Source organism: Hyla sarda, chromosome 12 (assembly GCF_029499605.1).
Source record: "Hyla sarda isolate aHylSar1 chromosome 12, aHylSar1.hap1, whole genome shotgun sequence".
NCBI classification, from domain to species: domain Eukaryota; kingdom Metazoa; phylum Chordata; class Amphibia; order Anura; family Hylidae; genus Hyla; species Hyla sarda.
Window position 1 is genome coordinate 72,241,332 of NC_079200.1, and position 63,735 is coordinate 72,305,066.

Below are 63,735 nucleotides of genomic sequence, written 5' to 3' on the forward strand. Positions count from 1 at the left end.
TGCCTCCTATGTACAAGAATATAACTACTATAATACTGCTGCCTATGTACAATAATATAACTACTATATTACTGCCTCCTCTTGTACAACTAATATAAAACTGCCCCTTTAAACACATAAAAAATATGAAAAATCAATTACCCCCCCCCCCCCCCCCATAACATGCTCTTGGTAAAGGTACACCTGTCGGTTTGCATTATGTAAGCTCTTCAGACGAGCGTCTCCCTTTGCTTTTGTACAGAATTGTGTTAATCTCATACAAATCTCCTCATGCAAAGCTTCCCCTATGTAAATGACTGGTATAGTGATGCATCTGTTTCATTTCTGCAGCCTCAGTCTCCTGTGTGGTCTTCATGGCAGGTGAGGGACAGCTGCTGCTTCCTGCAGCACATCTCACCTGCCCCACTGATCTCTGGGAGTCGGTTGTTGTTGGTATTTTGAATATCTATGCAAATAGGCGAGATCTCTTCAGAGAACGTTGGGTCGCACCCCGGGAGGGACACATAAAATGTCTTCATAATAAAGACAAAGGAATTTTGCACTTTGTTCTCTGTTGTCAGCTTTTTTATGTTATTTACATAGACATTGGGGGGGGGTATTTATCAATTTTGCCTGTTGACAGTTATTTTTTACCCTTCTTTTTTTCACTTTGGTTTTTGTGGACATGCACCAAATTTATCATTTGGTGCAAGTTGTTAGTAATTTTGGTGTAAATGTTGAAATCAGCCATTCACAGCGCCTTTTACACAGAACTTACCGCCACAGAGGACGCGTATTTTACCCTGTAGAGCAGCCATTTCGGAGTCCCTCCTGCAGTATATCAGCAAGCGACAGGAGTTATTTTCTTTTGTGGGGTTTATAGCCACTAGAGATGAGCAAACTTACAGTAAATTCGATTCGTCACGAACTTCTCGGCTCGGCAGTTGATGACTTTTCCTGCGTAAATTAGTTCAGCTTTCCGGTGCTCCGGTGGGCTGGAAAAGGTGGATACAGTCCTAGGAAATAGTCTCCTAGGACTGTATCCACCTTTTCCAGGCCACCGGAGCACCGAAAAGCTGAACTAATTTATGCAGGAAAAGTCAGCAACTGCCGAGCCGAGAAGTTCGTGACGAATCGAATTTACTGTAAGTTCGCTCATCTCTAATAGCCACCATGTGAAATGGATTTTATTTTCAACTTGGGTAGTTTTTTTTTTTTTTTTTTTTGGTACTTTAGTGCAGTGGTCTTCAACCTGCGGACCTCCAGATGTTGCAAAACTACAACTCCCAGCATGCCCGGACAGCCGTTGGCTGTCCGGGCATGCTGGGAGTTGTAGTTTTGCAACATCTGGAGGTCCGCAGGTTGGAGACCACTGCTTTAGTGCTTACCTTTCCTGAACCTGTGTGGCCATGTCCAATGCTGGCTCAACGGAGGGTGAAGGTTCCTCAGAGACAACTATGTCGCAGGATAGTATTGAGCAGCCCTGGGGGCGTCGCTGCTTTCACAAAAAAAAATTTGTAATGTATTTTGACGTCTTTACATTTTCTGACATTGCTATGTGTGTTTTCCATGTGCAAAATTTCTTGGCGGGGATTTGCGCCCAAAAAACGGGATTTGCGCCAAAATTGCGCCAAAGATCGATTGGCGCAAATGATGAATTACTGACTAAAGTTAAAATCACACACAGGTCCGTGTGATTTTGAAAACGTTCTAAAAATGACAGTGGAGAAGATACTGCGCCAAACTTTGCGCAAAAAGACACTGCACCAAAGCATTGCGCCAAGTAAAAAAAAACACATAAATCCTTTGATAAATACCCCCCATTATACTTCCCTCATAACAGACCCAACCACAGGGCATACATAGCATACAGACTTGGCAAAAATTAAAGGGGTACTCCGGTGAAAACCTTTTTTCTTTTAAATAAACTGGTGGCAGAAAGTTAAACCTATTTGTAAGTTACTTCTATTAAAAAATCTTAATCCTTCCAGTACTTATTAGCTGCTGAATGCTACAGAGGAAATTCCTTTCTTTTTGGAACACTGATGACATCACGAGCACAGTGCTCTCTGCTGACATCTCTGTCCATTTTAGCAGCCATGCATAGCAGGTGTATGCTAAAGGCAGCATGGTGGCTCAGTGGTTAGCACTGCTGCACTCCAGTGCTGGGGACTTGGGTTCAAATCCCACTAAGGACAACAATAAATAAAGTGTTATTATTATTATAATAACGACAGCAGAGAGAACTGTGCTCGTGATGTCATCAGAGAGCATTTCAAAAAGAAAAGAATTTCCTCTGTATTATTCAGCAGCTAATAAGTAAAGGAAGGATTAAGATTTTTTAATAGAAGTAATTTACAAATATGTTTAACCTTCTGCCACCAGTTGATTTAAAAGAAAAAAAGGTTTTCACCGGAGTACCCCTTTAACTTAGAATGTGTCGGCAGATAAAAACCATTCAGCCCAGTGCTGCCATAACTGTCCCAGTAATTCCCCATTACAATTCCCCATAACAGAGTCGTCAGAGATTAATAAGAGAAAAGCTCTTTATGTGGTTCCCTGATATGAACAATAACATAGAAAGTCCAAGCTTTCCTGTAATTGACCTGGTTGTTCCCAGGATTAATGTCCCAGAAGTGTTTACAGTCCGTACTCATGTGGGGGAAGCAGTGTATTAGGGACCCCCGTTAACTATTCACCACTCTACCTTTCACCATTTAATTCCCTGCATCTTGATTTTTTTAAATAATGCAGTTTCTGTTCATCCTGCGCCTCCTGGTTCATAAATTGATGGCAAATCCATGGAGATATCTGATGAGGATTGTGTGTTGTAAAGGGTATGATCACTTTAATAATTATGAAGGTTTAAATGCCGTTCAGGGTCTGCGAAAAGCTGGATGTTTTGCTGCAGTTCCTGTTGCGTTTCCAAGCAGTGATGACGCCGCTTCTTCCTGTTCATGGCTGAGACTGATGCGGCTGATAATTCGGTGTGACTACATGACCCCAGGGCTGTACCTACGAAGAGCCCTGCACCCTGGAGATAAGAGCTGCAGGATGGGTGCAGATAAACGCTTTGTCACCCTGCATGGCGCACACCGCCACCCACTCAACTTTCACTTTATCCCTTCACAAACAGGTTTATATATTCCCTGGCAGCATAGTCTTCTCTGCAGATGATCTAATCAATATAGTGGCCAAAATGACTCAGAGACCATTATCAAATGTCCGGAGGAGGGCAACTGTGGACCAAGGTGGGGATTGGGAACATGTCAAGGGTTAAGGATATGGGTGGCAGACGATCACATGATCAATCATGGGTGACAGTGCCGTGGACTCTGTTATCTGTCACCCACAGCGCATCACTCGGGAGACTAAGCAATTAACAGTGAGAATACATATGAAAGATTGTGGAACTACAGTTACCAGCAGACACTGAGAAGAGGAGGGGGCTGGAGACAAATAGGGGGTCCTACACTTAAAGGGGTACTCTGGTGAAAAACATTTTTTTTTAAATCAACTAATGCCAGAAAGTTAACCAGATTTGTAAATTGCTTCTATTAAAAAATCTTAATCCTTCCAGTACTTATCAGCTGCTGTATACTACAGAGGAAGTTGTGTAGTTATTTTCTGTCTGACCACAGTGCTCTCTGCTGCCAGCTCTGTCCATGTCAGGAACTGTGCAGAGCAGGAGCAAATACCCATAGCAAACCTCTCCTACTCTGGACAGTTCCTGACATGGACAGAGGTGTCAGCAGAGAGCACTGTAGCCAGACAGAAAATACATTTGAAAAGAAAAGAACTTCCTCTGGAGCATACAGCAGCTGATAAGTACTGGATAGGTTAAGATTTTTAAATAGAAGACATTTACAAATATGTTTAACTTACTGGCCCCAGTTGATTTAAAAAACAATAGTTTTTCACCGGAGTACCCCTTTAAAGCTACATAGTGGAAGGGGCAGAGTGTTTTAGTAGTGTGTTGATCTTGTGGAAGGTGCAGTGTCCCCCAGCAGCACAGAGCATTTTAGGAAAAGAATGTGCTGGGATTTGAACCAGAATCTATTGTAGTTTACGGTCAACTTAATTAGATAGTTCATTCTATGGTTTAAAGCTGCCAATCTTCGGGAAGTTCATACGTTTATATTGGTGTGGTGAAGCACTATGTGGAAAGCCTTGTGGGGGTGTAGGGTAGTTGGGGTGTTGCTGTTCAATATAATAAAGGGCGCTGTTAACCCTTGTCACTCATGACGCCAGGGTGAGGGTTAAAACTCTGTAGTGATGCTGGGCCTATCGCCACCCTTCCCAAGAGCGATAAGTGAGTGTGAAATAAATGTACAGTTGCTGGTAGTGAGTGACAGTTGCTTAGGACCAAAAAGTTCTCTTATGATTAGGAGGATTGTACTTGCATAGATCCGCTGGATTTAGGGGTTAGATTAGGTCCAGAGGTCTTGCGGAGATAGCGGGGATTTGTAAGAACTATCCGTCTCTAGCGCAGGCCTAGGCCGCAAGGCTTTGGCCTAGTTATTGTCTTGTAAGCTGCGGAGGTCCTACCTCGTCCAGAGTCAGCAACCCAAGAGCAATGATGCTGCTTGCTTGGCAGCGCAGGAACAAGAGAGAAACAAAATGGCGCAGCTCCCTTATATGGGCAGGGGCTGGCCGTTTTGGATTGGTCCATATCAGCTGTCATTCACCGTTACAATGGATTGTAGGTGATCACCTGACTAGATCCACAAAAGGTCCTTTAGCAAAACCATAGAGTTCTGTAACCCGGTCACATGACCCGCAGGTTCTGCGACCTAACAAGGAATATTAAATATACATCTTTACATTTATATTTACATAAATTCTAGCTAACTGAGGGGTGACGAGGGGTTAACTAAGGAAGAGGACCCCCACTGTTCCTAGGGACTCTGACTTTGGGGACCTCACCACAAGGTAACGTATGTAATACGGTACCGGGACACCACATTGGTGTTTCCCAACCAGGGTGCCTCCAGCTGTTGTAAAACTACAACTCCAAGCATGCCCGGACAGCCAAAGGCTGTCTGGGCATCCTGTAGTTGTAGTTTTGCAACAGCTGGGTAGCAAAACACTGAGTTATATAGTAATAGGAGCAAGTACAGCACAGAGTATTTCAGGCGAGGAGAACGCTGATCTTGTTGAAGTAGAAAGAGCAGGTCCTCCCAGCAGTGCAGAGTGTTTCAGATAAGGAATGTTTTGATTTCAGGGGAGTGGGTTAACTAGATTGCACACAGTCATGGAAGCAGGTCCTACAAGCAGCACAGAGAATTTCAGGTAAGGAGAGCCCTGATATTGTGCACAGACACAACCATAGCTACCTGGAACAATTCTCAGTCTCATATCAAGTCAGTATTAATCTACTGGGTGAAAAGCACCATAAGTCCAAGAAAGGCAACAGGGCTCCCAGGTCTGTTGGCATGTAACACCATCTGCATCCAGCTCAGTAAAAGGCAGTTATCTGTAACCAAATGTCAGTGTGTTTCTTTACTCCCTGTGTCTGGCCCGGTAGAAGCTGTCTCCAACATCGGACCGTGTATAGGCTAACAGTGCCCTGGCGTCACAAAGTGATTAGGTATTTCCTAGCACCCCAGTGGCTATCACAGATACACCGGAGTACACTGGCTAGAAATGATGCAGGAGTATGAAGCTGGGCCTACAAGTAGCACAGAGTATGCTCATCTTTTCACTAACTGTGAGTTACAAAGTAATAGAGCTCCTAGCAGCACAGAGTATTTCAGGAAGGACTATGCTGATTGTGTGGGGTCAGTCACCTGTCAAGGTTTTATTGAGTCTTTATGCAAAATCACTTCATCTGACACGCTGACAAATTTTATTTCGGTGCACATTAACAAGGAGTAAATGATCCCAGGAGAATGGAAATCACTGTAACAATATCTTTCGAAAGAAAAATAAAGTAAATGAGACTATTAGACTGCACAGAATGCAGTGTGAGTACAGAACAGTCTCTTATTACCCCCTCCCTCCTCCGCAGATTATTCCTGCTCAGTCCACTCCGTTCCTCCCTTGATTTATCTATTGGGTCTAAACCCAGAAATTAATCGATCGCCTATTAAGAAGACTGTGTGAGCTCCACGGCCCAGCGCTTCTTATTCCACCGAGAGAAGTGTCTGATATATTGTCAATAAGTAACACTGACAACTCGAGGTCCCCTTAACCCCTGAGCTGTTGGAAGAGAATTATATATAGCTGGAAATATAGGCAATCCAATGCCATCCTTTTACAAACAGGGACTGGCACAAACTCTTGTACTGCTTAGGCAGTCTTATAGCTCGTTTATGTGTGCATTATAAGGGCCAATATTGGGTCCTTAAGGGAGGGGCTAAGAGGGGCAGGGTATAACTAGTAATCATTGGGGCCCGATAGCAAATCTTGGAATAGGAGTGACGATCTGCAGTGACAACCATCAGTTTTTCCTTTTGAAGGGTTACCCTGAGATTGAAAGTTATAATGTATTCATAGGACAGGGCATAACTAGCTAATCAATGCGGGTCTCATTTCAATCACCGAAACGGAGATCCATCTGTCCTCTGCTAGACCACTTCTCCATTTTTTCTCTGAGGGGCTTCCTAACATTGCCAAGCACCAAACTTGACTATGTTCATAAGTCCCATAGACTGTGAATAGAACGATGGCCGATCATGCGCACTTCAGCTCCCTTCATTTAGAGGACAAGTGACCTCCATTCTTGTTATCGGTGGGGGTCCCATCAGCTAGTTATGTCCCATCACATATTTATGTATTCAGACATTTATGTTTAAGGGGCCACATTGCTAAATTAATTACGGCCCCTCCATCTTTCTTAGCCAGTGCTTCCCAGTAGAGATGAGCGAACTTACAGTAAATTCGATTCGTCACGAACTTCTCGGCTCATCCTGCATAAATCAGCTTTCAGGTGCTCCCGTGGGCTGGAAAAGGTGGATAAAGTCCTAGGAAAGAGTCTCCTAGGACTGTATCCACCTTTTCCAGCCCACGGGAGCACCTGAAAGCTGAACTAATTTATGCAGGATAAGTCATCAACTGCCGAGCCGAGAAGTTCGTGACGAATCGAATTTACTGTAAGTTCGCTCATCTCTAGTTCCCAGCCAGGGTGCCTCCAGCTGATGCAAAACTACAACTCTCAGCATGCCAGGACAGCCTTCGGTTGTCCAGGCATGCTGGGAGTTGTAGTTTTGCAAAAGCCGGAGACACCCTAGTTGGGAAACACTGTTCTAAACCCTCACTTGACAGCGTCGCTTCAATCTATTTTGTGCCTACGATGAAGCATAGATGTTCCAATTTTTGCCTATGTAAATTTTGCCAAATAGAAATATGCACAAACAAGATTTTAAAGAACCATGAAGGGGTTGTCACCTTTTGTTCTCCGCCAACGCAGGATAAGTAGCTTGTGAATTGCATCATGGGCCTGAATTTAGAGATGATAAGTTGCCACCACAGAAAAGGGGGCACTTACTGTTTTGTTTATCTAATCCCCTTACTGCCCTATCTATACTGCATGCTGCCGCCATGTATAATTTGCCTGGACATTCTTAGTTTTGCGGAGTCCCGATAGTGACAGTCTTCCCATACATTCCACCGAGCTGACAGTGTCACCCATCTGATTTATGTCCCAGGTAGGAGTCATCATCTCTGCTCCATTGATTCATGTTACTTTGATAAACGATGATGACGACCATCCACAGTATGAGAAGAAGGCACTTCTATCCCACAGGGAGAAAGAGGAAATCTGGAAGAAGATTAGCGCCTTATAGGAATTAATCTACATAACAAGCTAGGTCACCATTGTGATCTTACTATGTATTATACTTCAGAGCTGCACTCACCATTCTGCTGTTGGTGTCACCATAATGATCCTTAGATGTATTATACTCACTATTCTTCTAGAGGTGTCAGTCAGTGGAGGAAGACTTATCAAAACTTGTCCAGAGGAAAAGTTGCTGAGTTGCCCATAGCAACCAATAAGATCTCTTCTTTCATTTTTGAAAAGGCCTCTGAAAAATGAAAGAAGCGATCTGATTGGTTGCTATGGGCAACTATGCACTTTTTCCTCTGTACAAGTTTTGATACATTTTTCCCCACTGTTTACTTACATTAAATGGCTTATCCTGTACTGATCCTGAGTTAAATCCTTTATTAAAGCAACCACAAGGATCCCTTTAGGGAGCCAGGGACCACCTTATAATGCAATTTTCCAAAACCCAGGGCACTAGGCCAAGGGCACAAGATGCCATATGGGAAAACTCCCTTAAAATGTAACTTTTGTTATGTAAACCTATGACCCACAGCTTGACCAATGGGCTTTAGTCCAGCCCCCCACTATATAAACGGGTGGCCATCTTTAATTCACTCTCTTAGCTTTACCACCTGCTGCTGAGAACAAGTCTTTGCTGAAGCAGCTACCAGAGGCCTTAGAGTCAAGTGTTCAGCATCTGGGGTACCACCAAGCTACAACTCTCAAGTAAGTCTATAAGTCTATGTCTGCTGTCACTGAAGTTAGTCAAGTCCTGCACATAGTACAAGTCAAGTCTAAATTACAAGTCAAAGTCAAGTTTATTACAAGTATTGGTCCAGCAAGCCGCAAGGTCCTCTTGGTACTGGTCACATCTCTGGGAATTCTGGCTATAGCTGTGAAGATAATTACACCTGCCTTCTATTCAGTAAAGCCTCCTGTGGTGTCCCGATACCGTATTGCATCCAGTACCTAGTGTAGAGGTCCCCAAAGTCAGAGTAACTACGTTCAGGTAGGGTTCCTCAGGTGGGACAGCCCCTAGTCGCCTTTACTTAAGTTTAACTTTAGTATTAATAAATGTATATATTAATAATTATAGCTATATTGTACTGAATTGTATAGAAATGTATAGTACTTACCTTGTCGAAGGACCTTCGGTCATGTGACCATGTTAGTAACCTCTGTGGTATGTTGTAGGACCTTAGGAGGTCCTTGGGTCACGTGTTACCCACAAATCTCTGTAAAGGTGATTGGCATCCGTTTGGACCAATTAGCGTTAGTCCAGCCCCTGCCCATATAAGGGAGCTGCGTCCAATTATTGCTCTCTTGGGTTGCTGCTCTCGTGGATGCCGGACTAACAGGACGGTGTGCTACGCAACTTTCAAAGACACACTAGGCCTCAAAACCTACAGCCTCAGCAGAACCAAAAAAATCGTGATTGATAAGAGACTGTTATGTTAATGAAGTGTACAGAAAATCTTCAGTAATGTTAACGCTGTTTACAGAAGCTTTCCGGTTGTGGACAATCCATTATTACTCACTACCTCAAACCTATTATCATCTAAATCACTGAGAGCTGTGAATGGGGAGGGCACACTGGCGTTATACACTGGTAATGGACACGAGACAAATGATGAAAGCTTAAACAGTAGAGCAGGGATGAACGGGTCCTCGTAGATGTGACGGCCTGCGGGGTGCATACAAAGCTGAACAGTATCATATAGAAACAACAGAAGAAACGCAGTATGCACTCAGCGCTACCGTTGCTGTATCCAATCCGGGAGTCCGGGGCTCAAGGTCTCACGAGCTGCATGCGAGAACGCTCGGAGGCAACGCCGACAGTTTCGTACATCAGATGCGTACTTTTTCCGGCCTCAGATCTTACGTCATCGCGTTCGCATATATAGCTCATGATCCAACTGCGGACCAATATATGGAGGGTTGTTTTAAACCAATTAACCAAAAGATCACCGAGGTGATCCAATAATTCCCTATACTTCCCATATATTTGTTAAAAGGTGTAATCTTTATTAACTAATAACACCAACAGAAAAGGTTAAAAGTTCCAGTGTATCTCTCCTCCCGTATTAATAGTAGTAATTTTTTGCCAATCAGGCATCACATATTGTCTACCTGTGTGTACCTGCAGTATGCACACGGTTGTTGGGGGAGTCTACACTGTATATTAAAACCAGTCCTATGCCCCCCTCAACATGTTTCGAGGGGGGCATAGGACTGGTTTTAATATACAGTATAGACTCCCCCAACAACCGTGTGCATACTGCAGGTACACACAGGTAGACAATAGGTGATGCCTGATTGGCAAAAAATTACTACTATTAATACGGGAGGAGAGATACACTGGAACTTTTAACCTTTTCTGTTGGTGTTATGAGTTAATAAAGATTACACCTTTTAACAAATATATGGGAAGTACAGGGAATTAGTGGATCACCTCGGTGATCTTTTGGTTAATTCGCATATATAGCTCCACTTAGGGAAGTTGTCATGGAGACGTATCAACACAACAGGTACGGGGAGTGCAAAGGGCCAAAACAGTGAAGAGCATAACTACAATGTAGCAATGGTTTTAAGTTACTAGGGAACCTAATTAATCGAATACCCTTAATAGGGAATACTAGAATAAATGACATATTAGTCAGAATACAGAAAAGGGGACATATCAAGGCGTTCATTAAAGCCCGCCGATCCCTGCGTGTTGGTTTTCATTATCCAACGCCCCTCTAGCTGTAAAAGCATAGTATCTCTATCTTTTCCACTGACAGGTACATTAACCCTTTCGAGCCCTCCAAATCTTAGCACATTAATGTCATTATTATGAAAATTCATTAGATGTTTGGCTATTCTGGGTATGCCTGTACCTTTTGTTAAAGTATAACGGTGTTCACGGAACCTAACAAATAGTTGGTGTTTTGTTACACCAATGTAAAATCTTTGGCAGGGGCAGATAATGTAATATATGACATATGTACTTTTGCAGGTGATCAATTGAGGAAGGGAGTGTGAAAAACCACCTAATGTACAGAAATTAGTGCAAGTGTTATATTGGCAAAAACTACAATTACCGCATTTGCGGTTACCTTTTAGAGAAAGATCATGTAGCCAGATGATACAGATGCAGCGGGTCCCAGCGGCTCAGGCAGACAAGATGCGGGAACATTTTTTACGTCCTGCAATACCTTGGACGAAGTCCGAGTTCTAAGCACTGAAGCTCTTGAACATAGGGTAACAACATTAGCGGACAAGGAGCTAAGGTTATTTTGGACGGTGCATTCCCTGAGAGCATACCTGGAAAGTGGGAGGGTGCCGAGAGGTCTTCGAATCTATAAGACGTCCTCCCAGTTCCAGGAGAACCAGGGTTTTCTTGATGCTTGGAAGACTGCACACCTAACTCATTCAGAGAACCTATTGAAAATAATATTTGAACAAAATCAGTCGGAATATGAAAAAATTACTATTGATCTCTGTAAATCCAAGAAAGAACTTACAAATAGATTGACAGAACAACAATACCTGACGTTCTCCAATAACTTAGATAAAAAAATGAACGTCTTAGAAGTCGAAGTTAAAGAAAGGAAACGTGACAAGTTTCTTAGGGACAAGGCGGATTACGACTCTAATGCTATATTTACCTGGAAAAATCAGAAGAGTCAAAGAGGATCTATGAGGGGTGGAGCCAGACGTAGGTTTCCAAGAAAGAAACATCCTTCCGCTTATTGGACTACGGACTCAGATACTAGCGCATCGGATGATGCGCAAAAAGAGTCCCATAAAAATAAGCAGTCAAGTACCCCCAAAGATGACACCCCTTTAGGAGGAGAACCAGAAGGGGTGGGCGCAAGAGGAAGAGGCACAACCAAAATGTACCAGAAAAGGAAGTCCGTATCATGAAACGATTAGCAGACTCAATAGAACATGTGACTAGCACAGAAGATAATTTAATTAATATTTCAGGAATTCCTCTATCATCGGCATGTACATCTGCATTATCCAAGGGTTTAAATTTCGGCTTACATGAGAACTTCGATTATGTTCAATTCGAGGTCGACATGTATAAAGCTGTCCGGAAAATTGCATTACATAAGATGTTTCACAATAAATCCAAAGCTATCGACTCTGAAAACACGTTGGAGGGCGAGCATCCCTGCAACATTGGGCCACTGGGCTTCAGTCTAGCTAGTGGAGTTAGTAGTGATGAGCTGGATTTCATTAGATTGCTGGCCGAACTTGGAGAAGATCCCCATGACCACCCAGTTGACACTCCACCACAAACTGTGTTTACAGGAGGACGTCCGTCTACCTATAATCCACCCTTGATGCCAGGTTCCCCTATCGACATATTTTACAAATCTGTCTTGAGAGACATGAAATGCCTCATTTACCCCAAAGCGGAGAAAAATCTCACACAAGAGGAGACACTAGCACTTAAGTGGCTCGCAAAACATGAGGATCTAACTGTTACCAGGGCCGATAAGGGAGGAGGAGTTATTGTAATGCTAACTACACAATATGAGCAAGAAGCTTATCAACAGCTATCCGATCATGTTACCTATGAGCAACTGAGTGGGGACCCTACCAATAAGATCATGAATAACTTACTATCCAAATTGAGGGGATATGCTGAAAAGGGAGTCATCAGCTTTTGTACTGCAGAGCGCTTGGTACCAGTCAATCCCAGGAAACCTGCCTGGTACTTGCTCCCAAAGGTGTATAAGTCGCGGACCTCGATATCGTGTACATTCGCTAAAACTTTCCATAACTTCACTGCATATCTAAATAACAACAATATGAATATGAGATTTACTAATGTATACAGCAAAAATCATCTTGAGTTCCTGGACATCAGGATTGTCGTCTCCGAACAAGGATTAAAAACAGAAGGCTACAGGAAAGAGATAGCAAAGAACAGCATTTTGCATTTTGACAGCTCTCACCCCCTACACACTAAGCGTGGCATTCTGTATAGCCAGTTTATTAGGCTAAAACGCCTCAATAGCGATCCACTGATTTACACCCAGCAAGCAACCCAATTGAAAGAGAGACTGCTAAGCCGAGGATATCCCGAGAACATTATAACATCAGCTTATGCCCGGGTAGAGAAAAATGATAGAGAGTATTTCCTGTACAGAACCAGGCAAAAAAACTAAACGACAACTATTTGTTAGCTTCCGTGAACACCGTTATACTTTAACAAAAGATACAGGCATACCCAGAATAGCCGAACATCTAATGAATTTTCATAATAATGACATTAATGTTCTAAGATTTGGAGGGCTCGAAAGGGTTAATGTACCTGTCAGTGGAAAAGATAGAGATACTATGCTTTTACAGCTAGAGGCACGTTGGATAATGAAAACCAACGCGCAGGGACCGGCGGGCTTTAATGAACGCCTTGATATGTCCCCTTTTCTGTATTCTGACTAATATGTCATTTATTCTAGTATTCCCTATTAAGGGTATTCGATGAATTAGGTTCCCTAGTAACTTAAAACCATTGCTACATTGTAGTTATGCTCTTCACTGTTTTGGCCCTTTGCACTCCCCGTACCTGTTGTGTTGATACGTCTCCATGACAACTTCCCTAGATGGAGCTATATATGCGAACGCGATGACGTAAGATCTGAGGCCGGAAGAAGTACGCATCTGACGTACGAAACGGTCGGCGTTGCCCCCGAGTGTTCTCGCATGCAGCTCGTGAGACCTTGAGCCCCGGACTCCCGGATTGGATACAGCAACGGTAGCGGTGAGTGCATACTGCGTTTCTTCTGTTGTTCCTATTATCATCTACCTCCCTATCGTTCCTGGGAAGGGCAGCGGTAGGAAAAGCTTTATTGAGGAGCCCTCACCCTGGACTCTTTATTCACTACTAGCCCGTGGGATAGCGGAGAATCCGGGCGTGTGGTGTTCCAAAACCCAAAAAACACACTGGTGTCACGAACACATAGGGGTTAATACCATCCAACCCCCGGGTTAATAACATCTGAACCCACCACTCACACCGCAGCACCCGTGGTTGCGCCATTCACCGCAGTGGTGCACCACATATTACTTATCCTGTACTGATCCTGAATTATATTCTGTGTTATACTCCAAAGCTGTACTCACTATTCTGCTGGTGGGGTCACTGTGTACATACATTACATTACTTATCCTGTACTGATCCTGAGTTATATCCTGTATTATACTCCAGAGCTGTACTCACTATTCTGCTGGTGGGGTCACTCTGTACATACATTAAATACTTATCCTGTACTGATCCTGGGTTATATTCTGTATTATACCCCAGAGCGGTACTCACTATTCTACTGGTGGGGTCACTGTGTACATACATTACATTACTTATCCTGTACTGATCCTGAGTTATATCCTGTATTATACTCCAGAGCTGTACTCACTATTCTACTGGTGGGGTCACTGTGTACATACATTACATTACTTATCCTGTACTGATCCTGGGTTATATTCTGTATTATACCCCAGAGCTGTACTCACTATTCTGCTGGTGGAGTCACTGTGTACATACATTACTTAACAATACAACCCACTTTAGCCCTAAGTTTGGTGCCTGTAAGCCCTTCATAACCTTAACATCTGAAAACAAGACAAAAAGCTATGGTGCACATGCATTAGCCCACCACCAGGAAGAAGGATGGCAATCCTGATACATACAAAATTTACATTCTTTCCCTAACTCCACCCTTCCTCTCTCCCTACCATTATCCCTAAAAATAAACTGACCCTAATATCACCCTAACCCTGTCCCTACATCACTCTCCCTAACCAAAAGAAGGGTACTCTACACAAAAGGTCTAGTACCTAGGGCACATCAAAAGAAAACCCTCTCCATGGGAGAGAAGCCCTACTGGTACCAAGATTGCCATACTCCTGATCTTCCCAATGTCACCAGTGATATTCCTACAGACCTCCACCGCTGTGTAGACACTAAACACAGTGCATTCCACGTGTAGAATCTAACCACTAAGCTGACAAAGAATAAAGTGCCCCAATCACGGCCACCTAGGTTCCTTAATGCCCCATAAGCCCACTCCAGATAGGTAAGGCCGGCAAGTTGACTACAGACGATGGAAGCACCCAACATGGCCGAAAAAATCAAAGGCTGTAAATGTAACCGTATCCGACTTTATACTGGCACATTTAATAGATGTCAGCGTCAATGGGGTGAGTGCCGCCATACAGGGTGATTAAGTTAGACGGCCCTAACCCCCTCATTTCTGTCTTTCCTTTACCCACTTTGGATTCTGACTGGTTCATTTTGAATCCCTATCTCCACCTCGCTCTGGTTTGGCCCCATCCCCTGAGGAAGCTGCCCCATCAGGACGGGACCCAGTTCCCCCTGGAGGCTCCCCCACTTTAGGTACCCCATCCTTGCCCCCCCCCCTCCAAGTAGAGGGGGGAGATGTCTTCAAGGACAGAGTACCAGTTAGACAGATCAATCAGAGGGGGGGCAGGTAAGCTTCTGCTTGGGACCTGGTCCGCAGCATGGGGACTAGAGGGTTCTGACCTCTTTTTTCCCCCTTTACTGACCTTCTTTTTTTGCCTCTCTTCACCCTCCTCATGCTGGGAGGAATTGGAAAGATCAGCCTTGCTGCCTTCTTCTTTACAGATTCTTTAAAAACAGAAGGCTACAGGAAAGAGATAGCAAAGAACAGCATTTTGCATTTTGACAGCTCTCACCCCCTACACACTAAGCGTGGCATTCTGTATAGCCAGTTTATTAGGCTAAAACGCCTCAATAGCGATCCACTGATTTACACCCAGCAAGCAACCCAATTGAAAGAGAGACTGCTAAGCCGAGGATATCCCGAGAACATTATAACATCAGCTTATGCCCGGGTAGAGAAAAATGATAGAGAGTATTTCCTGTACAGAACCAGGCAAAAAAACTAAACGACAACTATTTGTTAGCTTCCGTGAACACCGTTATACTTTAACAAAAGATACAGGCATACCCAGAATAGCCGAACATCTAATGAATTTTCATAATAATGACATTAATGTGCTAAGATTTGGAGGGCTCGAAAGGGTTAATGTACCTGTCAGTGGAAAAGATAGAGATACTATGCTTTTACAGCTAGAGGCACGTTGGATAATGAAAACCAACGCGCAGGGACCGGCGGGCTTTAATGAACGCCTTGATATGTCCCCTTTTCTGTATTCTGACTAATATGTCATTTATTCTAGTATTCCCTATTAAGGGTATTCGATGAATTAGGTTCCCTAGTAACTTAAAACCATTGCTACATTGTAGTTATGCTCTTCACTGTTTTGGCCCTTTGCAAAAGAAAACCCTCTCCATGGGAGAGAAGCCCTACTGGTACCAAGATTGCCATACTCCTGATCTTCCCAATGTCACCAGTGATATTCCTACAGACCTCCACCGCTGTGTAGACACTAAACACAGTGCATTCCACGTGTAGAATCTAACCACTAAGCTGACAAAGAATAAAGTGCCCCAATCACGGCCACCTAGGTTCCTTAATGCCCCATAAGCCCACTCCAGATAGGTAAGGCCGGCAAGTTGACTACAGACGATGGAAGCACCCAACATGGCCGAAAAAATCAAAGGCTGTAAATGTAACCGTATCCGACTTTATACTGGCACATTTAATAGATGTCAGCGTCAATGGGGTGAGTGCCGCCATACAGGGTGATTAAGTTAGACGGCCCTAACCCCCTCATTTCTGTCTTTGCTTTACCCCCTTTGGATTCTGACTGGTTCATTTTGAATCCCTATCTCCACCTCGCTCTGGTTTGGCCCCATCCCCTGAGGAAGCTGCCCCATCAGGACGGGACCCAGTTCCCCCTGGAGGCTCCCCCACTTTAGGTACCCCATCCTTGCCCCCCCCCCCTCCAAGTAGAGGGGGGAGATGTCTTCAAGGACAGAGTACCAGTTAGACAGATCAATCAGAGGGGGGGCAGGTAAGCTTCTGCTTGGGACCTGGTCCGCAGCATGGGGACTAGAGGGTTCTGACCTCTTTTTTCCCCCTTTACTGACCTTCTTTTTTTGCCTCTCTTCACCCTCCTCATGCTGGGAGGAATTGGAAAGATCAGCCTTGCTGCCTTCTTCTTTACAGATTCTCCCCATTTCCTCATTCAGCACATTCTCCTCCAGGGCCTCAGCAGTTTCAGGACTAACCTCTAGAGCAGGGCCAGAAGCTACCCCTGCCACATGGAAACTCTCCAGTTCCATACTCCTTCTCCGATTAGCCTCCCGCCTCAGCTTGGCAGGACCTTTCCTCCTCACCCTGTTGCACCTTCACCCGCACTCATGCCCTCCCCAGCCAAGGTGACCGTCACACAGGCAACGGCGCTAGGACAACAGCTGAAAGGGTGTCCTAAGACATCACACAGATGACACCTGATCTGCCTACAGGATGCGGCAAGATGACCTACCCCACCACAGAGAGAACAGACCTGCACGGTACATGCTGCGCTAAAGTGAGTGGGGCTGCCACACCTGTGACAGATTTTGTGCTGCCCCTGGTAGAAAATTTGGATTATGTCTCCCCCAAGAAAAGCAGCTGATGGGATATGGGCAACAGTACTCCCCGAACGTTTCAGTTTGACAGAAAACGTCCAGGCCCCAGACCAGATCCCATGTTCATAATAGTTCTTTTTTGGCATGTCCGTCACATCCCCATACCGGCTGAGCCAGGTCATGATGTCATAGCAAGATAGTGACTCATGATGTGTCAAAATTCTGGCGGGACATCGCCTTTAAGGCGAAATCCCACCAACCGTGCTCGCTTTTCACCACCTCATAGTTCAACCAGAAAAGTTCCAAACACTCTGGCTGTACAAAGCTGATGTCAAACTCGGAAGTACCGTAGGGGTGGATCAGGGCAAAGATGTCACTTGCCCTGAATTCCATCTGGAGGAGGAGCTCAACCACCTTACCCCGAGGCGGACACGCATCTTCGCCCCTCCACACTAAACTGACCACATTCTGATGGCCACTTTCCTGCCCCGATGTTGGAAGGGACCAGACCACCTCCATGTTTTGTTCTCGGAAGGTGCCTAAGCCATGTCTTTCTATCCAAAAAGACAGGTCAACCTCACCCCTCCCCTCTACCTAGATTGATCTGTCTCCCCTACCTAGAGCCTCCTGTTTGCACTCCACTTGCACCCCTTTCTTGCACTCCACTTTTTTGTGCTCCACAACCACCCCTCTCTTGCATTCCACAAGCACCCCCCTCATCCACACTGCTGCTATAACTCCTCCCATACACACTACCATAACTCACATTCTGCACATTACCATTTCTATTCACATTTTTGCTTTCACTTTCACTCTTGCCTACACTCTCCCTTGGTGTATTACAGGCTGGGCTGGCTAGGTATTTTACTGCATGTATACGGGTTGCTGGTTTAACGATTGGCGCAGCATGGTTCTTCCTTCCAGTCTCCTGGGATGCAGACAGAGGCTCCGACTCTGACATAGATGGCCCGACCCCTCGCAAAATGACATATCTCGGGGAGCTGTCCCTCTGGATGCACTCCCACCCCACTTACTACAGCTTATGCACAGGGAACCTCCCCTTTACAGGGGAGTGCCCCGCAGCACCAGAACCGGTACCGACTGCATCACCTAGGGGACCGCCCCCTAAACCAACAAGGTCCGGCACCCGGACACTCCCCCCCCCCCTCACAGGGGAGTGCCCTGCAGCGCCAGGACCTGTACCACCCACTTCAACCGGGGGGACCTAAACCACCCCACCCCCACCCCACCCCCCCTGAACGGTTGAATCTGCTGCCATTTTCTGGTGCCTTGACACTCTCCCCCCTCACAGGAGGGTGCCCTTTTTTTTTCTATAGCACCCACAGCCCACAGCCATTTTGGGTGCACTACTGTATCCCCGTGCTGGCTACAGAAACGGGTATGGCACATTTTAGGGACCAAGCACCCTGAACCGGCTTCTCAGCCGACCCAGGTTGCTGGAGAGAAGAAAAGACAAACTTAACTTGTCCTTGTATTTTTTCCTCTTCTTGCCCATCTCTTTTTTATTCTTTTTCTTCTCCTCTGGGCCCAAATCATGACCAAAAGAAAAGTTTTCCAGACGGGTGGGGGACTCCTGCATAACAATTGCCTGCAAGAGACCCCCATCGGCCAAGCCGCTGGCTTCACTACAGTCACTGCCGCCGCCATCCTCATCCTCACTGGAGGTAGTTTAGGCCACCTGCCCGGGTTTATATGATCTGCACTCATAAGTGGGGGGTCAGGGGTAACAGTTGTGGCACATACAGAACCCGTATCCATATCCCCCTCACTCACATTGCCCTCCTCACCTCCTTCACCTTCCTCCATCTCTTCCTCCTCACTTGGGCAGTCATTATCTTGGTGACTTTGCTCTCTGGAGATCGGCATATTGGAGAACGACCATCATTAACAAATTTTTTGAGGAAAATGGCAGCATCATCCACGATGTCTGACCTCATCCGCACCACCTCCACCTCTTTCTTCAATGTTTTTACCATAGTGGAAAATGCTGCCTTCTTGGCCCTAGATGCATGATCCACTTGGTAGTGTGCATATTTTAAATCCACTCTTAGGCCTTGTAGCTGCTTGCTGAGCTGCTCATATTGAGCGATCTTGGCCTGGATTCTGGATCCGAAAGTTGCCAGGGATTTCCTTGGCCCCTTTACTCCCCCATTGCTGGGGTTCTGGGGAAACAGATGTAGAGGCCTTCCCTCCACTCCTCTTCCTGGAAGTGCCTGGATGAACTTTTGCTAGAAGCTTTGCAGCTCCCAGCTGGGGATGGGGCCCCACATTGCTGTGGGCCATGGTGGATCTCCTCACCCCATCCTGGCTACTGGCCGTTGTATGGTCCTTCACACCCCCAGCCAGCCGAGTACGGGGAGTGGAAGATGAGGCCCTGGATTCCCGGGGCTCCACAGCAGGGAACCCTGCCCAGGAGTTTGCCACATACCTGGGGAGGGGCTGATGGAAAGTCTGCTTCTCTAGAAGTCTGCGGGAAGTCACAGGAGCACAGACACACCCAACCTCACTCCAGAGCTGTACTCACTATTCTGCTGGTGGAGTCACTGTGTACATACATTATGTGGTGTCCCGGTACAGAACATTGTTCTGTACAGTTCTAGAGTCCCTCAGGTCCACATGGCTCTCCTGATGGGTCCCCCTAAGTCATTATATGGTATTATATTGTATATTAAGTATGTACATCTATTATATGTATTGTACAGTGAATGTAAGTAATATATGTAGGTTCTTAGGACGTTTACCCTGTATAGGACCTTCCTAAGGTCATGTGATATGTCATGTGCTATGTGATCACATGATATACACAGAGTTCCAGAGACACAGGTAACCCCAGACAACCAGCTACCAATGGGCTTTAGTCCAGCCCCCTGATATATAAGGTGCTGTAGTCTCCATATTCTTGCTCTTATCTCTTGGTTCCTGTACCTTAAAGCAAGCACAAGTCCTGTACAAGTCAAGTCCAGCATATCTAGGCCAAAGCCTATAAATCTGCAGCCACATCAAATCTGTGAGTACAAATAAAGTCTCTACTGTGCATACCAAAGTCATAACAGTAGTACAGTGGCCTGCATCATTATTGCAGCTACAGTCCAAGCAAGCCTGAGAGGTTCCCTGTGTCCCGGTCCCCTCTGTGGAAATTGGCTATTTGTAAAGACTGGTTTCTGCCTTCTTCAGTAAAGTTCCAGTTGCATCAAAACCCTGCTTTGGATTTTCATTTACTATATGCCATTTTGGGTTGGTTGTCGGCGGTACTCTACACCATGCAACCACATCCTGGTGTCACAAACACTAGGGGCTAACAACATCTTGCCCCCAGGGCTAATACTATCTGGCTCCGCTACCTACACCGCTACACCCCGTGGTCCCGCTATCACACTGTGGTCACCACAATTACATTACTTATCCTGTACTGATCCTGAGTTATATCCTATGAGAAAGAAATTCTGTGGATCCAAGCGGCTGTCTGTAAGGGTCTGTGATGGGACTCTCACCTGGATATAGCCTTGAGGTAAAGCATATCACCCCTGTAATTGGGGTACTCTGGGAGACTTGGAAGCCGTCTGGGATTCGACTGGTGCCAACTGCGTGGAACCGGTAAGGAATATGCAGAGAAGGAAGGATAAAAGACTGTCCTCACTAGGCGCTATCTCCAGAGGAAGAAATAAAAAGTGAGGAGAATCCTCTTAGTCCAATAAAAACTTGTTTATTAGATAAACAAAAAAATAAAATAACAGACCACATCAAAGCAAGAAGCGTTTCGGGTGTTGTACCACCCTTCCTCAGTTGCAGATGAGGAAGGGTGGTACAACACCCTAAACGTGTCTTGCTTTGATGTAGTGTGTTATACATTTTTTTTGTTTATCTAATAAACAAGTTTTTATAGGATTAAGAGGATTCTCCTCACTTTTTATTTCTTCCTCTGGAGATAGCGCCTAGAGGGGACAGTCTTTTATCCTTCCTTCTCTGAGTTATATCCTGTATTATACTCCAGAGCTGTACTCACTATTCTGCTGGTGAAGTCACTGGGGGAGATTTATCAAAACCTATGCAGAGGAAAAGTTGACCAGTTGACCATAGCAACCAATCAGATTGTTTCTTTTATTTTTCAGAGGCCTTTCAAAAATGAAAGAAGCAATCTGATTGGCTGTTATGGGCAACTGGGCAATTTTTCCTCTGCACAGGTTTTGATAACTCTCCCAATTACATTACTTATCCTATACTTATCCTAAGATATATATATATATATATATATATATATATATATATATATATACATAAAAAGTCCAATGGCGCAGCACTCCAATAAAAAAGGTGAAAATGTATTCACATATATCTCATAACAGCTGTTATGAGATATATGTGAATAAATTTGCACCTTTTTTATTGGAGTGCTGCGCCATTGGACTTTTTTCTATAGTATTGAAGCCCTGATCAGGCTTTTTGGTCGCTGGCACCACCGTTTGTGGAATAGAGCCGTGCTGCAATCTTCTTCCATTTCTCTCTCTCTCTCTCTCCCTCTCTCTCTCTCTCTCTCTCTCTCTATCTCTCTCTCTCTATATATATATATGTATATTTTACAGGATGTAACTCAAGATAATATATAATATAGGATATAATTAAGGATCAGTACAGGATAAGTAATGTAATGTATGTACACAGTAGCTCCACCAGCAGAATAGTGAGTGCAGCTCTGGAGTTTAATACAGAATGTAACTCAGGACCAGTACAGAATATGTAATGTAATGTATGTACACAGTGACTTCAGAGCTGCACTCACTATTCTGTTGGTGAAGTCACTGTGTACATACATTACATTACTTATCCTGTACTGATCCTAAATTACATCCTGTATTATACTCCAGAGCGGTACTCACTATTCTGCTGGTTTAGTCACTGTGTAAGTACATTACATTACTTATCCTGTATTGATCCTAAATTACATCCTGTATTATACTCCAGAGCGGTACTCACTATTCTGCTGGTGTAGTCACTGTGTAAGTACATTACATTACTTATCCTGTACAAATCCTGAGTTACATCCTGTATTATTACTCCACCAACAGAATAGTGAGTGCAGCTCTGGAGTCTAATACAGGATGTAACAGGATGTAATGGTTCATGGACGTCTGTTATCATGTACTGGGGCATGGGATGCGGGACCAGCTAAGGGCCAAAAATACATAAATAAAACAAAATAAAATTTAAAAAAATAGTATTTTCCGTTTTGGTGGTATGTGACACAAATTAATTATTTTTTATCTATTAATTTTGGGTGAGAAAAATGCAACCGGGCCAGGGGTTTTTAGGCCACATCTTTGTTGTTAAAATGTATACTAATGCGCCTGTATCATCACTATAGGTAGCATTAATTTGCACCTGTGAGGCCGGCAACATATTAGCCAACTTGGGTGGGGCTTATAGCCTTTCTCCCACCTCCCATTGTATGTGTCCCCAGCCACACTGGAGGCAACTCGGGAGCAGTCTGTGAGCCAGACTTAATGCTGCCGTAATTGCCCACTGGCCCCTGGTTTTGCCCATACGGCACAGTTAGGTTTAGTGTTAGGTCCCGTGCCACTTGAGAAACCTTGACGTTGGTGTGCGGGCTCAGGTATGCCCTTCATATAAGGATATACTGTCTAATGTCTCAATTTCACATCAGTTTTGAGGGTTAGCCAATGTCATTGTTTACATCTACCACAGTAGTGCACCTAGTACAGGATAAGTAATGTAATGTATGCACACAGTGACTCCACCAGCAGAATAGTGAGTGCGGCTCTGGAGTATAATACAGGATATAACTCAGGATCAGTACAGGATAAGTAATGTAATGTATGTACACAGTGACTGCACCAGTAGAATAGTGAGTACAGCTCTGGAGTATGATACAGGATATAACTCAGGATCAGTACAGGATAAGTAATGTAATGTATGTACACAGTGACTCCACCAGCAGAATAGTGAGTACAGCTCTGGGGTATAATACAGGATATAACTCAGGATCAGTACAGGATAAGTAATGTAATGTATGTACACAGTGACTCCACCAGCAGAATAGTGAGTGCGGCTCTGGAGTATAATACAGGATATAACTCAGGATCAGTACAGGATAAGTAATGTAATATATGTACACAGTGACCTCACCAGCAGAATAGTGAGTGCGGCTCTGGAGTATAATACAGGATGTAAATCGGGATTTTCCTAGCTACCATGACGGAAAATCTAAGTTATATGAAGACAGGAGGCGAGTATCTTGCATTAAACCTTTCTTTTTAATGCCCATAGCAGAAAATTACAGAGAATTTACTTCATAACATTAGAAAAATTTATTAAAACTACATCTCCCAGCAGCCCCTGGAATCCCCTCCCCTGGGGCGGAGACCCTATATAAGGGGCTGGCTGGATCTCCTCTTCCTCTTTCTTTCGTGCGAACTTCGGAACAGCGCACGACATCTTGATACCCCGGATACACTCCGACGGCAAACGAATTCCATCTCCGGAACTAGACGACAGGGCCAACTGGGCCCCCAGCAACTGTGTTTCAACTGGAACCTGGTCGTCAGGGCCAACTGGGCCTCCGTGAACTGTGTTCGAACTGGAACAGAAAAGCATAACCACTGTAACTCAGGGTCTCCTCAGATTCTTCTGTGTAGAAGGAAGTCTCGTTCTTCAATATCTCTGCTGCGTAGATGCAGGATCCGCTCTTCAATATCCTGAAACGAGAAACACACCGTAACAGGGTTGGGAAGGGAGGGAAGATACTCGCCTCCTGTCTTCATATAACTTAGATTTTCCGTCATGGTAGCTAGGAAAATCCCGATTTATATATCAGACAGGAGGCTCATATCTTGCAAGTTTAAAGCTAAACAAGATTAATCAGAAAACATGCGAACATACACGTTCAGAGGACAGACACAGAAACGTGTTCCTGGGGCCGAAAATAGAACTGTCGAAAAGTCGTCTCAGACGACCAATCGGCAGCTAACAAAAGGTCCGTAAGCGAACCCCCTGAAGTAACTACCTTGGTGGCCATAGCCCCCCTGGAAGAGTGGGCTCCAAACAGAGAGACATCAATCCCAGCCAACTCCATGGCTGACCGCACCCATCTGGCCAAAGTGGCCGAGGCTACTGGAAGATGCGGTCTGACATAAGATATCAATAATTGATTGTGATCTTCCGATCGCAAAGACGCGGTTCTCGCTTCGTACTCTTGTAGACAGCGTACTACACACAATCGTGGGTGGTCCGGGAAAAAGGGGTAAAAGACGGATTGAATTCCTGTCTTAGTTCTGCGAACCACCGAAAAACGTACTCCTTCCGGCGAAAACTGTCGCCTGGAAATATCTAAAGCTTTAACGTCAGATACTCGTTTTATGGACACTAAACATAAAAGAGTAGATATTTTGAAAGATAAAAGTTTTAAAGAGAGAGCGACATTATCCTCCCAGGAGGAGAATAATTCCAACACACTGGAGACATCCCAAGTAGATTGGTATCTAGGACGTGGAGGGCGTTTGAACTTAACACCCCGCAAGAGCCTACATACCAAAGGATGTTTGCCTACTGGTAAAGCGTCCATCGGGCAATGATATGCCGATATGGCGGATCTGTATACGTTGATAGAACTATATGATTTCCCAGATTCAAAAGAATCCGCCAAATAATTCACAATCACTGACACAGGTGCATGAACGGCATTAATTTGCCGTTGATCACACCAACGAACCCACATAGCCCAGGCTGATCTGTATGCCGATCTAGTCCCTGGGGCCCAGGCCAAGGCGAGGAGGTCTCTAGCCGATTGTGAAAGGTCACTACCAGCATCCGGGACCCCGAAACCAACCACGCAAGGAGTGGAAGGTTGCCCTCCAACACCAACGGGTGAGGACCCCTGGTCGGGTTCGTGAGAAGGAGAGGCGATTGAGGAAGCAACCGAGGATAGTCGATTGTCATCCCCAACAGAAGGGGAAACCACGGTTGAGTTGGCCACCAAGGGGTGATCAACACCACCGTCGCCTTCTGACTCAGTATCTGGAGAAGGAGCCTGGAAATCATATTGAATGGGGGAAATGCATAGTGTGTTCCCCGGGACCATACTTGGCGGAAAGCATCGACAGCAGATGCTTCTGGATCCGGCCTCCAGCTGAAAAAACGAGGCAATTGTCGATTGAGACGGGATGCGAAGAGGTCCGTGTGTAATGGACCCCAAAGCTCCCTCAACGTTCGGAAGGTAGAACGGTCTAACATCCAATCGCTGGAATCCTTCAAATAACGAGAATTCCAGTCCGCCACGACATTGGATACACCGGGAAGATATTCCGCAACCGGAGTGATGTCCCAGGAAAGACAGAAGTTCCAGAACTCGGACGCGATGTCCGCCAGCACTCTGGACCTCGTACCCCCAAGGCGGTTGACATATTGAACCGCAGCCACATTGTCCATGCGTAAAAGTACGCAACAATTGGCAGTGAGAGGGAGAAAACTCCTGATAGCGAAGAACGCTGCCAAGAGTTCTAGGGCATTGATGTGGAGGAGAGACTCCTCTGCGGACCATCTCCCTCCTGTAGTATCCTGGCCGCAACGAGCTCCCAAACCTTGTCGGCTCGCATCGGACTCTATTATGACGTCTGGACAGGAATTGAAGATAGTTCTGCCGTTCCATTCGACAGCGTGATGCAGCCACCATTGCAATTCCTCCACTGCTTCCGGACAAAGGGTAATCTCGTCCGCATATCGGAGGCCCTGGTGAAGATGGAGGGTCTTGAGCCGTTGAAGGGCCCGATAATGGAGTGGAGCTGGGAAGATCGCTTGAATAGAGGCCGATAACAGGCCGACTATGCGTGCAATCATCCTTAGAGATACCCGGGTCTTGCGCAAATTCGCTCTGATTTCTTTCCGAATCAGAGCTAGTTTGGCTTTTGGTAACAGCAGGATGGCACGTTTGGTATCCACTAGGAAACCTAGGAATTCCATCTCCTGCGAGGGAGTCAGCACAGACTTCTTGTGATTGATGAGGAATCCTAAGTCCTCCATTAAGGAAACCGCCCATTGGCTGTGCCGCAGGGCTTGTGTTCTGGAGCGTGCCATGATCAGCAGGTCGTCCAGATAGATGATAAGCCGGACACCCCTGCTCCGGAGAGCCGCCACTACCGGTTTCAGCAACTTGGTGAAACACCAAGGGGCCGATGATAATCCGAATGGTAGGCAGGTGAATTGCCACATTCGGTCCCCCCACCGAAACCGTAGGAAATGTTGGGAGGATAGGTGAATGGGGACGGTGAGATATGCGTCCTTCAAGTCGATCTTCACCAACCAGTCTCCTGGCCAGAGAAGGTCGCGCAGCAGATGGATACCTTCCATCTTGAAGTGACGATATAATACGTGTTGGTTTAAATCTCTTAGATTTATCACTGGACGATAACCGCCATCCTTCTTCTTTACCAAGAAGATGTTGCTTATAAATCCGGGTGACAAGGGGTCTACCTCTACAACCGCCTGTTTGCATAAGAGCTCCTGAAGCTCGTTGTCTATGAGTTCTATATTTTGCGCTGAAAACCGAATGGGTTGAGGTATGAAATTCAGCACAGGAAGAGATTGGAACTCTATCCGGTATCCTGCTACCGTATTGAGGACCCACGCGTCTGCCGTAATCATGGACCAGGCGTGGGTAAAATACATCAGTCTGCCCCCCACTATTGTGTGTGGAATGGAAAGAGAACGTATACTCACCGGTCGATGGCCGAGATCTAGGAAATCCGCGACCTCCACGTCCCCTCCAGGGGCGTCCTCGCGGGGGGAAGAAAGGGGCCGGTTGGGCCACAGGCATAGTATATTGCTGTTGAGCGGGAGCAAACTGTTGGTGCGCAGCTCTAACATAGGGCCTATAAGGGGCTGAGCGGCCGGTAGATCGGCCTCTGCCTCTACCGGCCCTGCCAAAAATCTTGGTTGGTTGGCCCGCTTTCTTTAATGACGTCTGCGCCTTATCCAGGCTGGAGAACAAACTGACCACTTTATTAATGTTTTTAATTAGGTCTTCTCCAAAGAGGAGACCGTCAGCGGAAGGGCCGGGTTCATTTTCAGCTAAGTGGCTGAGCTGGGGTTCTAGTTTCATCAGTATAGAACGACGACGTTCAACTGAACACGCCGTGTTGGCACTGCCCAGCATGCAAATCGCACGCTGGGCCCAACCCCTCAATTGTGTGAGATCCACTGGCTGGGCAGCCGCAGCTGCTTGTTCAGATAAATTTAAAATTTTGGTAAGCGGTCCCAGCATATCTAGTATGCGATCCTGGATTAATTTGAAAGATCTTTCGATCCCCTTCTTTGAATATTTCCCCGCCCGGGTCAAGTATTTAAGGAGGACCGGGTCTATTTCTGGGGTAGTGGCCACTTTCTTGGTCACACATGGTCTAGGGCATTCCGCCCTTAGTTTGTTGCGGTTAGTGCGGTCTAAAGGTCGCCTAATCCAGTGTTCAATGTATTGTGCCACGTGTGGCAACGGAGCCCAGTCCCCTGAGCGCGGGTGTGTGATTTCATCGGGATTAAACAGGGGTTGACCCTGAGCATCTAGGATTGCCTCGCTGGGCATATCTGGTGCGGTATCAGAATACTCCGCCTGAATCCCCGCATCCTCCTCCTCAGAGTCTGTGGCCTGAGCCACGTCAGACTCGCCGGACTCGCTTGAGGATTCGTCATTAGACGTATTGAACGAGTCTGGTTTGGTCCGCCTGGCGGATTTCAGCCCTTTGTAGTTCTCCTTGGGGCCCAAGGGTCGAGAGTGAACTTTTGGATGCGGGGTGCGGCAGACCGGGTCGGGTTCTGCCTGGGACATATTATAAACTTCCCCTGCCGGGGAGTCGGAATGTACGTTCATGTGCTTCCTTTTATGAGTTACCTTACCCCTGCCTGAGATCTCATTAGAGGCAGAGGGTATAGAGGGGTCAGAACGTACATGGGCAGCTAGAGCTGCTTGGATGGACTTAGAAATTAATGCTTGGATTTGTGAAGCAGACATTATCTGTGAAGCTTCAATGTCCACGGTCTCATCCATCTGTGTGGAAGTTTCTCCAGTCATTTTACAATCCATGTATACACACTACTGGCTACAAGTAGCCTGACTGATAATCAGTCACTATAAAGGGTTAACCTAATGCCGCAGAGCAGATGCTAAGAGGAAAGATACACCAGTATAGTGTACCTAATATATATCACTGGGCCCTTCTAAGGAGTAGTCAAGGGTGATAACACCTAATAGCTAACCTGCAAACCGGACAATAACTAAGCTGCTGTCGCTCCTTTCACCGCTCGCTCCACACTGGCGCCGGTGAGAGGAGGAGGATCTCAGCAAACACGGTTTACAGCCGTAGTCTCGCGAGACTACGTCTGTAAGCTCCTCTGATTGGGCGCATAACAGAAACAGGAGGCGCGTCGCAAAAAACGCGTCACTCAGACACGCCTCCCTGCCGCTGAGCCCGCGAAAAGGATGCGAGTGGCGGGAGGAAGACGGCGCGAACAATCAGGTAAAAATGGCGCCTGAGGAAATAGGGAAAATTACCTCAGCGCTAGAAAGAGAGAGCAAAGAGTAAAAGGGGGGAAGGAAACGCCGTGAAGATGCGGCGCAGTAAGCAAAATAAGAATTAATGAAGGAGAAAATACCAAGAATATAAAATATATATATAAAATATAATAGAAACTAAATATATATATACAATACATATATTAGAAAATGAACTGAACCAGGAAAAACGGGAAGACAGGGACACTGAATGGGGGTCCCCAAATGCCCGCAGACCTGGCACAAAACAGAGAAATATCGAAGAAAAATTATATACTTAACCAGCTGCCATGAGCAGAAAGAAAGAGGAAGAGGAGATCCAGCCAGCCCCTTATATAGGGTCTCCGCCCCCAGGGGAGGGGATTCCAGGGGCTGCTGGGAGATGTAGTTTTAATAAATTTTTCTAATGTTATGAAGTAAATTCTCTGTAATTTTCTGCTATGGGCATTAAAAAGAAAGGTTTAATGCAAGATATGAGCCTCCTGTCTGATATATAACTCAGGATTAGAACAGGATAAGTAATGTAATATATGTACACAGTGACTGTTAAGCAGAATAATGAGTACAGCTCTGAAGAGATGTAATTCAGTATGAGTATTAAAAAGTATATGAAACATTGTGTAATATGTAAAGGATATCAATATGATAGATAATATCAAGAGGTGGAATTGCACGTTTAAAAACAGATATACCTGATACACTATGCTGCATAACAAAAGTGTAAAAGTTTTTTTTTTTTTGTAATTTTTTTCTTTCCTTGCTTCTGACCATGTATTAAGAATACAATTACGCAGCTCAGACTGCTAAGAATAACAGCCATCACTCAGGTAGCTCTCACATAACCATATATATACATAGACGTGCATTTTCCCATCCATTTCCAATCCCGCTTTACAGGGAATATTTGGGATTATGGCCTGTACATGATATATCTGTAAGTCCAGCTAATATGTGAGGTGGCTTACCGCGCTGACAGGTTCCTGACGACATGAGCTCCTGTTATTAGATTCTTATTGCAGATGTTTCTCTTTCTGGAAACTTAACGTATTAGTTGGTTTTACAGTGCTGCGCTCCTCATACATCACTGTTTATAAGCGCTTTGTTCCAGGCTCAAATTCCACCATGAAATCTCCTGTAACCCTCCGTGTATAAGCTTTACAGCCTAATAATTGTTCGCCCATTCCAAAAATGGCCTGAACTATAACACCCAGGAAAGCAGATGCTTCTTAGGAAGGTATTTAGGCATCATGAGAATTAGGAGTAGAGTTATGTATATGTGAAGGTGCAGTAAACATTGGATGAGCAAAATGTATTACAAATGAGAGATATATTTCTGGAACAGCTAGACTGTAGCACAACATCATATTAAGCCTCATGAATAGAATGCTCGGACTGCATTAAAGACTGACACTTACAGCAGGGGAGATGCTATAGAATGATACAGACTAATAAGAGTTTGGGAAAAGTTGAGTGAGCAGCATCTTATTGGATGAAAGATAATTCAGAAATGGAAGAACAGGGGCTTATTTATAGACAATTTTATGTAAAATATTGACGATTTATCATAAATGCAGAACTTTGTCCCCCTCCAGACCCCTCAGTCCACTCCAGACTCCACTGTCCCCATCCATATCCCTGTATTCTAACAGGACTCTTCTGTCACCATCTAGACTTCTCTATCCCCATCCAGACCCCTGTATTCTATGAAGACTCTTCTGTCTTTATCCAGACTCTATATCCCTATCAAGACCCCCTCTGTCCTCCCCAGACTCCACTGTCAGCATCTAGACCACTCTCCAGACTCCATTGTCCCCACCCAGACTCCTGTCATCTCCAGACTTCACTGTCCCTATCCAGACCTTTCTGTCCTCATCCAGGCCCCTCTGTCCCTGTCCCTAATCCCATCCAGACCCCTCTGTCAGCATCTAGACCACTCTGCAGACTTAACTGTCCCCATCCAGACCCTTCTATCCCGTCCTCTCCCATCCTCTAGACTCCTATATCCCTTTCTAGATTCCTCTGTCCTCTTTAGACTCCATTGTCCCCATCCAGACCCTTCTGTCTCCGCCAGATGAATCTAACCCCATCCAGACCCCTCTGTTCCCCTTCAGACCTCTCTGCCCCCTCCAGATGCATCTATCTTCCTCCAGATCTCTCTAGCAGTGGCTTATCTCCCATGAGAACAAAAGATTGGTCCTGTTGAAACAGATATATCCAAAACTTTTTTTCCCTAGACCTCTACTAATGATGGATAGTTCAGGCACCCCATACGCATTCGATTATTGCAGTGTTCGGACTTCATTCATCTGTAAATGGGTACCCACTTGTGCTGGAGGGATAATCCATGCCTAACTGGCTTATCCGCTGACTGCTGAGCAGTTTTATGGTTACATCTGTGTTAAACTGGCCCCCTCCCCACCTGCGGATTCTGCCCAGTAAATGTAGTTTGGTATCTCCCATAGCAGAGGCCCTATCAGGGGTCTCCTTTTCCCCGGGGTTTTTGTGTTCCCTTCCTCCCAGTTATAAGGAGGCTCTCCTCCACCTTTTTCCTCACTCATCCCTTTGACCTGGAGTTTTGCTGCCAGCAGGATGGACATCACAGAACAGATCCGTGCTCATGTGGAACGGGAGGATGAGGGCTGGCTTACCCATTTGCTGGCAGAGCTCTCCTCCCCCCCGGTTCCATCTGTGGCTCTGCAGGCGGTCCTTTCGGCAGTCCGGCCCTCCTGCACGGCTCAGTCCCAGTGATGTGGCCCCTTCGGCTCCTCGTGGTAGGGCACGTGCGGCTGCGTCTTCTGCGCAGCCGCACTCCAGCCACCTCCCCCAGGTCATCTCAATTCCCAGACGGCAGCAGCATGGGCGCACAGGTTAGCTCCGGCTCCTCTGGAGAGTCGGCGGTCCCCCCGACTCTGCAGCCAGCTCATGATGCCTCCCTGGTACCATCACATGTAGATCCCCTCCTCTCTGCTGTTTCCTCCATTTCCGGTGGGTACGGCGGCCCAACAGGTTGCACAGGTCCCTTAATCTGCTGTGTTTTTGCAGCCCCTGCCACCTCCCCCTCTTCCTGCTGGCCAGGTCTCAGCTGCTGCTGCTGCAGCTGCTGCGGCACGTCTTCCTCCTGCTCCTCTGGCAAGCAGTAGGAGCAAGGAGTGTAGTCATGCCGGTTCATGCTGCTCATCTCCTTCTAGGTCCAGGGTGGGGCGCAGGCATGGTCGCCATCACTCTCACTCTGGATCTAGGAGGCGTTACCAAAGGTCCTCCAGGGTTTCCCGTTCCTCTGGCCAGAGCAGGCGCTACCGTTCCTCCCGCTGGAGGTCTCCCTCTTCTTCATCTGGGTCCTCCAGTTCCTCTGTGCTTTTGGATGATGGCTCCCGACGCAGTTCCAGGCGCCGTTCCAGGCGGTGGCGGCCGAGTTCCCGCAGTCTGGCGGCTGCCAGCGGTGGTGATGTTCCTCCTGTGGTTCCTGTTCCTTCCACTTCTTCTGGACCTGGTGAGTGTGCCTATTCTAGGGGTTGGGGGGATGGTGTTGGTTCTAATTTAGTGCCTGCCCTTAGGGCCCTGACTGACCGGTTGTCCTCATCGGTTTCGGCGGTGCAGTCTGTCGCCCCTCCCTAAGGCTAGTGTGCTGAAAGACACTTTCTTTTGTGGTGTTAGCCCCCTTGGTTCTCACTTGTCTGATGAAGTTAGGGAAAAGATTTGGAGTAATGGGTATGTGGATATTTGGTCCCTAATTTCTGCAGATGAGCATACAGTGGATAAGGAGCGTAGAGCTTTGGGTGAGTGGTCTTGACTGTAGGCCAAAGTGGCTAAGACGATGTCTAATTGGCTCCAGGTTTTTAGCGTTTTTGGTTGTGTGATGGGCCAGAGGCACCCTGAACATGGTACTGAGCTTTTTGTTTAACAGGACATGATTTATTCGTCCTACGGTGGTACACGCCGTACCACCGTAGGACGAATAAATCATGTGGCGGTATGACGAGGAGTTCAGGAGGCATCTGGCCCTTCAACCTGATATGGGATGGGGGTGTCAAGGTTATGGATGTGTGGCTGCAGCTTATGTTGTCTCCTAAGGTGCTGCCCTTTCAGCCCGGGGCCACTGCAGCTGGACAAGTGTCCGGGCACAGCTCAGTGGCCGTGTGCCGCCCGGGGGCATGTTGGCTCTTCAATGAGGGCCACTGCCGCTTTTGTCCCTGCCCTCCTCTAAATTGCCCGGTAAGCCCGTAACCCTTGGTGACCAGAAGGACCCTGGTGAGCGTAGTCGCAATGGGGCCCTGGCTCGACCTGTATCCTAATAAGGAGGCGGCTGGGCTATTGCGTTTTGTTTTTACGTTTGGGTTTTTTATTCCCTTTTTGTTTGATGGTTCCCCTAGTTTTGCCCCTAATCTTAAGTCTGCAAGGGATCACCTGGAGGTCCTACGGGACAAGTTGGCTGGGGAGGTGTATAAGGGTTCTTTCACCGAATCTCAGGGTTTCTCCCTTGGGTTTGGTGCCAAAGAAGGAGGCGGGGAAGTTGCGCCTGATTCATCATCTTTCCCATCCAGTGAGTTCCTCGGTTAACGACGGTATCCTGGAAGAGGATTCTTCCGTGCAGTATGTGTCGTTTAACAGGGCGGTGAAGTTGGTAAGGAAAGCAGGTCGGGGTGATTTGTTGTCAAAGTCTGATGTTGAGGCTGTTTTTCGCCTTCTCCCTGTACACCCTGATTGTAACCATTTGTTGGGTTGTTTTTCGGATGGGGATAATTTTTATGATGTGTACCTCCCAATGGGCTGCTCTATATCTTGTCACTATTTTGAGCTTTTTGGCTCCTTTCTCAAATGGGTGGTGAGATATGAGACTAGTTCTTCGCCTGTGAAGCATTATTTAGATTATTTTGTTTGTGGGTCCGGACGATTCCGGAAAATGCAGCTTTTTGCTTGATACTTTCAGGTTTTTCATGGGGCGTTTTGGCTTTCCTTTGTCCGAGGATAAGATGGTGGGCCCCTGTGCGGTGTTGTCTTTTCTGGGTATTGAGATTGACACGCTGGACATGGTCTTTCACCTCCCTCTGGACAAGGTGGAGCATTTGCGATCACTCTTGCTTTTTTTTCATGGGGCAAAGAAGGTCTCTTTAGTGCAGTTTCAGTCCTTGTTGGGCTTGTAGAATTTAGCGTGCTGTATTATGCCAATGGGCAGAGTTTTTTCTTGCAGGCTTTCTTAGACCACCAAGGATGCTAAGCGCCCAGACCACCGCATCCGTGTTACTAGGGGCTTGAGGGCAGACGTATCGGTTTGGCTGGGTTTCCTTGACTTGTACAACGGTCGGACTTGCTTTCAGTCCTCAGTAGTTACGAAAGGCGAGCTGGCCCTTTTCACGGGTGCAGCCGGTTTCGGTGCAGTTTTTGGTTCCCGTTGGTGTGCAACTGGGTGGCCGGAGTCTTGGAAGGCCACAGGTTTGTGTCGCAATCTTGTTTTATTGGAGTTGTTCCCGATTGTGGTTGCTGTTAAACTCTGGGGTAGTGATTTGCATGACCAGCATGTGTGTTTTTGGTCTGACAACATAGGGGTTGTTAAGGCCATTAATGGTCTTTCTTCTAGCCATTAACGGTCTTTCTTCTAGCTCTCCCCCAGTGCTTGACTTGCTGCGGCGTCGAGTTCTGCGCTGCTTAGAATTTAAAGGGGTATTCCAGGCAAAAACTTTTTTTTATATATCAACTGGCTCCGGAAAGTTAAACAGATTTGTAAATTACTTCTATTAAAAAATCTTAATCCTTCCAATAGTTATTAGCTTCTGAAGTTTTCTGTCTAACTGCTCAATGATGATGTTACGTCCCGGGAGCTGTGCATGATGGGAGAATATGCCCATAGGAGCTGGACAGCTCCCGGGATGTGAGTCATCAGAAAGCAGTTAGACAGAAAACAACAACTCAACTTCAGAAGCTAATAACTATTGGAAGGATTAAGATTTTTTAATAGAAGTAATTTACAAATCTGTTTAACTTTCCGGAGCCAGTTGATATATATAAAAAAAGTTTTTGCCTGGAATACCCCTTTAATGTTTGGTTCAGGGCTCGACATGTTCTGGGGGTGGAGAATCAGGTTGCTGATGCCTTATCACGTTTTCTTTGGCAGGAATTCCGGCGGCTGTTGCCTCAAGCGAAGTTGGAGGGCCATCCGTGTCCAGACACTCCGTGGGATCTCGTGTGGATTGCCTGATGTGGCTGGTCAGTGCTTCCGTGGCTTGCGTGGTATGAGTGGCTAGAGCTGATGGGTGGTCGCAATGTGGTTGGGTAGGTGCTGGATAGGCTGGAGGTTACATTGGATTACTTGTTGTTTCAGCAGACTAAAGGGGCCTCTGGTGCGGTTGCTGCATGGCGGGGGTCGCCTTTTATTTTCAGCTCCTGGGCTGGTCGGACGTTACGTAGTTTTTTGTTATCTGTCAGGCCCTTAAGGGATGGTCTCGCGAGTGGGTTGGGCTTGATGATCGGCGCCCGGTCTCTTTTCTGCTTTTGTGTCGTATGGCGGAGGCAACGCGCAAACCGTTTGAGTCAGTTTTGTTCTCTACGGCTTTTGCGCTTGCTTTTTTCGAGGCCTTGCATATTGGGTAATTGCTGCCACCCTCTCGTTTTCGGCCCGGCGGCCTGGTTGTTTCGGGATGTTTTTCTCAGCAGCGGTTTTGTGCTATTGCGTATTCGCAGGTCTAAGACCGATCAAGCGGGCCGTGGCTCTTGGCTTGTGTTATATGCTGTTTTGGGGGTTGGGAGTCCTTTCTCTTTGGTGTCCTCTTTTTTGACCTCTCGGCCTGTGGGCCCGTCGTTTCTTTTGCTCACGCAGTTCAGTTCCAGCTTTTGTCCATTTTCCAGCGATGTCTGTCTTCAGTGGGGTTGGATCTTCGTAAGTTCGGTACTAGTTTGTTTCGGATCGGGGCTGCCACGGAAGTTGTGCAGGCAGGCTTGCCGGAGGGCGAGGTGCAGTGCGTGAGGCGCTGGCGATCTGCTTGTTATGCCAGGTATATCCACCCGGATCTGTTGGTTGATTTCTAGTTTTGTTTTCACAGATGGTGGTCATCCAGTGGTGTGGGTGCTTGAGCATTTGTATGTCCAGCATGCGGAGTCATGTCCTGGTAGCAGGAATCTGGGCTTCCAGGGCGTGGAGGTTTGTTGGAGAGATGTCGGGGGGCTGAGGTAGTTGGCATTAGTCAGCTGTCCAGGGGTCCAGGGCTGCTTGCTCTGCATGTTGGGGGGAACAATATGTGTTCCACACCGTTGTCGGAGCTTCTGACTATGTTGCGGGTGGATCTGGTGAGATTCCCTGCCTTCTTTTCAGAGCTCCTCCTTCTGTGGTCAGAGATCAATCCCCAGGCTGTGTGGCATGGGGCCGGGATGTGGGCGCAGTGGAGAGGGCACACCGGATGGTGAACGCGCGGATGTTTAGATTCGTTCGTCTCCGTTTGGGAGTGGTGGTCCGACACGTGCAGCTGGAGGGGATAGCTGTACTTTACTTCGGTCTAATGGAGTGCACTTGTCAGAGATCGGGCTCGATAACTTTTTGTCGGGGTTGCAGGATGGGATCAAATATGGCCTGTATCTCTTGGGTGGGGGTCGGAGCCCAGTGTAGGGTTAACTGGTCTCCTCCGTTGCGGAAAAAAAGAAGAGGATGCAGGTCATCCTGGGTAGACCTGTGCACCGGCGGGTGGGACAGTACCTCCCAAAGTGCCAAGAAGCCATCGGTGCCTTTTGTTGATATGTTTATATGTATTTATTGTTATTTAAAATATAAAAGCTGTGGCAGACTTTCACCCAAATAAAAAGTTAAATTGTTGTATGTCTGTTATTTTAGTAAATAAGGGAAGGGGTTATTTGGTCAGTAGCAATGGGTTATGGGTCTCGGCAGTCTGGAGGGATAAGCCGTGCCTAACTGGCTTATCCCCTGACTGCTGCACAGTTTTATGGTTAAAAATACCCTCTGTGTTAGGCTGGGCCCCTCCCTACCTGCGGATTCTGCCCAGTAACTGTAGTTTGGTATCTCCCACCGCAGTGGCCCTATCAAGGGTCTACTTTTTTCCTGGGGTTTTTGTGTTCCCTCCCTCCCAGTTATAAGCAGGCTCTCCTCTCCCTTTTTCCTTATTCAACCATTTGACCCGGAGTTTTGTCCCTCCCTGTTTTATGTTTGTAAGTCACAGCTGGCGGAGAAAAGAAGAGGATGCGGGTCATCCTGGGTAGACCTGTGCATTGGCGGGTGTGACAGTACCTCCCAGAGTGCCAAGAAGCCATCAGTGCCTTTTGTTATGTTTATAGTTATTTATTGTTATTGTTGTATGTCTGTTATTTTAGTAAATAAGGGGAAGGGTTATTTGGTCAGTAGCAACGGGTTATGGGTCTCGGCAGTCTGGTGCTATTGGGGGAAGTATTAAAGAGTACCTGTCAGCAAACCATTTTTTCTAAACTAACAGTATATTCCCTAACTACTCCTTCTGCCCTTAAAAAAATGTCTGAGCTTTATAAAGCTCTGTATCACTACCTTTCCCCTTGCTCACATTGTGTGAGCTCCAACCAGGAGAAAGCAGGCATTCCCCAGCAGGCACAATGTCACGTGTGTGTTTTATATATTTATTTATTATTCACTGTGTATATCTTTTTACACTATATATGAATTTAATTATTTATCACTGTGTATTAATATTATGAATTATTATTTATGGTGTGTACACATATATTTAAATATATATATATTTTGAGGCATATTTTCTTATGTATCCCTATATACAACAGAGTAATGGCACTTTGCCAATACCCAACATGGCCTGTGGACACCGTGCTCTTGCGTGTGCATGCGCCCGGTCCGCGCTACCGGGATCCGGCCCTTCACCTCTCACATGACGCTGCTTCCGGCAGCTGAGTGTGGGAGGTGACTGTCGGGTTCCGGCGGCGGGATCTGGAGCGGCGTGGTATAGCAAGCACCATATACTTATGACGCCATCATGTAAGGTTTGTGATTGGCCAAACATGGAGAGATAGGTGTATAAATGCCCCCGTACTTCCCCCCACCTCATTACTCCTAGAGGAAGCATAGCGAAATGAGTCGGAGTGTGAGGTGGGGGAACATCCTGGAGGCATCTTCACATATTGCCTGTCTGTATTGGTGTATATTTTTGTGGTCCCGTATTACCTATATATGCAGTAGTTGCACATATCTTGTTTAAAGGGGTATTCCAGGAAAAAAACTTCTTTTTATATATCAACTGGCTCCAGAAAGTTAAACAGATTTGTAAATTACGTCTATTAAAAAATCTTAATCCTTCCCATAATTATCAGCTGCTGAAGTTGAGTTGTTTTTTTCTGTCTGGATACAGTGCTCTCTGCTGACATCTCTGCTTGTCTCGGGAACTGCACAGAGTAGAAGAGGTTTGCTATGGGGATTTGCTTCTACTCTGGACAGTTCCCGAGACACGTGTCATCAGAGAGCACTTAGACAGAAAAGAACAACTCAACTTCAGCAGCTCATAAGTACTGAAAGGATTAAGATTTTTTTAATAGAAGTAATTTACAAATCTGTTTAACTTTCTGGAGCCAGTTGATAAAGAAAACTTTTTTTCCTGGATAACCCCTTTAATATATTATATTTCATGCATTCTGTAGTTGATCCTGGTGGGACCATACATCAGGTATATTGCACTAGTCATTTTATAGTTTTTTTTATTTATGATTGAATATTCAATTGTATATGTATATATATATATATATATATATATATATATATATATAAATATATATTTATATGTATATGGCACTGGGCACCTTTATATCTATTTTTTTTTTTTTTATTAATTCAGCAGGCATATTACATACACACATATGGTATATACTTAGTTTCCATCTTTGGTGTCATTTAGTATGTTTGCCCATCCATTGATTTTAACTTGTCCATTCTGTACATGTTTTTAAGTAGGGAGGGTGGGATTTATCAATTTGTCAGTTATCATGTATTTCTAATAAAAGATATTATCCTGATTGGCATGTATTTTTGTGTAATTTCTTTAATCATGGTTGGGCAAGTTTTGTAGGTTTAACAACGTGGATAGTTTAGTGTGCAGAACTGTGTGTTGCTATATCAGATCATAGACACAAACTAGGAGATCACTATGGGCAATGCTAGTAGTGCATGCTGTGACAACGACAGCAGTCCACCTATGTATAACAGAGGCCAAGGTGCATAGCCCAAAAACCTGCAGCAGAGACAATAAACCTCAGAAATAATAGGCATGTATATAAAAAGCTGTATCCCCTCACCACCTGAGGCCCATGCACATGTCATAAGTGATTTCTCCATCAGCTACTTACCGTTGGGGTCAAGCACTCACCAAATAATTGATTAGATAAAAGTAGAGCTGAATTAGGTTGGGGAGGGGCATGTAGTGATCACACAGGTGCAGGATTTGTTACCTTAAAGCAAAGCCCTACCAAGAACCAGGACAGGTTCCCATTCACTGACAACAAGAATAGATCTTAAAAATATTTCAACTTATACTTATTCCCTCTTCATGGAATTGGGAATACGTTTCTGACCAATTCATCATCTATGGATCTACATTCAGCTATCATTGGCAGCTCCATAGACAATAAATGGAGCAGCAGCACACATGTGCAACTCTCTGCTCTATTCAAAGGTAAGACTTGGGTGCCTGTTCTCCATTTTGCCAGGGTCCCAGTAGTCGGACCGCCCCGCGATCAAAAACATTATCTATCCTGTTGATAGAGGATAATTGTTAACATTGGAGGCTATCCTCCTATAGACTTTATTAAAAGAGAAAAAAACAAAAACAAACACACCATATAGATGTATGTTGCCATTTTATCAGGCTTGTTCCACAACAAATGTTTAAGTTACATGATGAAAGAGTCATATAACCTGGGGACAATCAGCTCTGTATGTATATAAATTCTAGGTACCAAGCAGGGTCCGATTCCCCCTCACCATCATTTGGCTTTTCTAGTCATTTTAGTCCACGTAATACCCCCATACAGTGCCATGATAATACTACTTGCATGTTATCACCATATTTTTTCTGTATCTAATGGTCACGAAGGTCCCATAACACCACAATGCACACATAAATAATACTGGTTTTAGTTTGCTCTTGGGGTCCCATCCCTAGCGGCCTAAGATCCAATATGTGCCATATGTAAAAGTTTAATTTGTCACCTTCTCATCTTGGCCTTGATGGTCCATTACAAATATCACTACATAACCTGATTCCTGGCATTTGTACCGTGGAGATGTGTCATTTGTTGTTTCTGAATCTTACCCATTTACAGCTTCTGATAATTGCATTACAGACAAGAAACACGCCAGGCATGATGATAAAGTGATGGGATGTTTGGTCTAGCACAACGACTGGAGGATTGGAGTAATCAGTCGGCTCGTGCTTTGTATGCAGTTATAATACATGGGACTCTTGAACTATGCAGAACAGTAGCAACTGGCACTGGACTAGCAATTTGTTCTTGTTCACCCCATGTACTGCAGCCTATGGTACATTGCTACAAAACATCAATTTGAGAACTCTCCTTTTGGGACACACAGTATCTCATAAGTGAGTCCACCACTCACATTTTTGCAAATATTTTACAAAAGAAATGATATTCTGCTACAATGTAAAGTAGTGAGTGCACAGCCTGTATAACAGTGTTTAATGTTGTGTCCCCTCAAAATAACCCACACAGACATTAATGTCTAAATCTTGCCAACAAAAGTGAGTACACCAAGTGAAAATGTCCAAACTGGGCCCCATTAGTAATTTTCCCTCCCCTGTGTCATGTTAGTCTTACAAGGTGGCAGCTCTCTCTCTCAATCCCCCAAACAGATTCATGCTTAGCATGGAGGTCGCGGTAAGCCTCTGCCAGACTCTTCTTATGGCGGCTTATCGCCTTGAGAACAAAAGGATTAAGCAGTTTAAAAAGAGTTGGGAAGCCATGAGTCTGTTGACCCGGCTGTATTTGGTGGATTTGGCTAATACTTATCTAATGTGTAGGGCTAGCTCATGGCTAGGTTTTTGCACAATAATGTTACACACAACCATTTCATAACCATAAAAAGGACAAGTCTGGTGTTTTTCTGTGATTTCCTTATACTGGTTTACCCAATGAAAAAAAATATAATCTTATTGAATACACGATAAACAACCATAAAATGAGAACAAACAAACAATATACCCGTTAGAACAGGGAGGGAGGGTCCAGTGGGATCCTTACCGCCATGATTGGCAGACTGACTACCATTCCAATATAATTATGTAGGGGGGGGGAAGAGAAAGAAAAAAAAAGTTTAAATACATATTTTAAAATGTAACTTTATTTTTTTTATTTTTCTAAAAAAAAAAAAAAAAAACTTCTCTTCAAGTCATGGTTAAGGAAAAAAGGATTTACAGGAAGTATAAAACAAGTTGTTTCAATTGAGCATCATTGAATACACATTGTAGAACACCAATCCGACCAAAGACTATGCAGTAGTAGTGGGGGGCACATAGATTACCCCAGAAATCACAGTGGTGGTAACTGCATGCTGGACCCTTTAGAACAGTGCACGTCACAGGGACCATCCAATGAGGTCCATCCATTGCTGTACTAATTCCTAGACATCGCTGGACACTAGACTTGTAGGAGCCCAGTCCTTACCCTTATGTCTTCTCAATAGTCTGAGGTTGGACAATTTGTTGGCCTGGACCAATAGGCAAATTCAACATCTAGATTAATGATATCATTGAACATCTTGGGAAAGAATTATTGATGCGATTGTGAGTTCTACATGAAAACAGCCTACATGACTGGTTCCATCTCTACTATAATACATTGGCACAGAGGTCTTCTTCATTGCCCACCACTTCCAAACTCAAAGTAAAACATTGTATCTCCATTAGCCACATAACCAAAATAAAAATACCGACATGTTTTCTGGCATGTCTCCAATAGAGCCCAGATTGATTAATGACTGTGGAAAGCCCAAATAATTTTTTTGCAGATTTCTATGTTAGAATCCCCTTGGAACAGCAATCCCATCATGTGACTTTTGTAAAGGCAGCCATTTTAGTTAGGTACATTGCCATAAGTCTGTATATTCAAAAAGCAGAGGGACAATAGACTACTATCCACGGGCTGAACCCACAAAATGCAGAGAAACTTCCAACAAAACCCAAAATGTTTAGCTTTTCTACTGGATCAGTGGTCTCCAGCCCTGTGGCCCTTTGCAAAACTCCAACTCCTAGCTGATAGTTGTAGTTTGCAACAGCTGACCAGGTACAGATTGGAGATAACTGCACTAGATATGGATAAGCCAAGACTGGCAATAACATGAGGAAAATCTGAGAATCTGGTCATCTGAAAATGGGGGGGAAAAAAAATACAAAGTGGACAATCCAAAAATAGAGTTGAAACTGTGGTATTTCCCTAGCTGAAATGGACAACCACTTTTTCTTCTATAACTTGTTTGATACATAAGGCCCACTTACAACAAGTTGAGATTTGCAGAATGTGGGATGATAGTCTACAACTTCCCAAATAAAAAGACCCCCCCCCCCAAACATTGTAAATCCTAGAACCCCCTCAAAAATGAGGAAAAAACAATCCTTGCAAAACGCAAAGAATAATTTAAACAGAAATATTGCAGCAAGGATACAATTGCATAGTTTCGGCATTTTGGAGAACCAAAAATAAATTTTTGTTTATGTAGATCCAGTCCTCAACAAAGCATTGTGCTATACGGGTCTGGGAGCCCTATAATAATGTAATAGTCCCTTAAGGAGCTTGTGGATAGTCAACAAAACAGTCTTAGAAGACTGTTGTATGAAAGAGGCAACATCAGTCACACGTCTTGACTATGTGTGAAATTTTCTTTAATTCTTTTTCCTTCTTTTAGGGAAATCTGAAGTTATAAGCTATATAGCTATCAAACAGCCCCATTCCTAACCAATGATGAAACCCCGGTTCCTGAGTTTTGTCCTAATGGCCCGGTTTAAACTTTTTGAAAATCATCTGAAGGTTTTTCAATTTTGTAGAGTTAAAAATATTTCTTTTCTTTTCCTTCTACTAAATATTCTCACATTTAAAGGGTGCGGAGGCCAAAGATCTTTAGAGAAACCCTTTACCTCCCCCCACCCCCTACATGCCTCATATTATCCCCATAGTTCAATTAAAGGAAGGTAACACACCAAGTCATCACTTGAATTTGATCTATGGGGAACCTTTGTCGAAACCAAAAGGAAACTTTGGCAATAATATCAACTTTTTGTTGACTTTTTTTGACAAAATGTCACAGCTCCTTATGGGAAGAAAAAATGAATTAAAAGTCCAGTAAGAGTTAAGAAAGGAAAAAGAAAGATTTGTCTCTTCACCCTCTGCAGCAGTCAATGGATGCAGCTTGCCCTGTGCACGTATAAAATATATATTATATAGTTTTGTTTTTTTTGCTTTTATAAGCCATCTTCGTAAAATCACTTTTGGTGTTGCGATTTCTCCATCTCGTCTCTACATAAAATACTGCATTTTCCTCTGTTGCAGCACTACGAGACCTCAGCAGTTAAACAATGTACTCCTTTTTGTGTCTTTTTTCTTTTTTGTAATATATATATTGGAACAGTTATTATCAATAAAATATTACAGTGCCATGACTACGGAGGTCCCCGCTTTTACAACTCCCTCAATCGGAAGTTTAAGTCCATTCTCCGTCATTTGCATATTGAAATAGTCTGCAATAATCTAGAATTTTTTTTTTTTAAACAATAACTTAGCAAAAAAAAAAAAAATTAACAAGGTGGATAAATACTCCTGCCCCTTCATGTACTAATTCACAGCTAAGGTGAACATAAAAAAAATATATATAATACAATAAATATTGAAAAATAGTTATTTCTGTAAGGCATCGCTGAGCAGTTTAGTTCTTAGATCAACAATGAAAAGTTTTGCTTGTTTTTTAGTTTTTTTTTTGCTTTTTAAAAAAAAAAAAAGTACCATCAGGAGACTTTGCCCTGCCCATTTCTATTTCTTCCTTTTTTTAAATTTATTTTTTTAACTTGCAAAAAAAGGACAGAGGGAGCAACGTCAAATATTGGGTCCCCTCTTTCCATGTACGACTCCCAATTATTTTCTCAGGATGCCAAAAAAAAAATATTTAACAAAGAGCCTCCAACATTGTCTGTAACACAACTGAAATCTTAAGGGCATGGCGTAGGAGTCTTTTGCGATATGTACGTTAATACGTTTTTGTCTTCTAGCAGCCGCATCCTCTGGCGGTAATAGATGGGAAGCCTAGGAAGACCGTTCTCTCACTGCAGACGATCTGGCTGGAGCTGTGCTGGCTGGTACTGGATGTAGGCGGTGGGTGGAGCTCCAGTGGTGGTACTGGTGATAGGCTGCTGGACAGCGCTGGTGTAGCCATAGCCCATGTAGCCAGTGGCGGGTGAGGCTGCATAGGGATACTGTTCATAGGCAGCTGTGGTGTAATGGGTGTAGGCCTGGGTAGCAGCATTATAATCAATGTACGGAGATTGTAGAGACTGGATTGGCGTTGGAATGACCACACTTGGCTGGATAAGGGTGTGTGGGTATATATATTGCGGCGTCAGTCTGTAAAAAAAAATAAAAAATTATAATAATAAATACAGGATTATAATAAAAAAAAAAATTAAAAATTAGTAGAACAAAACAAGAAAAACTTGACTGACCATTTTGGTGTTCTACCCACAGTGGTTTTTGCTATATTATGTTTATTTTAAATATGTGTGAATTATTGCACACCACAGACAAAATGTTTTTTTTATTTTTCCATTTTCATTGCCTAGCATGCTTCAGGTACAGAGTTTTTATTAAGAAATGGGCGGGACGGTGTCTGGTGGGATGGTCTGTGTGGAGTTAAAAATTGCATCCTATACAGAAGATTTCTCATGAATAGTCCTAAAAAAATTATTTAAAGGCACTGCAGAAGGGAAAGTAGACCAAAGAGTTTAATAATACAAAAGAAAAAAAATTAAATTAAGTCATCACAAAAAGTGATTATCATACGAGAAGGCCCAGACAAGAGCTGTGTTTGTACCGCACAATCTGCATAATAAGCTTATATGGAAATAACCTACAGCCAGCTTGTTTGGGGCCCAGCCCAAGCTGGAGGATGTTTGTGTGACAAGAGGGGCCCTTATCTCATGTTCTGCGATGAAAAACAGCAGGAGATAAGTGCAAGACGGAATAAAACACTCACAAGATGCAGCTTAGGACACAAAGAAGAAAACCGGCGGGGACCGAAACAACAACAAGATATTTCAGTATCCAACATGGTATGAGCAGAAGGGACACCACAGGGGCCAACACTGAGCCCTCCGTGGTCCTGTATGCCAGTCCCTGCGGGAACTACAAAACAGAATTTTAAGTGAAGAGCAGAATAAAATAAATAAATAAAAAAAATCAAAATCAAACAAGGGACTGGGAACCCGAAGGTTAGCGGTACTTTATGTGTATCACTGCTATTGCTTAATTTAACTCCATGCATGCCAGCATAGCGAGCAGCTGACTTTATAGGCTGTATTGAGGTAGCGGTGCCGACCAGCTTGTTTCTCACACCGGTTGTATAACTACTATAATACTGCCCCATATGTACAAGAATAGAACTACTATAATACTGCCTCCTATATATGACAATATAACTATTATACTGCCCCATGTACAAGAATAGAACTACTATAATACTGCTGCCTATGTATAAGAATATAACTACTGCTACCACCGTTATTTAAATTAATATAACTACTATACTACTGCTACCTACGTACAAGAATATAACTACTATACTACTGCTGCCTATGTACAAGAATATAACTACTATAATACTGTGCCTATGTACAAGAATATAACTACTATAATACTGTCCCCTATGTACAAGAATATAACTACTATAATACTGCTGCCTATGTATAAGAATATAACTACTACTACCAGTTATTTAAATGAATATAACTACTATAATACTGCTACCTATGTACAAGAATATAACTACTATACTACTGCTGCCTATGTACAAGAATATAACTACTAGAATTCTGCCCCCTATGTACAAGAATATAACTACTATAATACTGTGCCTATGTACAAGAATATAACTACTATAATACTGCTCCCTATGTATAAGAATATAACTACTACTACCACAGTTATTTAAATGAATATAACTACTATAATACTGCTACCTATGTACAAGAATATAACTGCTATACTACTGCTGCCTATGTACAAGAATATAACCACTATAATACTGCCCCCTATGTACAAGAATATAACTACTATAATACTGTGCCTATGTACAAGAATATAACTACTATAATACTGCTCCCTATGTATAAGAATATAACTACTACTACCACAGTTATTTAAATGAATATAACTACTATAATACTGCTACCTATGTACAAGAATATAACTGCTATACTACTGCTGCCTATGTACAAGAATATAACCACTATACTACTGCTACCTATGTACAAGAATATAACTACTATACTACTGCTGCCTATGTACAAGAATATAACCACTATACTACTGCTACCTATGTACAAGAATATAACTACTATACTACTGCTGCCTATGTACAAGAATATAACTACTATAATACTGCCCCCTATGTACAAGAATATAACTGCTATACTACTGCTTCTATTTACAACAATATAACTACTACTACTGCCCTTTATGTACAAGAATATACTGTAACACTGCTCCCTGTGGACCTGGACTATAAGAGAAGGTTTGAATCCTTTTCTTTGGCAGAGACGCTAGAAGTAATAATTCTCCTCCCCAGTCTTCAAAGCTCAGGAGTCTCTTCCTCCTCTTGCACTGAGGGTCAGGACACAGAGCATTGCCCAAGATCTGGATCTGTCTATTTAAAGCCACAGTATTAATAAGACAACTTTTCCCAGGCAAGTAGGGAAAACAAGTGGAAGAGAAAAAGAGGGATCTGGAGCTGCTGAGAGGGCGGGTAAGGATACAACATGGAATACAGCACAGCGTCAGGCTATGCCAGCAACATTGTACAGCGCCCCCCCCCCCCCTTCCAAATTTACATAATAGTGTCTCGAGACCCCCGCCCCCTCCATCATATACATACAGCTGGCAATAAGAGGAAGGAACGTGAGAGCACATTGAGAGATCTAGACACCAAGTGTACTGTGTAATTTCCTCCAACTTTCTACCTTGCCTTTCAATTTCTCATCATATTCAAGATCTCCGCTTGCTGTCAGCAAGTGGAAACATTCTTGTTTACATCTAAAGCCTGAAAAAACTGGTCCTGACCTTGGACAATTGTTTCCAGACTCTATAACAGCCATAACCTCTAGGTTCCTATACGTTTTAGCTTTACTGATACATTGTAACAAAGTATCAGAAATATTTTCTTCAACTTTACAGAGATGGTCTACACCAGTGGTTGCCAAAACTATGGACCTCCAGCTGTTGAAAAACTACAACTTCCAGCATGCCCGGACAGCCAACGGCTGTCCGGGCATGCTAGGAGTTGTAGTTTTGCAACAGCTGGAGGTTCACTGGAGTTACTGGTGTAGATTATGGGTATACTGTTATAAGAAACCCACCCTCAGCTTTGGATGCAAAGAAATGCTGCCAATCACTGACAGCAAGCGGAGATCTTTAAAACTGTAAGGACTGGAACTTTAAGACTGAAAAAGCTCCTGGTGGAGGGGAGCTCAGTGTCAATTGCTTCCGCAAATCCCCCTGATGATGTTATCAGTAGATGGCGGTTCTATTTACCTCCAGATTTCATGTGCACCAGTACAACTTCCACCGCCAAGTCCTCTCTATATAAGACTACAGTATGGCTGCCAACTTCCCCTTAACCCCTTGTGAGCATGGGGAGTCTTTAATGCCTCCTTCCCCCCAATTTCGTCACCTTCGCCCCATAGACTTGAGATGTCAGAGGAAGTTGGGGGAAGGGGCCTTCTGGTGCAAAACATCACACAGTAAAGGTGTCAAAGAGCGTTAAGCACAGCTGCTCGACACGGGGCCCCCAGATCACACAGACCCCTGCACCCTCATCTGCACATCACAGGGCTGTGCCATACAGGAAGCTGCCTCACTCTACACAATGCAGGGTGTGGAGCAGACAACTACCAACACAATGCAACAAGGGGTGAGGACATGTCCGCACACTACTACCCCCATCAGGAAGTGTCACTGAGCAGATGCATCCAAGATGTACCACATGAGATACTGAAATATATCTTATCTTTACAGGGACAGTGATGATTAAGTGTATCTAAACCTATCCTATGCGATACCGTCGGATAAGACACTGCAGCGCAACAGTATCTCACCTTATTAAGATTTGCTGTATCTAAGCCTACCATGTGTGATACTGTTTGCTGTGTGTAACTAAGCCAATAGATTGTAAAGCCATTATGTGTGATACACTTGCTCAGCAGACAGTATCAGACATGATTGGCTTAGATACACTTGCTCAATAGACAAATTCTAAGCTGATCGTTTGTGATACTGAGTTGCCGTAGCTAAGCCTAGCATGTGTGAGACTGTCTGCTGAGTTGCTGTATCCAATCCTATCGTGTGATACTGTCTGCTAGGTTGCTGTAGCTAAGCCTATCATGTGCGATTCCATGTGTTGAGTAGCTGTAGCAAAACCTACCGTGTGTAATGCAGCATCAGATAGATATAGTGTATCTCACTGGCAATATCCTACATTGACCCAATGTATCTAAGCTGATCATGTTTGCTGTGTGCAACTAAGCCAATAGTTTGTAAAGCCATCACGTGTGATACACTTGCTCAGTAGACAGTATCAGACATGACTGACTTAGGCTGCATTCACATCTCGTTTTTGCAATACGGTTCCCGTATCCGGTTTCAGTGTAAAAAACATATGGAACCGTATGTATAGACAAGTCATTGAAAACCGTATGTATAGACGTGTCATTGAAAACCGTATGCCAAACGCAGCGTCCGGTTATGTACATTTTGCAACATACAAAACCATAGTCTAAGGTTTTATGTATTATATCATTATATCATATTATATCATGGTTTTGCAGTTTGTACATGCGTAGTGCACGCCGAAAGTTCTTCCCACAAGAAGAACTTTATTTAAATTAAGGACAAACCGTGTCCGTTTTTTTTTTCTTTCAAAAAACGTATTAAACCGTATACAACCGGACATCAGTTTTCAAACCGTATGCGGCTTGAAACTATACGGTTCTACACGATTGCATACGGTTCGGTCCGGTTTTGAGACACTTTAACAAAAAACCTGATACGGGACCCGTATTGTAAAAACGAGATGTGAATGCAGCCTAAGGGTGCATTCCCACAGGGCGTATACGCAGCGTATTTGATGCTGCGCAAAATTTATGGCAGCAGTGGGAAATGCGCTGCGTATTCCTTGCTCACTATACACACAGGGCTTTCCGGCGGCAGCCCTATGTGTGTAGTGAGTTTTGGAGGCGGGGCCATGTGGCGGCATGTCTGCGACGCGTGGCTCCGCCTCCAAAACTCACTGCACACATAGGGCTGCCGCCGGAAAGCCCTGTGTGTATAGTGAGCAAGGGATACGCAGCGTATTTCCCGCTGCTGCCATAAATTTTGCGCAGCGTCAAATATGCTGCGTATACGCCCTGTGGGAATGCACCCTTAGACACACTTCCTGAGTAGCCAGAATCTAAGCTAATAGTTTATGATGCTGTCTGTTAAGATGCTGTAGCTAAGCCTATCATGTGTGATACAGTCTGACGAGTTGCTGTGGCTAAGCCTATCTTGTGTAAAGCAGCATCAGAATCTCACAGCACTACATACATAAATAATGCATCTCATCTGTGGTATCCAGCATTGACCCAGTGTATCTAAGCCTATCATGTGTCTTACTGCCGGCATAGCCACTGTATCTAATCCCATTAAATAATACTGTCTGTTGAGCTGCTATATCTTAGCCTGTCCCGTGTCATACTGTCTGCTAAGCATCTAAGCCCTTCAAGCGTGATACTGTCTTCAGAGCTGCTGGTATCTAAGCCAATCCTGTGATACTGCCTTTTGAGCCGCTGTATCCAAGTCAACATATCCAGTGAGATTTATCAAGAGCTGAGCAGAGGAAAAGTTGCCCATAGCAACCAGATTTTTATTTTTTTTATCTCAAAGGCCTATTTAAAAATGAAAGAAGCCATCTGATTGGTCGCTATGGTCAACATTTCTCTGCACAGTTTTCTCTCCAATTTATTCTGTTCCTTCCTCTCCTTTCTTGGTTGTCTCGTGTACACTGACCCTGGGGTGAAAGTAAATGAAAGAATCCGGTTATGATGCTCTTTATCCCTCTCGGGGGGGGATGGGACGGGTAGATTTGGATTGTGCTGTTCTGGGTTATTTAACAAGGAATATACGATTTGTTTAGAACAACAACGTCACTAAGTGAATCCCACACCGTTCATCACGTTCATTATGTGCAGGTCCTGGTCTTAAGAGGCCTCACTTAACCCTTCACCTCCCAATCACATGACATAGGCCGCCACATGTAAATCCCTTTCCTCGGGTGGTAGCAGTAAAACAGAGACCCGAAATCTTTACTGGAGGTCTATGGGAGACATTTGAGGCTTTGGGTACCAGCTCTGCTGTGCCGTCCTTATGTCTTTTCTACTTCCAGAAGCTGCAATTGCCCCGAACGGCTATCCCGCCTGGTCACATTATATCCATTTATTTCACAATGAATACAAATATACAGATTGTACATCTTGGAAAGCTGATCTATATCCTATAGACCAGTGGTCTCCAACCTGCGGACCTCCAGATGTTGCAAAACTACAACTCCCAGCATGCTCGGACAGCCGTTGGCTGTCCGGGCATGCTGGGAGTTGTAGTTTTGCAACATCTGGAGGTCTGCAAGTTGGAGACCACTGCTATAGATCACGTTTACAGCTTTCACAGATCCTTAAAATATAAAAATGTCCTAGTTATGCAGATGTGATAACGGAGGAGAGAGTATCATTGCATTCAGTGTTTAGAGTATTTATTGGTGATAACTTCGCTTGCTCAAGCTCCCGAAGGGCAAGTTAGCTTATTTATCAAGCAATATGGGGTGATCTATCATTATTGCATTAATTAGCAGATTTGCTATTTATGACACTAGAAAAGCTGGGTAGGCAACCCTTGTTGAAATCACCCAGCTTTCCAAAACTTCTCGAAGGCTAATATGTGTAGTTATGGAGGGGGCTTATAATCCTGAATGCGTTTTTAGATCTCTACTCAAATTTAATAGTCTAAGAAAGCTGGGTGATAAGTGATGCTGTAAATACAGGGTTGATAACCCAGATTTTCCAGACTACTGAAGAGAAAAGAAAATAATTGGGGTGCTTGGGAAAGCTAGGTAGTCGCCCCTTTGTGTATTTAAAGTGGTTGTCCAGGAATAGAAAACCAGAGCTAATTTCTTCCAAAAACCATGCCACCCCCGTCCTCAAGTTGTGTTTACTATTACAACTTGTCCATTTACTTCAATGGAATTGAGCTGCAATACCACAAACAAACAATCCGTTGACAGGGGTGGTGCTGTTTTTTAGAAGAAATTAGCTCTGATCTTCAATTCCAGGACAACCCCTTTAAAGAAGAACTCCCATGCCCGATCAGTACAGAAAATGTTATCCCCAATCCGCATGATAGGGGATACGTTTTAGATTGCAGGGGTCCGAGCACTATGTACAGAGCCCCGGCTCTCCCGCAGAGTGGAGTTCACGACCCCTGCCCCCTCCATATATCTCTATGGTAGAGCAGTTCGGCTATCTTCGGCTCTCCCGTAGACATATACGGAGGGGGCATAGTGGGGGTTGTGATGCACTACTCTGTGGAAGAGCCGGTGCTCCGTACAGAAGATTGCAGGGAGGCCACAGCAATTGGACCCCCACCCCCCGTGATCTAAAACTTATACCCTGCAGATAGGGGATACGTTGTTCTGTACTGATTGGGCATGGGACTTCTCCTTTAACAGTCGTTCTCTCCCAGCTTTCCAAGAGTGGCTATCCTATAAAGTTTTGCATTGATATGGGGGTGCCATTTACAACAGTTTGTCCTTTTAGAAGTATGATCAAGCTGGGTAGCAGCAATAATAGTGCCCCCCCAATGTTGTCACTTAGCTTTCACAGGAGCAGACAGAGGCAGTTCTAAGTCCATGTGACAAAAAGTTAATGAATATCTGGGGTCCTTCCATGACAAGATGCCCCCACAACACACACTCCACATTGGCGACCTCCAGCCCAGCCGTCTGCTCAGCATTGTGACATAAGTGTGTGCATTGTCCCCATTGTCAGGAGCAGCGCACCAGGCCCTCTAGAAATAATGCATACACCACAACAGCTGGGATCAGGCCCCCGGCGGGACAATTAACCCTACAGCAGCCAGATCTAGAAGGTAAACAAATGCTTGCAAGGCCGCAGCGCCCCACAAAGGGTTAGCCAAAGGCTTTGTCGTGGGCCCATTGTTTTCGGGGATCACTAGAGCCTTCTAGAACAGCTGCCGTGTCCAATTAGATGGGAGGTGGGGGAGGGGAAGCTATTGAAAAAGGCCACCAGACAATAGAGCCCTATGAGAGTCAGTGCCAGACCCCGCAGAACATCTGTCTGCTATCGCTTCTAACGTCTCATTGCCAGAGACGTCCTGCGGGGAGGGAGCAGTGCAGCTAAAAATAAAGTCTAAAAAATATTAAGAAACCTGGGGTCTGGGGAGCATATAGATAGCTTTGCAGGCTGGACAGCATTATAGGAATTATATTGCGTTGGTCTGGATTCCAACAGAGCAGATAGGGCTAAATTACCCAGCTTTCCAGACACCCTGAATACTGTATGATCCCATATTATTATGCAAAGTTTTTATTTATTTATTTATTTTAATAAAAGCAGGAAAGGGAGAGCTCTGCCAGTGTTTTCTGTAATTCTGACATTCTATTCATGAATCAGAATGCTTAGGATGAACAGATTTGCTGCAATGTAACCTGCTCAGAAAGAGGCACACGGAGTGAACCCTAAATAGGTTTTTAATGTAACATTGACTACACCGGCCCAGAAGTTATTGAATATTAATGCTTCATAATACAAACAGGTTATACACAAGGATCAGAGGGTACAACTATAGAGGTCTGGAGAACTTACCCGATAGGTCTCTGGATGAAGGCTGGGTGTATCTGCTGAACTCCGATAGTTAAACCTGTGTAAAGTGACAAAGTGTCAGCAAATTCTATTATACGGGAAATGTAGCATTGACCTCACATCTGTGCATCCTCTACTGTCCCAGTGTTTCAACCAGGGTGCCTCCAGATGTTGCAAACATAGTTTGAAATACACTGCACTATATTAATCACTTAACCCCTGGACTGGAACCCCAGTGCTTTCATTGTAGTTTTTGTTATCAACCAAGCTGTGCAATGAATGATGGAAGTCCCAAAAATCACCCAAAAGCCTCCCCCCGAATGATCCCTACTTTGTCACATTAAGGCAGTGATGTCCAACCTGTAGTGAAACTACAACTTCCATTATGCCAGGAAAGCCATCATCTGTCTGGGCATGCTGGGAGTTATAGTTTACCCACAGGTTAAGGAATAAACAATATAGAAATGTTACACTGTTTTCAATGGGAATTTGCATTGTAGTTTGTACAGCACAGATTTACTAACACTTTTGTCGACCACCATCACTTTTTGATGTAGAATCCAAAATGAAAATATACGCAAAAAATCCAATAGGCACACCTCTGAACTTTTCTGCAGAGCTGTCATCTAAACACTCCCTTAAAAAAAGGGGTACTCCAGTGGAAATCCCCCCTCCCCCCCTTTGCTGGTGCCAGAAAGTTAAAACAGATTTGTAAATTACTTTTCTTTATTTAAAAGTCTTAATCCTTACAGTACTTAGCTGCTGTACACAACAGAGGTAGTGCTTATCTTTTTGAATTTATTTTCTGTCTGACCACAGTGCTCTCTGCTGACACCTCTGTCCATGTCCGGAAGTGTCCAGAGCAGGAGAGGTTTGTTTTGGGGATTTGCAGAGGTGACAGCAGAGAGCACTGTGGTCAGACAGAATAGAAATTCAAAAAGAAAAGAACTTCCTCTGTCGTATACAGCAGCTGATAAGTACTGGAAGGATTAACATTTTTAAATAGAAGTAATTTAAAAATCTGTTTAACTTTATGGCACCAGTTTTTTTTTTTGGCGGACCAGCATACTCCTTTAAAGATACTCCTCTTAAAGCCTGAGGGTTACCGGACCTTAAACAGGGCAGCGTCCTTAGCTCTGGTTTCTATCACTCGCCAGTTTACGGTCTAACTGAAATAACCCCTGCGAATCAATCTGGATCGCACGGTTTCCATAGTGACAGACAATTCTAGGAAACACAGCAACATGGCCGACAATTGAGAAGAAGGTCTGAGTCTTCCAACATGACTTTTTTTACCCCTATAAGCAGCACCACACCTGTCCACAGGTTGTGTGTGGTATTGCAGTTCAACCCTTTTCACTTCAATGGAGGAAAGCCGTAATAACAGACAACCTATAGAAAGGGCTGGTGCTGTTTCTAAAAGGAAGCAGCAATGTTTATCTAAGTCATTAAATAGATATTTTGGGAAAGCTGAGTGATCACCAAAATGGCAATTACAGCCTCAAATGTACTGTCACCAAGCTTTCCCAGACCCCAAAATGACAGATGTACTTATTGACGGAGCACACGCTTATATTATATAGTGTAAATTGTCAGGTTTTCCCTTTCAGTATTCTTAAAAGTTGAGTGACCACAAATATGCCTGCCATTACAGCATCAATGTGTGTTATTATGACTTTTTTAATTCATCTGTTTATACGAAAATTGTTTAGAATCATCTATATCTAGATGCATCTATTGACAAATCATATCCAACACATGCACTTTTTGACCGATCAGATTTTATTTTTTGGTGGTTGAAAAAAAAAAAATAATAATAATATATATTATGTTTGGTCACGATTGTTTGTCCTAATTCAAAAATGGATTTAAGTTATCAGATTTTTATTTCTTTCTTTAATTTATTTTTAACATTACTGTCTATGTAAACTGTATTGAAAGGCATCACTGTACGTTCTGATCCCTTTAATTGTACTCCACATTTTATTTCTAAACATGCACAGTAGCTTAGGAGTAGTATAGACTAGTGGTCACCAAACTGTGGACCTTCAGCTGTTGGAAAACTTTATTTCTCAGCTGTTGGCTGTCCAGGCATGCAGGAAGTTGTAGTTTTGCAACATCTGCCTCAGTTTTGGAGACCAATGTTCTTGAAATGATCGAGAAACAAAAATAGGTACAAATTTACTAAAAATAAATAAAAAAATAAAACAAAGTGTGAAATCATACTACAATACGTCTACCATCTGTTTGGACAATATTTTTGACAGATGCAAAAATGGTGATGTGAATGCAGCCTAAGCTTTCCCAGTTGAGAAGGAGAACCTTACCAGTTTGGAGGTTCCTTGGCTTGGCTCCGATATAAGCGAGGTTCACATTTGCTTTACGGCCATCGATAATAGGGTTGGGGTCCTTGCAGGCCCGATCAGCAGCTGCTCTGTCCGCCATTGTGACCTGCAATTAAAGACATGAACATTTAGAGACTGACAACTATTGCGACCAGGCCAGATTGTGCCATAGCCTTTTGCTGGAAGACCACTAGCCACAGCAACTATTTCTATCTGTACAATATAAATCCTGTCTATACAAATAGTGGTTTCCCCCCAACTTTATTTGTATGGATTACAAAGTAACAAGAGAATTTCCTGACCTAAAGTTCTGTGCAGTGACTGAATATGCTTGTGTGACCATTACACGCAATAAACTGGCATTTCTTGTTTTTTCGTAACCCACTTTACAGCACTGCTGCGCACCTGTAGCTCCAAACCCAGGTTCACATGGTGCAGAGCTGGCAGACATGGTTATTGCACATCAACTATTTCTGTCTGTTTAACATAAATCTGCTAATCCAGCACCATTGTGCTGACTTATCAGACCCCCCCCCCAACCATCTAATATCCGTCCATTCATAGTCCATTCACGCCCTTGCTATGAAGTAAACAGGTTGCATCCAGGCCGCGATCACAATGCCATTTGAGAACAGGATGTGCCCCCAAGTTTGGCAATCATTACCATTATCCCAGTGCCCAGAAAGTCCTTTTATTCCTCAGCCCAGAATATAAAGGGTGATCTAAGGGGCACCGGTGCCAGCTTGGCATCCAGTCAGCTACAAGAGTTCATGGCATCACGTGGCCCCGGTGAAGACTCATGTTTTCTGTTATTAGGAGCATTGTCAGCCGGCAGAATATTAAGTGACACTGAGCAGACAGCAGAGTCGGGGCCCCAGCAGCCTCAGACATCTGCATGGAAGGGGGAACTACAAGTGTTAACAGGCTCCAGCAGCATCTATCTAAAGCAATATCTGTTCATGGGAGAGTTGGGTTTCACCACTGACAATGACAGTGGTTACCTCCCAACTTTCCCAGGCTCCCGAATTGCAAATCTACCCGGTAATCCGGTAAGACAACCCCCCCCCCCCCCAACTATTTTATAATGCAAAAAGGTTTAACAGGGAACGCTGAGTGTCAACACGTATAAGAGCTATGATGGTAGCCAGCAATTTAACAAGGCTTAACAGCGTCTCAAAGGCCAACCAGAAACAGAAAGGAAACCTACAAGACGAAGTATGTGAAGAAGAACATTATTGGATGGGATGGGGAGGGGGATATTTTCCTACACACAGCAGATTTCCTGTCACTTAATCCAAATGAATTACATTGTTGTCAAGGCTCCCTAGCCGGAAACAAACAGACTTCTATACCTATAGAAAATTCCTTTAATCTGGAAATTCTGATGGATTGGCACTGCTAAATCTGGAAAGTCACAGAATCATAGGGAAGTAGCAGAGCATATCTAACTTTTTACTAGTAGGGTCCAATAATACAGTATCTGATAATCTGGCACCTGCTCTACTTGGCCATCACTTCTGAAGGATCTGAACCAGCATTCCCCCAACCTCCAGCTGTTCCAAAACTACAACTCCCATCAACCGTAGTCTGTCAAGTCATAGTGGGAACTGTAGTTTTGCAACAGCTGGCGAGCCACAGGTTGGAGTAACATAGACCTGAATCTATTGTGGCCAAAATCCCAGAGTCTACAGACTACCATTTTTTTTCTTCTTCTCATTATGCCCGTATTGCCTGCAGTAATTGTCCTGTAGTGATCGCTTGCAACATACCATCATTATTTCATTCATTAATATATAACCTTGGCCACTAGGGGCACCCTTGGTTCTGTCAACCAACCACCGCAAATGGAAGCCCCAAAACAGGAAGGAAAGTGAAGTCTGGGATTCAAAAAGTTACACTAGAAATCTTCCCATGCTGAGGAGCTGGGACTGCCAGAAATGTCAGCTTCTTTGGCTTTATTTGCCGCACTTTTGCTAAAATTTGACAAAACACAGTGGATTTGGATGGAGGTAGACACAGAACGCAAAAACTGCAGCCTAACCGACATCTGAACAAACATTTTCTGCCAAACACAAGACCACATTGGCGCAGCCGAGAATTTTGAATATGTGCGCAACTGCCAATAGCAACCTATCCAACCCCAGCTTGTAGTCCGTAAGCTGCACCTGACAATAAGCGGTTGTAGCATTTTCTACAAGTTTATGTAATAAATAATTAACATAAAAACAACAACAACCACAATGAAAACCCTAAACCTCTAGTTCCGTAAACCTCTGCCTCTAACTGCACCAACCGGCCTCGCAAGGCAGTAAAGCTGGAATGGTCTTGTAGCCCTGAAGTGTTATCATAGGGTCACTTATACGTTGGAACTGTCCATAGGTGATTAAATTGTCTTGACTGGCAACATAGAAAAGTTACAATGTAACCACATAGTAAATGACCCAGGTGAGTAACAACACAACAGAGGTCAACATTGCACAACCCGAGATCCCCAGCAAAATCCTTCAAGGCTCCGCAAATGTTATCAGTCTAAACATGTTTCCTTATGAAACTACCTGTTGTGTCGACCAGCAACAAAACCCATGTTTTTACCACAGTGACAAAAATAAGCAAAAACCAGGATGGCTGAAAATGACAGAAGGGGGGTGGGGAGGGGGTACTGACCTTGGGCTAAAGTTATAAAAAAAATAAAAAAAAAAATCCAGAATGGGGCCCCGGCTGTAAACAAGGGCAGACAATAGCCGGTTACTGCTTTGTACACAGACCGTGTCATGCACTAGATCAGTGTTCTTCAAACTGTGGCCCTCCAGATGTTGCAAAACTACAACTCCCAGCATGCCCGGACAGCCAACGGCTGTCCAGGCATGCTGGGAGTTGTAGTTTTGCAGCATCTGGAGGGCCACAGTTTGAAGACTGTTGCACTAGATACAATGCATACAAAATAAATAAATTATTTTATTTTTTTAAATCATAAAAATAAAACAAAAAAACCATGCCACAGATGAGGTGTCAGTGCCAGTTCTGCGCCACCTGCTGCACCTGTAAGCGCCGCTCGGCCTCCAAGCTCACGGCTACATCCCAAAAATTTCTAGACAACAATGAGACATCAAAAAAAAGGTAAAGAAAAAAGGAGAACGTGATGACGATGGTGCCTTCTCCAGATACTTACAAAGCCATAGCCCCTGGACTTGCTGGTCTGTCTGTCCGTGATCACCACCGCTTCATCAATATCCCCAAAAACCTCAAAGTATTTCCTGAGGGACGAGTCGGTGGTATGATATGGGAGCCCCCCAACAAAGATCTTTGTGAACGTGGTGTCCTTCTGCACCGTGTGCATCTTGGGTCGCTTTTCAGGAACACAAATCCAACATCCAAAATTATCCCGGGAGGCAGAATCTTCCCAGAGCTTCACCTTCACTGCATAGAAAATAGATATAAAAAATAATAATATATATTTTGAGTATTTAAAGGGCCGGCAGCAATTGTTGGCGAGGTAGCTCTATAGACTTTGTGCCAGACAGCAGGGGTGAAGCAGTAGACAGTGAATTCGTAGCCAGCGTCATGCACCGGCTGAGCAGCCCTGCTCCCTTGCTGATCTGTCTGCTATGATACCAGATCACACACTGCACAAGGTTTTGTACTCAGACATGGCCCCGCCCATCAACAACCCCCCCCCCCCCCTTCATCACCGAGGAAGAAAAAAAAAAAAAAAAGGGAGACGAAAGACCAGTTGCATCATGGGTGTTGTAGTTTTGTTTCTTCCTATAAAGCTACAGCAATAAAAATAAAAAAAATAAATAAATAAAAAACATGCAACAGAATTATATTCATACATTTTTATTTTAAAATAAATATTACGTGAGCAATAAAAAAATACATGATAATATCTAATATTAAAAATGTGAAATAATGAAACAACTTACCTAAGGGTCTCTTCATGCCTGGCGGACATGCTGCAGATAGGACTCCAATATTGAAGAAATAGAACAAATCTACAGCAAATCTGTATAAGCATACACTAGGGTGGCGTTTCCCAAACGTTGTGCCTCCAGCTGTTGCAAAATTACAACTCTCAGCAAGCCCGGACAGCCAAAGGCTGTATAAGCATACACTAGGGTGGTGTTTCCCAAACGTTGTGCCTCCAGCTGTTGCAAAATTATAACTCTCAGCAAGCCCGGACAGCCAAAGGCTGTATAAGCATACACTAGGGTGGTGTTTCCCAAACGTTGTGCCTCCAGCTGTTGCAAAATTATAACTCTCAGCAAGCCCGGACAGCCAAAGGCTTTATTGATATATAGTGGTTATGACAGGGTTTCCAAACCAGGGTGCCTCCAGCTGTTGCAAAACTTCCAGCATGCCTGGCCAGCCATTGGCTGTTCCAGCATGCTGGGAGTTGTAGTTTTGGAACAGCTGGAGGCACTCCAGAGTTTTTTTTTTTTAAATATGGAACATTTCATGAATTTGCGGGATTTTTTGGAGCAGGGTTCCCCAACCTGACTCTTCAACTGTTGCAAAACTACAGCTGAAAAAGGCAAAGGCTACCAAGCCACAATAGGGGGTTGCCGTTTTGCAGCAGCTGGAAAGCTGAGCCTCAGGCTGGGAAACACTGAAATAATGAACACAATATAATAAGAACAATATTATAACAAAAGAAAAATACATTAAACAATAATTTAATGCAGTCCCAATCAATGCTGACCTCTCTGTGGCTGCTGGGATATGTTGTACATCGTGTCCCAACTCCAACCTGTGCGGCGCACTCTCTACCAAACTTCTATTATGTGACTGAAAACTTCCAGGCTCCGCCCACTAAAATGTTCTAAGAAAAAAAGACGAAAAGGATTCTGGGAGTTGTAGTTTTCTCTTTCAATCAATACTGCAACAAACAAGGAGGAAGTGACTACGTTTCCCAGAAGGCTTAGGGGTTATCATAGAAGAGACATATCATAACCAGATTAGTAGCACAGAGTATTTCAGGAGGGTTTTGTGCAGCTCTTCTGGGAGTGAAAGGAGGTGACTTCTTTTCAGTAGCACAGTATTTCAGGAGAGGCTTGTCATTGGTGTTAAAGGTCACGGGATTAGAGTTATATAGTGGAAAAAGCCAGGTCCCCTGCAGCACAAAGTACTCAGAGAAAAACTAGTGCAGTGGCATAGTACAGTAGAAGGAGCAGGTCTTCACAGCAGCACAGAGTATTTCAAACAAACATCTTGTGAGAGGTCTCAGATTGGGAGTTACATAGTGGAGGGAGCAGCAAAGAGGCGGAGATTTATCCAAACCTGTCCAGAGGAAATGTGGCTGAGTTGCCCATAGCAACCAATCAGATCGCTTCTTTCATTTCTGGAAAATGAAAGAAGCGATCTGATTGGTTGCTATGTGCAACTCAGCAACTTTTCCTCTGGACAGGCTTAGATAAATCTTCCCCCCAAGTATTTCAGGAAAGTTTTAAACTGATTTTGTGGAAGGTCATAGGCTTAGGCAGCTGGGAATTATAGTTTTGTCACAGCTGGAGGCTCCCTGGTTGGGAAACACTTGCTTAAAGGGGTAGTCCGCCCCTAGACATCTTATCCCCTATCTTTGCTCCGTGCCAGATGACTGGAGATGTGGGGCAGAGGCTTGTGATGTTACAGTCACACCCCATTTGTGATATCACGGCCACGACCCCTCAATGGAAGTCTATGGGAGGGTTGCGTGACTGTGACGTCACAAGCCTTTGGCGCTGCACCTGATGCTCTAAACCAGTGATCTCCAACCTGCGGACCTCCAGATGTTGCAAAACTACAACTCCCAGCATGCCTGGACAGCCAACAGCTGTCCAGGCATGCTGGGAGTTGTAGTTTTGTAACATCTGGAGGTCCACAGGTTGAAGACCACTGCTCTAAACGAACGCCGGGTGCAGCAGGGAGATTGCGGGGGTCCCCAGCAGCGGGACCCCCGTGATCGGACATCTTATGCCCTATCCTTTGGATAAGGAATAAGATGTCTAGGGGTGGAGTAACCCTTTATCATAGTTGGAGAGTTACATTGTGGAAAGAACAATACTCTTCCAGTATATTTCAGGAGAGTTGTCTGACGATCTTGTGGGAGGTCATAGGCTATGTTCACACTGAGTAATTCAAGAGTAATTCACACTGAAAAATTTACGGGCGGAAAAAAGAATAACATTTTTGCGCGCAATTTGTGCGGAATTGCCACGGAGAAAGAAGTTAAGGGTTTTTCAGCCATCTCCGCGTGAATTGCGCACAAATTGCGCGCGAATTCCATGCGAAGACGATGTCGGGCGGAATTTTTTTTTTACCATTGACTTCTATTGATTTCTGCTAGCGGATTCCGCTTGAAGAATGAACATGCTCATTCTTCAAGCGGAACGGAATTCAGCGTCGGAATTCCGCTAGCAGAATTTCCGCAGTGTGAACAGGACAGCGGAAGAAAACGTTAAAGTCAATGGACAGGGGAGATGTGCATTAATTTGGAGCGGAGAATTCAAGAGGAATTACTTGACTAAATTCCTCTTGAATTACTCTGTGTGAACGGGCCCATAGACTGAGATACTGGTTGGAGCAGAGACCTCTCTAACAGCACAGGGTATTTCAGGAGAAGCCAGAGAATGTTGATGTGGAAGGTCATAAAGTGAGTTCCATAGTAGAAGAAGCCATGTCTCCCAGCAGCACAGACTACTACAGGAGAGGAATGTGCTGATCTTGTGGAAGGTCACAGGCTGAGAGTCACATAGTCAAAAGAGGAGAGGATGTGTGTCAAAGATTGGAAGATACATATTGTAAGGAGTAGATTCCCAGCAGCACAAAGTATTTCAGGAGAGAAGTGTGCTGATCTTATGGGAGGATAGAGACTGTGACTTACATAGCATATATGGCAGCGCAGAGTATTTGTAGGACAGCTATGTATTGTAAATAAATGTGATGCTCTTCTCCTGCATAGCTCTGCATGAACACTTGTCAACTCCAGTTCACTTTTTTTTATCTTTTACTGTCACAACTACAACTCCCATGATTCCTTGTAACCCTGTGAACACATTTTAAAGGCTCTTGTGTGCTGCTGGGCAGGGCTGTGTTACGGTGGTTTGGAGGAGGAAGGAGGGGGATTTACAGCAATTTGACTTGGAAATCTACTTTTGCAAAGCAAATATCAAAGCCATAACCCGCCTTGAAAAGCCGCTGAAAATGCTGAAAAAGACACAGTAAACATGATGCCCTGATACGAGGCTGATTTATGAGTCAGGCACGACCGCTCCTCGTATCCAGGCAAACAGAAGAACGAGAGCAATCCAGAACCTTCTCCATAATACAGCACAATTGTGATCAAGGATTGTTGGCAATAAATACATGTCGTTGTTATTGCCATCAAGCCTGCTATAATACTGCCTTGTCTGTACAAGAATGTAACTACTGTCATTCTTCTGCCTATGTAAAAGAATATAACACTATAATACTGCCTCATATGTACAAGAATATAACTACTATAATACTGCCCCCTATGTGCCAGAATATAACAACTATAAGGTAATGGAGGCAGGGCGCCACCAGAGATGAAGGCCGTGCACGTGGATTACAAAGATCCAAGAGAAAGAAAATATTTCAGCACTGGCTTCTTGATGCTTTTTTAATGCTTTATTAATGTATAAATCATACAAGCAAACACAAGACACGTTTCGGCTATCCGCCTTTATCAATTACATTGTGCATTGAACAAGAATATAACTACTATAATAATGCCCCCCTATGTACAAGAATATAACTGTAAGACTCACGGCAGTAGGCAGGACACACACAGAGGTAGTGGATCTGCTGGACCTGTGTGGCAGATGACACAGGCCGTGCCAGGGAGCGGAGTCTAAGGTGCAAAGCAGGATGGTTTTGCTGCGGTAGGCGGCACACAGGCGGTTGAGGTGATGCGAGGCACAGGAGGGATTCGGTATCACGTGGTCAGGATAGTCAGGGTTGGCGGCAGAGGTGCGTGGTCAGAAAACGTAGCAGCAGGTCAATTGGCAGGCGGCACTGGAGTAGGGTCAGGACACGGAGCAGAGGGTTTGGACACAGCAAAGCAAACACAGAAAAAGCTTTCTCTAAGGCACAAGGCTAACAAAGATCCGGCAGGGGGTATAACAAAAGGTGCAGGTGCAAGACATAATTACGGGCACACTGGCCCTTTAAATCTGAAAGCTCCAGTGAGCGCGTGTCCTAGGAGGTGAGGGCACGCACTCTGGCGCTGAGGGAGGACAGAGAGGGCAGGAGAGAACGAAGGTGAGTGACGGGCTGGGAATGTGTGGCAGATGACACAGGCCGTGCCAGGGAGCGGAGTCTAAGGTGCCACTGGTTTTCACCAGAGCCCACTGCAAAGCAGGATGGTTTTGCTGCGGTAGGCGGCACACAGGCGGTTGAGGTGATGC

At 44.5% G+C, this 63,735-nt stretch overlaps 1 protein-coding gene across 1 annotated transcript; it reads right to left on the reverse strand.

Annotated features, from left to right (window-relative positions):
- Window positions 1–43,250: 43,250 nt before the first annotated feature.
- RBM38 (RNA binding motif protein 38) lies at window positions 43,251–60,619 on the reverse strand. Its single transcript, XM_056548392.1, has 5 exons — window positions 60,030–60,619; window positions 58,500–58,747; window positions 55,313–55,436; window positions 52,989–53,043; window positions 43,251–44,430 (listed from the first exon to the last, which is right to left on the reverse strand). Exons 1-5 carry the CDS (start codon window positions 60,058–60,060, stop codon window positions 44,130–44,132), a joined length of 759 nt encoding a protein of 252 aa, XP_056404367.1. The 5' UTR covers window positions 60,061–60,619; the 3' UTR covers window positions 43,251–44,129.
- Window positions 60,620–63,735: the final 3,116 nt, after the last annotated feature.

What these genes read in the sequence shown, in the direction of transcription:
- RBM38 (XM_056548392.1), bottom strand. Translation starts at nt 60,060, where the DNA reads ATGTACAACATATCCCAGCAGCCACAGAGAG. An exon ending in ATCCCAGCAGCCACAGAGAG is followed by an intron (nt 58,748 to 60,029) that starts GTCAGCATTGAT and finishes TTTTCTATGCAG; the next exon opens with TGAAGGTGAAGCTCTGGGAA. An exon ending in GCCAAGGAACCTCCAAACTG is followed by an intron (nt 53,044 to 55,312) that starts GTAAGGTTCTCC and finishes CACTTTACACAG; the next exon opens with GTTTAACTATCGGAGTTCAG.